Source organism: Talpa occidentalis, unplaced genomic scaffold (assembly GCF_014898055.3).
Source record: "Talpa occidentalis isolate TD23 unplaced genomic scaffold, MPIMG_talOcc4v2.1 talOcc4.3, whole genome shotgun sequence".
NCBI lineage: Eukaryota > Metazoa > Chordata > Mammalia > Eulipotyphla > Talpidae > Talpa > Talpa occidentalis.
Genome location: NW_023603184.1, coordinates 16,859,450 through 16,931,538, shown reverse-complemented (window position 1 = coordinate 16,931,538; position 72,089 = coordinate 16,859,450). Strand labels below are relative to the sequence as shown.

The following is a 72,089-nucleotide window of genomic DNA, read 5'->3' as shown; positions in this document are numbered from 1 at the left end:
GCTTCCTCCAAATCCTTATTTCTTAGCATTCCCAAAGGAACATGTAGAAGCAGCCCACACTGGAGACCCTTGCTATGTGTAAAAGGAAATTTCCATCTGTTCCATTTGACAAAAGGTTATTATCCAAATGCTTCACTTAAACTCTTCATTACCCTTTCCCCAACTTAAATCTCATTGAATACATAATGCCTGTCTTCAAATGGACATTCTTAGAGATAGTATCTTCCTTACCTGAATAATTTTCTGATTCTGGGCCTAAGATATCTCATCTGTGGTATTAGGAAGCTGAACTGTGTATTCTCTATATACACTATTTCATAAATCTAAGCATTTCTTACTATGTAAGAAAGGAGCAGTCAAGAAAAATAATTCACATTCTCTACTTTTAAGGAACACAGAAAGAATTCACAACGTTTTTGAAATATCATAATCTATACAAAATATAAGTGTTTTGACATACAGTATATCTTCTTTTGAAAGAAAGCATATATTATAATGTATACACAAAATGAAATTATTAATACAATATAATAAAATAGCAATGGAATATAACATAATATATATGTAATTATTCTTACCTTTCAGGTCTTACCTTAAAATAGAGCATTTGTTTTATTTAGTGAGAGTATTGTATAGTGTGGCAAGTAGAGGAGGGAGTTTAATTTTACAGACTTGGATTTGATATTCAGCTCTCATATTAACTCTCATGCTACATTAGGCATATTACTTTACCTCCCTTGCTTTACGCATCTGTAAAACAGGACAAATGATAAAAAGTTTGTGGGATATAAGGAAGATTCATGATATAATATATATAAAGAATCCAGTGGGAGTGAATGATGGATGTTACAGATTATAATGATAATAATATCAGTATTGCTTAGAGTTTATAAAAACCCCAAATACCATAATATTTTTTTCTAAGATCACACAGCAGAGCTCAGCTGTGCAAATGCTTGCTCTGCATTATTTTTAAGGATCATTTGAGGCTGCACAATGAGTGCAGAGAGAGAGCTGACCCCGTTAAAAAGCTTTTCTGTATCTTTCTTTCCATGTCCATTCTCATGTTCAGAAAAAAAGGAAATGAAAGCATTGGAGAAATTAATAGGCTTTTATCAATCCACATACAGCTTTCTTTCAAAATTAAAGCAAGAGTCAGCATTTCAATATATGTGTTTGATTTCTAATGACTTCATGGGGAAATAATGTTCTCTGGCCATGAAGGAAAATGTTCATTTAGACAAAATTATGCTCACCTCTTTAGATCATAGTCATATACAAACACCTATTGTTTCAAATAAAACAAGATTGTAGCAATCAGGTCTACATTTAAGAGTCTTTTTCCTGATGATTTTCATGAACTGGTTTTAAGAAAAATATTCACCTTTTTAAATATTACCTTAACAGATTATAATTTGCTTCATGATCAGTGAAATTCATAAGGGTTGTTGATTGATTTCATTAGGAAGAATTATTTTCATGGAGGTGCAGTAAGGAAAAAAAAAACTATTTTAGGTATCATAGATGGAAGGAATGGATTTCAGGAACTGAGTGATAAAACAGCTTAAAAGCCAGTTAAGAGATAGTGAGACAATTACAGAGTAGCATAGCAGGAATCTTCTACCATTCCTGGAGAGGTGCTGGGTATAAGGGGATTGCAAGAGGCAAATCCAACTGTGTAACAAACCAGAACTAGGCAAGGGCAGAAGTGAGAGAGTTGGAACCCCAGAGAACATCCATTTTTTGCTGGAGATGCCACCAGAGCAGGAGAGGCAAAAATGAAAGGTTCCCCACTTTCTCCTCCAACTTACTACCAGCAACTCTATTGATCAAACCAACCAGCCTAGGAAAAAGTTGTCTTCTGATAAATAGAGTAGAGAAAAGGCTGGGGATATGAGGACAAAAGGGGACTTAGCTGGTAAGCCCCACAAACCACACTTTAAAGTTGCCAGCTCTTGGAGACAGGAACTGCACCTGGTTTCCTAGTATATACACACCATAAAGTCAGCACCATCTACAAGAAGAGGTTCAATATTTATTGATTAAGTGAATCAGTGTGTAACTTGGCTGTACCGGATGCCTCGTGGACTCAGAACAGATCCTCTCAGCTACCCACCTCTGTCTGAGTCAGCTCTGTCTCATTTTACCCCAGCAACTGACATCAGTGGGCACACCCCAAAGATATGTCCTGTTCTCCATCTCCCACTCCAGAGGAGCCCATTCAGTACCCACATATGCATAACCTAGAGATTAAAGCTTCATGGGAGACTGCAGCTGGCACATAAATTTGTCTCCCATTACTGGACTATTCTGAGGTGCTATTGTTTATAAGCCCTCCCAAGCAGTCATTTGACCCAGATACAAAAAAGTGGCACCCTTGATAACAAATCCTCTTAATTGTTTAATTGTTCTTCTTCCTTTTGTACCACTTCCCCCACCCCCACCCTCCCGCCCCAACTCTTTCTCTCTCTTCTCTATCCAGGGATTACATTCCCTCAAGAAGTAGGAACACCTCAATTTTTGCTTCAGTCTTTGCTTCCTGGGGAAGCCAGGCTAAAACAAGAGTAAATGTGGGAAGCGTGGAGTTAGAAATAAGTAGTTACGGATTCCATTCCACCTTGAACTAATTATATGACCATTTAGTAAATCCTTTAGTTAGATAAAATCTAAATCTGAATTTTATTCATTTATTCCTGAACATTTATTGAACAGATACTCTGAGGAAAACACGGTGCTAGGTCTTAGGATACAAATTCGAAAAGAATTTTGTATGATTTTGGCTGTCAAGGACTTCCCATATTAAGGAGTGACAGAGATGTAAATGAATAATAATGTCCTCATCTATAAGGTAAGAATGTGCTCTATAGCTCAACAAGTTAGTGATTCAAAATTCAGACTTGGGACATTTCATAAGTGTCCCAAATAAATGTCTTGCTGGAAGTTCTGATATTTCCATCCTGAGCTGAACAATGCTTTGTCATTACATAGACCAACTTGGATCTTGAATACCAGTTGCCCCCCTAGGAGAAATATGTTTCTCCTATAGTATTTAAAGATGAGAAAATTCCATGTGGTGTCTAAAAAAACTACATTTGGTAATTTATCCTGATGAAATAATCAGGAATGTATGCAAAATACATGGACATAGATACGTACAATGCCACAATCTATAAATTATAACAGATATAGGAAACATCATAAATGTCCAACATGGACTAAATAAATCATGTAACATTCCTATGGCAGAATACTAATTATCTCTAAAATGCATATTGACATTTATTTATGACACAGAAAGAATGTTGTAGAAATTCTTAGGTGGGGAAAATTCATATTCTAAATCAGCAGGCAAAATATCCTATTTTTGTAGACAAATTATATATTTTCACACATATGTAGAAATAAATGTTAATATTAGCTATCTCTGTATAGTTTTTCTACTACAAATATATTTTTTAGTAAAAAGGCATGACAACTCTTGAATTAGGATATAGAAGTAATCTAACAGTCAGTTTACTCCCCCAGGGCAATGACAAAATACAAGGGCAATGACAAAACATTCTATTGATATTTTATGACATATTCTTTCATTTGTTAATCTATTTTAAAATAGCACTGATATATTGTAAGGTGGTTCTCTGGCACAATGGATAAAATATCAGTGATAACAAATATTTTCTTGATGTAAAAAAAACAAATTAATTAAAAAAGAGAAATACCCCTCATTTTACATAAACTTTCATTTTTATGATGCTTGAGGCTTAACAATTTAGATGACGCTTGAAGTTCATTAAATTGGAATTCGCCCTGAATAGTACATTAACTTTCTGTGCAATAGCTGGCAGAGAAGGGTGCAAATCAGTTCAGTATTAAGCTCACACTTTGAAATCAGGGAGTCCTGGTTTCAGATCCCAGTTCTTTACTAACCAGCAATGTGAACTTGCACATCACTGTTTTTCCCATGAGAAATGGGAGTAATAACAACTGGTAAACAATGGGTGCTGCTGAGTGAAATAATGTCTAGGAATAGGTTAGCATGGAGACTGGTGCAGAGATTCTAGCAAAAGTTTTTCCCCCTTCTCCTACTACCTCAAAATCTATAAAGAAATAGCTGGAAATGAAAAAGGAATATTTATCCTACTTTGTTGGTTGCCTGTATCTTTTTAACATTTTGAAATATAAGGGAAATAAAAAGGGTTTCTTTTTTTTTTTTTAGATTTATTTATTTATTTATACAAGAACCGGGGTACAGGCCAGATGCTCGGGAAGGTGAAAGGATTCACCAGAGACAGAGCGGGGAGCAAAACAGGCAGACTGATGAAATACACTGCTGAGGGGAGCAGCGGGTGAGACTGGAGAGGTCTGCTTCACCATGTGGGATTCTCGCTGGCCGGCAGGGATGGAACCCGTGCTGCAGAGGCTACAGACAGCTTCACAGAGCGGCGCTCAACTGCCTGCACCACCAGGGAGGCCCAAAAGGGTTTCTTTTTAAGGAGCTAAAATATCAGCAGAAAGGGCCTCCCCGGTGGCGCAGAGGTTGAGCGCTGGGTTGTGAAGCTGCCCGCAGCCTCTACAGCATCGGTCCGATCCCCGGTCTCCGGGCGAGGGTCCCACATGGCGCGCACCTCTCCTGCCGCCCGCTGCTCCCCTCAGCAGTGTATTTCATCAGTCTGCCTGCTCTGCTCTCCCCTTTTGCTCTGGTGAATTCTCTCACCCTCCCGTGCTTCCTACTGTACCCAGTGCTTGTATAAATAAATAAATAAATCTTTAAAAAAAAAAAAATACCAGCAGAAGGCTGAAATGCCATTATACCCTCAATATTGCAATTACCCATTTATTTCTGAGTGGTTCCAATTTAAAACAAATTTTTTACTTTTCTACAGATTGGAGTAGATTATTCATATATTTTTATTTAGGGAAGAGAAAATGTTATCTTTTAGAAGAGCAATTTTACTATAATGTTCAGAAAATTCATTTTTAGAATTTTTCCTATTGCAGCTAAATGATTCTCAATACACTATGATGCATCAAATCCACCCAAAATGAATCTCTTAAGTACAAAAATTAAATCTCTTTCCTGTCATGTTCACACCATTAAGCTATGTGGAACATTAAGGAAAATAAAAAAGGAAAACTATGTTTTTCAATAAAAGTTCAAAATACCCCAGAAATTTGAATTTGTTCACATTATAACTTATGTAAATAGATCATTTATCCAGAGAAAAATAAGCAATTGAGTAAGCATTAGAAGAGATATTGATAGGCACACAAATAGAGATATATCCTAGATTTGCTATCTCAGGGAGTTTTAAGGAATATTTTCCTCTCATTGTTCCCAACCAAACACTACTTTGGCTTTTCATGTTTCACCTCCTCATCTTCAGAAGGTATCTTGACGCCTTCCTTTGAGCAAGCAACAAAATAGCTCTTCTTGGCCTAGAAACATATCCATTAGGACATTGCAACTTCTGGTTGGAGAAGCAATATATGGAAAGTTGGAAGTTAGGAATGAGAGGGAATAATGATGAAAAAAGCCAAAAAAGACTATGACAATCTTGAGCTGGGTCACTCTATTTTTTTCCAGAAACAAAACAGCTAATGGGAGAGCAACAAAACCTGTTGCCTCCCTCTAAAGTCCAGAGTGAACTTAATATGGGTTAATAAATAGCAGCGCACACTGCCTGGAGCCCAGCACCAGTCTGGTAACTCGTTAGCATCCCAGGGGCCTTGCAAAGAGGCCTCTGAGAGAAACTGCGTCATTAGACTGAGAGAAATAGAATTGGGGGTGGTACTGGGTCAAGGTCTCTTGGGGAAGGCTATATATACTTTTTCTTGATATTTAGGAAAATCACACATTTGAAGTGAATTTCATATTTCCTCTTTTTTCTTATGTAAGGATTATTTTGGAATGACCAAGTTCCTAATCACCAGTCCTGTCTCCATTCTCAATTAGAAGTTTCAAAGCATCTTAAGTAAATTTGACTAGACTTAAGTCAAATCACAAGGTAATAAAAGAAAAGCTAAAAAAAAAAAAAGAGTTAAGCTTCTCTCACTTCTGCACAGAGCAGTATTTTTATGTTTTCTGATTGGAAAATATCAAAAGCAAGTGGGAGATGGAAGAAAAGAGAGTGAGAGTGGTGGCTCCCGGGCACAATTAGATGTCACACAAAGCAAGCTGTAAGCAAAGTACTGGGTCCAAGAGCAGAGTGAGTAGCAACTTGGGTCAGAGTACTGACGAGACAACAACTTGTGTTCATATCTGAGGAACGGCGTGGCACAGCCAGTTCAGCTCCAAATAAACATGGTAAACCAGTGTGTTTTCCCACAAGTGAGTGAGGGCTCAGTAATGACAATGCAAGGATTTAATAAACAGTAGGAATACCAGAGCCAACTGGATCATTCAGGAAAATCTATCTGAGAACAAGGCCAGATAGGGCAGGCCTGGGACCTGGAATTCACACTGGCAGAATAAAAACAAGAAAAGAGTCGTTCCTGCTTGACTGAAGTAAAGGGCAGCGCACCCTGCATTAGCTGAAGCATAGGGCAGGGTACTACTCCACTCCCTGACACAGAAGCAGCAGGCTGCAGTCAGCTGAAGCAGAGGGCAGAGCCCCTCTTGGCCTGCTGAAATAAGGCAGGTTCCAGCGACCCGAGGAAAATGGAAGGAGTTCACGGGACACCAGTGAAGGGAGCAAGACAAGAGCCAGTCTCTACCTAAAATATCGGCTACCATCTTGCTTAGGGACTATTCTATGTTTTGCCAGTATCTTAAATTTCCTGTGGCTCCTGATTCCTACCCTAGAGTTCCATGCCTTGGATGACTCTGCCTTTACCTAGCACTGCCTGTCACAAGCAGTTTGTCCCTCCAGCATTCTTCCAGACTTAGAACTGACCCGCCCCATCTACCAGCCCTGACTCCAAGATTGGTCAGCGGGCTGTCTTTTGTGAAAATGTCTATAAGGTGTTTGTACTTTAAACCTTTGAATACGCAGCTGAGATCAATCTCCAGACTTCAGACCCCATATCCTCCCAGATATTTTTCAAATGCTCTCCTACCCCACTCTGCAGTTGAAGCCCATCATATGCATCTTTCATTAGTTGACCACCATCCATCCCTCCTTCCCTCCTCCAGCTTTGAACAGCATGCCGACTAATCTATTTCGCACAATATGGTGAGATAATTTTCCTGAAATAAAACCTGACCACATCACTGTTCTGCCAAAGATTCATCAATAACTTCCCTTGCAATCAGGGTAAAGTCTGGCTGTGTTAACAATGCTTACCAGTCCCTATACAGGGGTCTCCTCCATCCCCTGTTTCTTTAGCATCTGCTCTCTCTGCACTTCCTCAGTCCTGCAAACGCTGCCCATTCCAAACCACCGCCAGCACCAGCTTTCTGGACACATCAGCACTCTCTTGCTTCTGCATCTTTACTGATGCTAAAACTTTCTCCCTTGCCTCTTCTCCCTTATTCTCCTAGTTTCAACTGGTTAGTTTCTCCTTATCCTTCAGGCTTCAGCTTCCTCTAAAAGCTTTCTCTATTCCCACAAAATTAGATTAGCTGACCCTTTTTATGCTCTCATGGCATTTTATTCTTAGATCTCTCATGATACTTAAATGCATTATATATCGATCGGCCACTTTTTTCCTGGATCCTGATTAAACTCTAAGCTCTATGAGGGCAACGGACATTTGTTCTAGCACCATCGCTGCATGAGACAGACAATTAGCACCTATTTTTATGGAAGACACAAAGAAAGGAGGGAAGGGAGAAAGTGCTTGGCAGTGTTGATGATATTCCTGGAAAAGACCGTGCTGCTTATAAATCACTTGCTTCTCTTCCTGAAGAGCAGAGCTGGGCCACTGCAGGGCAGAACTGACATAGATTGGACATGTCCCTGAGCCAAGCTGCTCCACCTTCACAGTTGTTCTCAAAACAACATTTCACAACATCAGAGTTGAAGTGCATGTGACGTCTCTGCTTTCACCCAACTCAGAGGAAAAAGATGGGGGGTGGCGCCACAGCAGGAAGGCATCAGGTAGGGTATGTGCTTATCTGCTTCCCAGGATTTATCTGATGCATGATGAGTTCTGACACGTATAATAGGTGTTAGGAATATGCTTCTGAACACAAAATTTATTATATGTGCTTTGGAGACTGCAGTTTCTACCACAAAGAATGACTCAAGAAGAGGAACAGACAGTCATTTCCTTCTGAACAGACAGTTCAGGGGCTCAGGTAAATTCCTCAGTCTGCTTTCAGTCACAATGACATAATCCAGAAAAGGGTCCCCAGATCACCAGCCTTGGTGTGATGAACTTTGATAAGAATTAGGACACCAAAGAGAAAGAAGGGCTACTGATACTCCTGGCAATGTCACCCTTGCAGAGTGAATGTCATTTAAGTATCTGCATCATACTTTCTTTGATATTGCTTAGAAATTTTGCATTCTGTTTTGTAAATACAAGCGAGGTTCACTTATTCAACATTCAGCAATTTTCTGAGTATTTTCCATATGATGGGTATTCCAGACACTGAGGATACAGCAATGAAAAAATACATATGAACACTTGTCCTCATGGAACTAAATTCTAGTATGGTATCCAGTATATTGTATGGAGATAAGTGATATAGAGAAATGTAAAGTGGAAAGAAAGATAGGAAATATTGGGAGGGGAGGAGGTTTTAAATTTTAAAAGATGGTCTGAAAAGGTCTCCCTGACAAAGTGAAAATTGTGAAAATTGAGGAAATTTCAGTCTCTCAGTCTTTCTTCAAATATTTTTTCTCTACTCTTTCTGGGACTCCAATTATACATGTCAGATATTTTAAAAATCATTTTCTCTCCATTTGTCTGATTGGATGATTTCTATTAATTTTTCTTCAAGTTCACTGACATTTCTCTCATTTCTATTCTCTGTGAAGTACACCCAATTTCTTATTTCAAAAATTGTATTTTTGCATTCTAGAATTTTTTCTTTTTTTCTACTTTTTTTTTAAGATTTATTTATTTATTCATACAAGCACTGGGTACAGTCAGAAGCACGGGAGGGTGAAAAAATTCACCAGAGTCAGAGCGGAGAGCAGAGCAGGCAGACTGACAAAGTACACTGCTGAGAGAAGCAGCGGGCGGCAGGAGAGGTCTGCGCGCCATGTGGGACCCTCGCCCGGCAGCCGGGATCGAACCTGCGCAGCAGAGGCTGCTGGCAGCCTCACAACCCAGCGCCTAACCGCTGTGCCACTGGGAAGCCCTTTTTTCCTACTTCTTTATTTCTCTGTAGAAAACTATTGTACTTCTAAAGAAAAAATTATAACTTCTATTTTCTATATTTTTATTATGTACTTGTTTTCCTTTCCAACCTAGATCATATTTATAATAGCTCACTCAAAAGCCTTATCTACTAGTTGTAACATCTCAATTATCTTGGTGGCAATTTCCACCAATTTTCTTTTTATTTCAGAATAAGTCACATTTTCCTGTTTTTTAAAAGTCCAATAATTTTGGGTTGTAATCTGGATATTGAGAATGCTATGTTGTAGAGATTCCAAAATGTTCCCGCAAAGAGTAGTGATTTGATTTTATTCAGACAGCTCACTTGGGCTGTGTACAAACATAGCAATATACAGACTATAAGTTTTGTCTCCAATGCAGCTCAAATCTCTTATTAGCTCTTTTACAGTTAAAACTGGATGCTTGGAATTTGCCCCATTCTTGAATGTTTCAGGGGCTTGTTGGGGATTTTGTCAAAATTCATTAAAAAAAATCTTTCCATCCCTCCTTCCCCACCTCCAACTGCCTGCCATTGCTACTACAGCTTTCAGTACTAACGCTTTTCTGACTGTCAAACTTCCTTAGTTGAAGAAAATATGTTCTTGCCCTGTGATAGCATGTTCCTGCCCTTGATAGACCTCCTGGGATCACTTTAAGAGAATCTGGCCCAGTCCCAGTGAAACTGGACCCAAGGTTATGTTTGTCCTGCTCTCAGTTAAGCCTGGATCCAAATATTTCAGGTATGGTATGAGGGAGGAAAAAGTCTTGAATTTAAAGTCCAAGAGATAGGGACTCAAGTTGCCACTGGGTCACTTATTAGCTGTGTGATCTGAAACATGTTCTTTACCCTCACTGAATGTCAATCCCCTTATCTACAGAATGGAGAAAATTAAGTTATCACTAGGCATTGTAAGAAATGAATGAAATAACATATACGTTAGGATTTGCAGACAATTTTATCATTTTAGCAGCTAGTAAAAGGTAGAGTTACAATGAGGGAAGAAGATTGCTATGTTTAGAAGGTGTCTATTGATAAATTCATCAAATCTTAAGCAACTAGGGCAGCAATGAATGGACAAGGTATGCCTTAAGAAAAATTTCACTTAACTTCGTAATGTTCATGTTTTTAAAATCACATTCTCAGCTTCTTCAGAAAATGAGGCTCATTTTATATCCGTGTGTGTTACTTCCAGAACTATTAATCTCTGGCTTCAAAGATGTCACTCCATTTCATGATGTGATGCAATTTGCTGAACTAAAGTAATCTTGGGTGAGTCATTGCAAACACACACACATATACACACACACTCACTCACACACACACACACACACACACACACCAAAACAAAACAATGTATCATCCAGGCAATTTCATCTTCTTCAGAAAGGAGCAGTAGGCATAGTGTTTCTCCCTGAGCTCCTCAAGTTGTGGCCAAGAATAAAGTCAATTTAAGATTTAAAAAAAAACCCACATGCTTCTCTCTGTATCAACTATTTTTATCCTAGTGAAGTCAGAATACTAAGAATACAGATTCTGATACCAGATAGACATGGGTTTAGATCTTGGCCCTGTTACATGCTGATCATGTGACAGTCCACAACCTATATAAGCTCCATGGCAGGGATGGCTATTGTCCATCTAAGACTAACCCTCCTTTTCCATAGGGTAGAGTTGTTGTTGGGAAGCTGCTACACAGTCAGTGGCTGCATTTTAAAGCCTTCATTAAATCTAAAAATGGCCATGAGAACAAGTTCTGACCAAGAGAATATAGGAAGAAGTGATAGATGCCAATTCCTGTTCTAGTTCACAAAGTCACCTGCGTAATCTCTTGCTCTCTTTTTCCCTCTCACTGGCAGAATATTGATGCCCAGGGCCACCATGGCATCTCTGTGTTGAAAAAGGTAAAGCCTCCTTTAAGTCCAATCTCTGAGACATTGTATTGTCCACAAACACCACCTTCTTTTCCTGACATTGAACTTTATATGAAGGATAAGTAAAATTCCAGTAGAAGGAATCATGGGAATTTTAGACTTTTCTGCTATAGTGTGACCCTAACTAATACATACTTCAAGCCTCTGTTTCTTCATCTATAAAATGGGAGTAATAACAATAGCTATTCAGAGTTATTATAATAATTTAAAAATAATAAGTTGTATAAAGCATTTAGCACAGTGCCCAGAACATAGCAAGGACTTAAAATTATTAGCCACTATATTTACTGAGAGAGACTTTTTACATTTACTGATTCTGAAATTGGTATAACAACCCCTTCACTGCCAGCCATTTTAGAACAAACTGGTTTTCAAGTGATAGTGCATCTTACAATCATAGAAAAACTGTAGTACTATTATTGATATTACTATTGATATTAACTATTCACATTTTTACCAAGACCATCATACAAATCCATTCTCTTTTCCTTTCTACTATATGCCTCTGGTAACAACCTGCCTTTTCACAGCAATGTTAACCCATGCCATCCATCCTTTACTTTTTGTTTGTGAATCAAAGAAGTGATAAGGGATAAAAACCTGCTGCTAGCAATGTGCTGCAGCCTGAGTCAAGTTCACATGGTGCTGGGGATTGCAGAAGGAGCAGGGCCCATTCAGCAAAGCAAGCCAAAATTTATTAGGAAGAAAAAAGGAAGAGACTCCCAGGAGAATGGGAAGAGCTGAAGAAGCCATTGAGCTGGGACCTGATTCCCTTTCTTATACTCCATTGTGGCTCTGAAATATAGCTGAGTTGCTACTTTCTCCATGGTTGCCCAGTTTAAGCTTTGTGACAAAGACTTGTGATTTTTACTCACATCCTATTACGTTCCCTCTATTCTGACACATATTGTTTTTCCCGCCACTTCACATACTGCAGGAGCAAGGCGGAACCCCTGGACCCTTTTTTGCCTAACCAGCCTGTCTCACTAGCAGTTATCTCAGAACTGCATACAACCTGCAAAATCCTTTAAAAGACAAGACTACAGAAGATATCCTACTAGTGATATTGTCTTTATTACTTATTAAATAATAGAATTTTCTTCTAGAGGAGAGCATGTAGGAGAGGACCTGGGCAAAACTTTCAGTCCATGCCTGCTCCCTGCCATGCCTTCTCTGTTGCCTTGAACTGGATATGCAGGGGTTACAATTTGAATATTGGGCTGTCTTTCAGGCTGACCTCCGTCCAAACTTCACCACATGTGCCCAAAAAAGAACAGCTGGGTTTATGTGCACTCTCCTCCATTGCTATCCCACTTCTATTCCTGTCTTGCACCACGTTTTTCACTTAGAATGGTGACCAGCTCTGAATCACAATGAGCAACCCCATTATCATTTTTGTCATCACTGTGGTAATAATAATAGCTAGCCTCTTGAGCATGTTCTACCTATCAGGAACTGATTACTTTACATATATTGTCTCTTTTTAAAATACTCATGACATAGCCTCATTATTATATCTATTTTAGAGAAGTAGAAACTGAGGCTCAGATTAGTTATAATGATAGTTTGCCAATAAGGAAAAGAGCCAGATCCAACTCCAACTCTGATTTAACAATGTGAGTGTTTTGTCTTGTAGCTTGACCACCTCTTAGCAGGCTGTGTCCCTGAATTCCTACCTATTTCCTACTTACAGGTGTAGAATTGTCCCTTTCCACAGCTCAAAAGCTTGGCTTCTGGACCTCCTCTGGTGGCGCAGCAGTTGAGCGCTGGGCTGCGAAGCTGCTCGCAGCCTCTGCAGCATTGGTTCAATCCCGGCTGCTCCCCGGCCACCAGAGAAGGGTCCCACATGGCGCGCAGACCTCTCCTGCCGCCCGCTGCTCCCCTCAGCAGTGTACTTCGGTCCTTCTGCCTGTTCTGCTCTCCGCTCTGGCTCTGGTGAATTCTCTCACCCTCCCGTGCTTCCTACTGTACCCACTGCTTGTATAAATGAATGAATGAATGAATGAATGAATGAATGAATGAATGAATGAATAAATAAATATTTTTTTTTTAAAAAGCTTGGCTTCTGCATTAACTCAAACAGGCTTACTTACCTCTTTGTTCTGAAGCTGTTCAAAGACTCGAAACTCCTTGGTTGGAATCCAAAGGTGCCAACCAAAGTCTAGGGACAACGTGGACAACCTACATCCCTTTGGACATGGAGTTTTGCAAAGCTGACCGTTTCTGGGGAGAAAGATAGAAAACCTAAGTATGCTGGTTCCCTAAGCCAGAGCCGTTGAACTTCTACTCCTTTTCCTGCCCAATGAGCTATTGGAGGACTTCTTTCCAGAAGACTTTCCTCTACTTGTGTTAACTCTTATAAGGTCGCTCCTATTATCACTTCTGGCATATAGAAATCCCTGTCATTGGCATCTCACACCTAATCCCACAATTCATGTGTTCCATCCAAATCAACATAGCTCCCTATTTAAATTTCTTAAGTTGATATGAGTCTTAGAACTTCTCAAGCAAAGAGCAAAAAAGTGTGTTGCTACACAATGTCATTTTGTCTCTACTTAACAACATAACGAGAACTACACTATTGACTTGCAAAAGAAAGTCTGCCCTCATTCTCAAGCAGAAAATTGTCTCTGGATTCCCTATATAAAAGATGCTTTGTGTAATTAGAAGAAGGGATGAGCATGAATAGAAATTCAAAATGCATTCTCTTCTTCTACATATCTTATTTTGTTCAGAGTATAATTAAGGAAAGGACTTGGCACTTATCTTTGAAAGAGGGTTTGGAACTTCTCAATGAATTTTGAATATTCCTCCATCAAGGTTTCTGAGTCTGAATGAACAGCCTAGTTTAGATTTTGTTCATGTGCACTGAATACAGTGTAAAGAAGTACGGTTCACAGTTATCACAGTTGATACCCAGGTTTTCAATCTGGCTTCTTCACTCTATGATTAAAATATAAAGACCTCCCAAGCCACCCAAAAGAAGTAATACAAGGTGTTTGAAGAAAAAAAAATTGTTTATATTTTAAAATGTGAACCTTTGGATGCGGCTGATTATTTACTGTATTTTTCCCCTCATATGGCAGTCTGAGAGTCACAAGAGAAGTTTTTAGAATTTCCACTTAACTTGGTCTGAAATACCTTAGGATTTAATCAAAAGATACATAGAATCACCTCACATAGTTTCTGACACAGACTAAGTACTCAATGAATGTTGTATCAAAATCTGAAGTCCTCCCTGACTGACCTAATAGTACAGAGAAAGGTGACCCTTCTTCCCCTGTGCTTCCCCTCTCATTCACTAAGTCCTAATCAGCAGAGCCCCCAGAAAATCTCATTTAATGGGGGATGAGAAGCAGTGGTAGTACACACAATCCAAAGTCAAGGAGAGTCGGTTATGTCAGGTATCAGAACTGAGAGCCCAATCAAGAAGCATGCTGCCCACAGAGAAGTGGGAACTGGAGTGACTGGACTTATAAAGCAGATGCATGGAATCTTGTCAGCCAATGTAATGGAAAATGCTTTATTATGGACTCTGAAGTTCTGTAGTTGAAATAATCTCCTTTCCCTAAACCCAATGCTCCACAAATACCACCCAATACAAAGTTGGTGATCAATGAACTGATTCCCATGTGTTTCTCATTAGTTCTATGTGTTTTTGATCCCTATCTCAAGATAGGTCTTGGCATCTAGGCAACCAAGGGTTGCTGGAAGTTTAAATAATTGAAGTAACAGACTGTGATGTTTTCAGGGTATTGTAGATAAATCTGTTGTCATTCGGGAAGTGCAGCTATAGTTTTACTTTATGGATGATTGAAAGATCAGTCAGTTTTAGAGATGTGAAGAATCAAGATTCAACACAATCAGTTTATGATCTTATCCACCATTGCCTGTTAAAGATCAAAGGAATTATAGGATCCCAGAATTAGAAAGAATGTTAAAAGATCATAAAGACTATTTATCCTTTCTTAAAGACCCATTAGTCTTTATTTCATCTTGACTTTGTTGCAATGTGGTAGATTGCATCACCCACAAATTATTTTCACCTCTGTACTCATATGCTTTAACTATGTGACATTACTATGCCTCCTCACAAAAAGTGAAATCTATATCTATACCTTTTAAATCTGAACTCAACTCTGTAATTTGTTTGGACCAAGGGGACATTAGCAAATGTAGCATAGCCAGAGTGAGAGAAGCATTTGTTCAGTGTCACTAATGTTAAGAACAAGTGAAGAGCATAGATATGTTGGTCAAAAGGGGCTATGCAATAGATAGAAGTGATCTTTAAATTTGTCTCTTTCCAGAATAACTCAATTTCAGAATTTTTGTTGGTATAAAATGTGAAATTTCCTGATAATGTGCCTCGTTTGAAAATAGTAAAACTAGGATCTGAAGCCTGACCTTTCTGATTCCAAAGCCGATGCCGTAAAAAAAAATCACAGTGGTGTTATCAATGATCATAGAATCAATTGCTCATTTTAAAACAGGAGTTTCTTCTTTAAGGTAATATATTTGTATTTCAATGGGAGATTTCAATATTTGAGGTTAAGATATATATGAAGATGGGAATTTTTAGTGCTTCAGTCAAACTGGGAAGAGGTAAGGAGAAGAGGAAAAATTGTGATTTTTATTGAGTTTGTCAGCCTTCAATACACAACCTTTGGACCTAATCAACTGGTCCTATGGGTTGGTTCTATACAACACCACCCAATTAGCGGGACAAGCCCACTCTTTCAAAATCATTTTATATGTCTGCATTTGCTGGAAAGATAGAGCTTCACATTGATCCTCAAATATTTAACTTAAAAAAATGAATGGAGTGCCTTTATCTCTATTTCTCTAAAAATATGTTTGTGTTTCCCTGTCAAAGAAAATACAAACACATACTATTTTTGTGCCTTCAGGTAACAGTAAAATGGCTTAACAAAGCCTCTGAGCTCTACCTTTGCTCCGATAATATAATAGCTAATAAATAATTACAAGACCAGAGCCAAGATTGTCTAAGCACTTGTTAAGGCTTTGGAATCCACCAACTATTAATCACAAGCAGGCTTTCTTCCAGTTAGCTTTTTGGAATGGGCTGTTCACTCTAAATTTTGTTAATGACTATAGAAACCAGAGACATACATACATTAGGGAAGAGATTTTGATGTCTGTCTTCATTCACATTTAATGATGGAGACAACCAAGATGTGGTGCTAATTCTATTTAGAATGCATTGATCAAAGTTCTATCATCCATGGAAATGTATCCTGTTGAAAAAAAAATGTCATTTGAACTAACAATTGACCATTTCAAATATCAGCATAAAAACTGCATATGACATAGCTATAACTTGTGACCTTACGAATGTATATCTAGGGTGGACCACTAATGAACTGTACCTATGTTAACCAAATCAGTCCTAATTGGGTCATTTAAATAACAGATAGCTGCTGTTTTCAATGGGGAATTAGCTGACTATAATACTGTCCTTCCTGGGATGGAATAAAAATAAATATAACCATGGGCTATTGTAAACTGTAAGCGTATCACATTGAAAGCACAGTTTATATGTCGTCACTATTTTATCAAATATTAATGGAGTAAGTGTCTAGCATTTTTCTATGTTCTCAAATAAGGTTATTACACAAAAGCATTACCTATAAGTAGTAGAATTCATAGCTGGAAAGAGAATCAACAAATGAATAATTCTTAGCTCATTTAATGTCCACAATGAACAGTATTCATTATCCCAATATTTACAGAAGAGAAAACTAATGCTTAGAAAAGTTAAACATCTTCCTCAAAGTCACCATCAGTAAAGAAACTCAGGAGTTGAACCTAGAATTTTGTGACCAATGATTATGCTACATTTTAACTTGATGTATTTACATAGTAACTATAACAAATTACTACCCTTTATATATTTGTGTTATTGACTACATGACTCACTTCCCTGATTCTGTTTCAGATTTCTAATCCTTTTATCTCTGTTTTCTTAGCACTTCATTCAACCAGCCAGCACTGAATATGCATTGGGTACTATTCTAGACACTGGGGACAACATATCCATTAAAAGTGTACTTCATGGTAAGCATTAAGCTAGGATTTCTCCTACTTTCTTTATTCATCTGACTCCATGCCCAATACATCTGTCCTTCCTCCTCTTACATTAGATGAAAGAAATCTTTCTATGTCTTCCATTTTAGCTTGTATCACATAACAACACAATTTAACAGATGCTTATGAATGAATGCTAATGCCATTTAACAGATGCTTCTGAGAAAGAGTGTTCACAATTTGACTTTCCACAATTAGGCAACATTCCTTTCCATGAGAATCTCTTTTAATCCATACCTGTTTTTAGTTCTAAGTGACTACAAATGCTAAGGCAGAGGAACATATAGTCTAGGATTCTTGGAAATCATCTCAGTCTTTATCTTTCTAACATTGATTCATGGAGGTAGTGACTTGTTGAGAGAGCTGTCACTGAATTAGTCATGTTTCTTAAAGACCTTCCACTCCAGGGGTTTCACAATTTGATTGTGCATTAGAATAACCTATGTAGTTCATAAAAAAAAAAAAAAAAAAAAAAAAAGCTGGTATAGATCAACGGAATAGAGCTAGAGTTAGAAATCAAGAGACAGACCTGCACATGCATAATCAATTTATTTCTAGAGTAATTAACAGAGAAAGAGTAGTTTTTTCAACAAATAGTGTGGGAACAACTAGAAATTCATTTGAAACAGAACATGAACCTTCACTTTACATCATACCATACAGGAAAATTAACTTGAAATGAATCTTAAACCTAACATGTAGAAGCTAAAATTTTGAAACTTTTAGAAAACAACACAAGAGAAAAATCTATAAATTTAGGATAGGAAAGGCTTTCTCAGATAGGGCACAATAAGCACAGTCATAAAGAAAAAAAAAGTGATACATTTGTATCAAAATTAAAAATATTTATTCTTTGAAAGATACTGTATTAGTTTGGAGGACACCATAATGAAATATCATAGATTAAGATATTTAAGCAACATAAAAAATTTTTTACATTTCTGGAGACTAGAAGGCAAACATCAGGGTGTTGGCAGGATTGATTTCCTCTGAGATCTCACTTCCTGGCTTTCAGATGGCCAGTCTCTGTGTCCACACACAGTCTTTCCCCAGTACTCAAACATACCTTTGGGTGTCTCCTTTGTGCACCCAAATTTCCTCTTCTTAAAGGGACACTGGTCAAGTTTGACTAGGGCCCACCCTAATCAAATGGACACAACAGAAATGCAGATACACAATGGCCAATGGATCTTGACTCTCTCCCTATCTCTCCACTGTTCCTGTGGGAAGAGGAATCACTTTTTACATGGAACCACGTATGTGTGGCTTAGCTCCTTCTAGGATCTTCTTAGTGTTTGTTCTGCCTGGAAGAATCATACATTCTGATCTGTACTCTGGGCCAGATTATTAGGGTAGGGTCCCATCTCTATGAACTAGATCTGTATACTTCCAACTGTATACAAGACTGGGTAGATATGGTGATTAATAAGACCATTTTGCCATACACATATGTCAATCACATTGGAACAGTGTCAACCAGAATATCTGTATCTCATGTAATTTATAAAAGAACAATTAAGAGGTGGCTACTATTCTAACTTGTGTATCTTGAATTCAAGGTAGCATAATACAAAAATCAGTTAATTTCTTACTTGTGTATTCTAATCTGTGTTTGGGATGTATTCCCAAATTCAGTAATTCAGGACCTCAGCTGTAGGAGGCTCTGTTATTTTCAAATACTTGGCTAACAAGATCTCTCAATCATGAAAAACTGACTGGCAGATAGGGGAAGAAAAAGGACAGCATGTCACCAGAAAGGCATTTCTGGGACAAGCCTGACAATAGGTGTATCTTGCTCCTTTTTATTTTTTTTTTTAATTAGAAGGATTTTTTTTTATTTTAATAATAAATTTTATTTTTATATTCCCCATACAATTGCAGCCCCCCCATTCTGACCCCAATCTCTCCCCTCCCACCCCCGCCCCCTTAAAAGTGTCTCTGGTTCGTAGTTTTTTGTTGATTTTGATTTTCACTTTCTTATAGTTATTCGTTTTCCTGGTCCCTTATTTAAGTTTTCTAGATTCCTGCTATGAGTGAGACCATCCGGTATTTTTCTTTTTCTTTTTGGCTTATTTCGCTGAGCATGATCCCTTCCAGTGCCATCCATCTTGCTCCTTTTTAAATTCCATTCATCAGAAGTCAGGCACATAACCTCATCTAACTAAAAGGAGGATGGAAATAGTTTGCAGAAGTTAGGGAAATAGGTTTGATGAACAGCTATCCTTTCTCTGCCACATATACAGAATACACAAGAAGTCTACAAATTAGACAATGGTTAAAAAAAACTAATAAAAAGTAGGCAAAAGACAAGAAACACAGTCAATGAATATATTCAGAGATGTTGAATTTATTAATAACTAGATAAATGAAATGAAAACCACAGTATCATTTTACACCCAATTAGCAAGATATAAAATCTGATAATGCCAAGCATTGGTCTAGAAGCTTAGTGCAACAGACATTATTAGGGCCTATCCATCTCCCTTTGCTTACCCCAAAGCCTAGTTATGGAAGGGTAAAAACATCAGATATACCAACCAGGCTAATTGTTGGCAAGAGGTCAAGTATGGAAATGGCATAATTTGGTGGTGTTCAGAAATAGCAGAATCTTAGTTAAATACAATTAGGATTTAATGCAGCTCAGCTCTTTGATAATTTTGTCTTCTTGAGAGAATTCTTACCATTCTGTTAAATGCATTAACAGTGCAAGGAATAAGGAGTTATTTCCAAACACAAGTGCTTAGCATAGGCCTATATACAGCAAACACTAAATAAATGATGACTATTATTTGGGAGTAGATGGAGATAGTGACAAGGAACATTGTCAGAGGGATGGAGAAAGCTCCAACAACGTAAACCTAAAGAAATGGTGGCTTCTCAGCTGCAAGTGAATAAAATTGGGAATAAAAGTTCAACTTTCTGATAATTGGACCTTGGGATTGTCGGAATTATTGATTTGTGCATAGGAAACAATTCTCAAGATGTGAAGGTTTAACATTGATAACCATTGATAACCATCATTAATTTCTAGAACTATTCCATGTGGGGTTAACTTTTCATTTTCAATGTTATTTTTTCATTTTTTATATTAAGTGATAGATTTCCTTAAAGTTCTCATAATCACCAATCACACTATTTAACCACCTGCATCAAGCATTTACCCACCAGTCACAACTAGCCCAGGACCCCAGACAAACTATGTCCTTTCCCTGATGAACTAATCAACCAATTATTTCAACTGACTTACACAAAATCAAATTCCAGACACCACATGTTTCCACTCCCTTTTTTTGGCTTAATCAATCATATGTATTATGAAATAGATGTGAAATGCTTTCTTTAAAGTTTCTCAAGGCTAAATGCTGAGAATTGTGCACAGAACAACATATCAAACCATGGGTTCATCATGAGTTTTGAACCACAGCTCCACAGAATAAATCTTCATGTGTCTTAGAGACATTTTTCAATATCCTCCCAGCCTTGTTTTTTTCATGCTGAGAAACCCTAAGTTCTTCATTCCTTCTCCACTGGTTTCATATCCATCTTGTAAAGTTTTTTTTTAAGATTTATTTATTTATGCATACAAGAGCTAGGGTACAGGCCAGAGGCTCGGGGTGGGGGGGAGGAGAGGATTCACCAGAGACAGAGTGGGGAACAGAACAGGCAGATTGACCAAAGTACACTACTGAGGAGAGCAGCAGGCAAGTCAGGAGAGGTCTGCTGCGCCATGTGGATTGCTCCCTGGCTGGCTGGGAATTGAACTCATGCTGCAGAAGCTGTGGATAGCTTCATAGGTTGCGTCTCAACCCTTGTGCCGCCAAGGAGGGCTTCTAAAGCTTTTTTAAGCTCTTAGTCAGGGGCCCCTGTCAAATCCTGTACTTAGTGTCCTTAGAGGTTCTTGATTGATACATTTAGTTACCTGGCTTCATCGCTGCTAATAGTGTTATTGGAATCAACATACCAAACACAAGGACATAAATTAGAGAAGAAAATGTATTAGATTCTGATACTCTGCCATGCACATGCCCATACATTCTATCCTCTATCTTTACCAAAGTTTAGAATTCCTCTTCTGTTCCTATATCCTTTGGATATCTCTTTTCATCCCGGTTGAGAATATTTCAAACTTCCTTCTTTTCCATAATTATATCTTAAGGTTAACACAAAGGTGAACAGTCACAATTCTTGCTCTTGGGAATTTGTTTTCTGTAAGCTATGCCATAGAACACTGCAGGAAAACAATGGGGGAAGTTTGGAGATTCTGCAGTGGTAATGATGCCCAAAATGCTTCTTGAGTGGCAAATGACCTTATGCAGAGAAGGAAGGTCATTAAGAAAAGCCATGATCACCCTTTCTCCTCCAGGAAGGGTCCTGGTGTCCATGGGGTGTTGCTCTCATTTGATGCACACTCAACCTCAGGGTTTTGTCAGCTGGAACCTCAGTTTTCAGGGTGTTGACAAGCAACTAAAAACAGTGAAACACATGCTAGAGAGGTTTTTTTAAGTTTTACAAAACATTCCAGATGAATTTCTGGTAATCCTGATAGTGATTGCCAATCAGTCCATGAATCATAACTATTAGTCGGTTCTCCTTGGCAATGACGATATTTCTGGGCCAGGGTTGGATCAATTTCCTTAGCATTTTTACAGTGGAGAGAGGAAGGACTGATAAGGTTCTTTAACACCCCAGGAACATTATGCGAACTGTTCAAGCTTGAGGATGTGCAAGAAATAGCCCTCTGTGGATTCAGAAAGAATTGGAAAGTTAGGAGAAGATATACAGATGGTTCCAAAATATTAGCTTCGTTACTATTTAAAGTTATTTAGGAACATGTGGCTTATGTGTGTGGGAAATATGGTGTTACTAATACTGTACCCAAGAAGTCACGTTACATATCTAGCCAAGGACAGAGCTGGAAAACTACAGGTCTAGTTTGTGGGGTCTACTCTAGCAAATCTCTTCATGGCCCAGAGAAATCACAGAGCACGCTCTTTTTTCCAGGCCAACAGACAGCAAGAAGGTCCTGGAAGGGACAAAGCCACAAATAAGAGTTGCAATTAGAAAAAATCACCCTTCCTCGCACATGAAGAATGGTCAGGGGGAGAAAAGAAAAGCCAGGCCCAAGAATCCACTTCCTAAAGTTAGATTTTTCTATACATACTTCCCTGTAATATATGTAAAGCTCTTAGATAATGAGACTGTGCTTTAATGACCTTTTTATCAGTGCTCAGCTCTGTGCCTGATACATAGTGGATACAAAATACCTAATTGCTAAATTAATCAATTTTAGTACCTAAATTTTCCAATACTAGAAATGGCAATATTCCACCATTTCCCAAATTACTTGCCTTGACTGATATTTTACCTTACTGCTCTTCTCTCTTTTAGCATTGACATGAAGGCTTCCTCTACCCCAATCTGTGCAAATTCTTCTCAGAAATGAAGTGATCAAGCTTATCTTTTTCCTGTTCGGACAGTGTTATATATGAAAGGGCTCTGTTACCTTTGTATGTTTTTCCATATCTAGATCATTAAGGTAGAATAAACACATACTACAACCCAAGGGCAAATGCCCATCCTCGAAGACTTTTTTTTTTAAATGCTGGTTTGTTTGTTTTTTTTAAAAGATTTATTTATTTATTTATACAAGCACTGGGTACAGTCAGAAGCACGGGAGGGTGAGAGAATTCACCAGAGCCAGAGCGGGGAGCAGACCAGGCAGAAGGAACAAAGTACACTGCTGAGGGGAGCAGCGGGCGGCAGGAGAGGTATGCACGCCATGTGGGACCTTTCTCCGGTGGCCGAGGAGCAGCTGGGGATCGAACCAGCGCTGCAGAGGCTGCGGGCAGCTTTGCAACCCAGAGCTCAACCACTGCGCCACCGGCGAGGCCCCCATCCTCAAAGACTTAATGAAGCCAGTTTCTAAGAGCTTCTACTTAATTTCTACTCCTGGAGTAACTTTTGTATATGGAGGCATTGACAGAGGAGGGTAAACCTGAACCTAGAATCTAATGGAGAATGAGTGGTATTTTTTTTCTTCATGTGTTGAAATGGTTGACTATCAGCTTTGCTTATTCTTTTTCTTTCTTTTTTTTGTTTTTTTGTCTACTATCTCATTCCCCAAAACTCATTTTTTTGAACCCATGCCCATCAGATATCACCATGGGATCCCACAAAGGAGCTGAGGATGAGGATTCTGCCTTTAGACTTTAGAGGTTCCATTTCTATGTTTCAATCCCTGGCTCACCCACCCCGCCCCTCCATTCAACAACATTTGCAAGTGGCTGCCTCTAGAGGGAGCTAACCTCACTGTCAGTTCAGAATAAAATGAGCAAGGAACTGTCAAATACGGAATTTGCTCAGTGTTTTCAGAGTTTGATAATTTAGGGCACTGTGCCTTGTCCTCCACACTTTCAGGGACCCTTAGTGATGCCAAAGGACACTCATGTGGGGAAGCAAACAATTCATGAAGAAGAAGGAGGACTACTTACAAAGAATAGGTGTTTAAAAGTTACCTTAGTTCCTACCGGATGGTCTCACTCATAGCAGGAATCTAGAAAACTTAAATAAGGGACCAGGAAAATGAATATAAGAAAGTGAAAATCAAAATCAACAAAAAACTATGAACCAGAGACACTTTTTGGGGGGTGGGGGGCGGGAGGGGAAGGATTGGGGTCAGAATGGGGCATTTGCAATTGTATGGGGGAATATAAAAATAAAATTTAATATTAAAAAAAAAATAAAATAAAATAAAATAAAAGTTACCTTAGTTCCTAAACACCAAGTGCAGAGGGAAAAAGTAATGAGTGCTATTTTGTTTCCAAATACACTTCAAAGGGACACTGCTTTGCTCTTCAAACTTCCCTGATTCTTACTTAATCTTACTCCAACTTAGTAAAAGATTAGCAGGGATGGTGGTAGAAAAGGGAGGTTGCTGTATGGGGAGCAAAGAAGATTTGCACCTTTTGACTTGACCTTCACACTTCACCAAACTTATAAGACATTTTCAGGCTAATACTCAAGTTTCCTCTGAGACACAGACATCTGAGCTCATGGGTCCTAACTACTGCCAGGCTGGGGAAAAGCAGCAAGGAATTGGTAACTCCTAGATATTGTACTAAGACTTGATTGAATCTCTGCAACACCTCAAAGTTTCCACATAATACTAGCTAAACAGAACAGTAAATAATGAGCATCAATGGAGTCAGACAGAAAAAGCATAGCTTCAGGCTGACAACTGACAGACAAACTATCACTCTGCAGGTAAATGGGGCTCCCGAATTATAGCCTGGGAAGAAGAGAAACAAGAAGGCGATGCTGTCAACCTGCTGCAGCCCAGCACTCCCAGAGGCTTCTGGTTGATACCCTACAGCAATGCCAGAAAGAATGGTTGGGGGTGGCAGAGAGGCTGCCGGAGGCCCGGCCCCTCAATGAAAAGAACCAAGTTCTGTTTTACAATTTCCAAGGCAGGATAAATACCAGGTCTCAACCAGCATAGAAATAACCTCCTTTAGCAGTCCCCAAACACCTCCACCCTCAAATGCAACGGCTTATCAGGCTGAGGGCTGCGGGCTCAGCCCATGCTGAAAGGAGTCTCTTGTGTTCTAATTAGTGAACTGAACAGGCTTAAAAGATGACTGGAATCAGGGAATTAAAAAGAGAGTGGCTAAGGGGCTGTATTTCACCTGCAGTCACCCTCGGGCCAAGGAACATATTAGGGAAAAAATAGAAATTGGAACCAAAGTAAATCCAAAATGGTATGTCTCAGAGCAATGTTATTCTTGTGAAAATTGCAGTAACCTCTAAAGAGAAAGTGAAAAGTGTATTAGGTGATAACGATGCTTTACTGAGACCCTTGTGGAGTCACACCTGGTTCACAGCAGTGGCTTCCCAGCCCAGGGTGCTGCCTCTAACAACCCCCCCCCCCCAAGTCCATCCTGCAGAATGGTGGGATATTCATCTTCCCATAATGTTACTTCTGTCATATGACCATCCTCTGCTCAGGAAAAGTTAAATGCACCCCTGTGGTAACTGCTAGGAAGTTGGCTTCATGTATCTGTCCTCACACCTCAGCCTAGAACTTGTCGAGTCAGGATGTATTTCCTCTTGAACCCACATATGTGAGGAGACCCAACAAGAGAAGAAAGAACATGTGCTTCACTGCCCAACAGGCTTGTTTTCAACACCAGCCCTGCACTTGCCAAGGGCAAATTTTATTCACATTATTTGATTTTCTCAGCCCCATCTGTAAAAAAGGATAATATCAAATCTCACAGCAGTTGTCATGACAAAATGGCAAAATGTGTCTAAAATACCCAGTATGACAGAACCTGGAACTTACTAAAAATTCAATAATATATTTTATCCTTATTATTCAGTACCTGTTTTCCAAATTGCCTGTGATGTGCTTCTTGTACTTTAAATTTTTTTTAAGCATGAAAGAAAAAAAGTCAAGTCAAAATTAGGGAACACCAAGATGTGCCTCAGGAAACCAGTCAGATCCTGATGAGTGGAGAGAGTCTAAAGAAGTTCTAGGTGGGGAGTAACTATATTTCCTAGTTGGTCTTTTGTTTACAAATTAGCCTCACAATCTTTTCCTCACTGTCCTCTGCATTTTCTGTGACATCTAACCTGATCTGTGACTTCATGACAATAGCAATTGCAGCTCTGCAAAAGGGCTCCAATAGAAGACATGAGCTTCACCAGAAAAAATCTATGCTATAGAAAGTTCCAGCATTGAAAGTCACTGTGTTGGTTCCATAGTCCTTGCCTCGATTGTTCATGTTTTCTTCAACTTGTCTTACAATGTTACAGGGCTGACAGCATCTAGCTGGTTTTACATCTTATATATTTATCCAGAGACAAAATTTAATGACCATAGGTAGATCCATTCTGTGAAGATCCAGGTGAACTGTGCAAGAGGTAGTGTGGGGAATGTTTTGCCAAGTGTGCTATTCTGTGATTCTACATTTTTATCCCCCTAGGAGCTGAACTCCCGCATGGCTGTTCTAGTTTCTTCAAGGAACTAAGACCACTTTCCATCTTCAAAGAAGTAATTAAAAAAGGAAATGAAGTTGAAAAGGAGATTAGATGGTGGTTATCATCTTGCTGCCCAAATTCAAATGGCCATTAATCTTCAGGCATAAAAGACACAGAAAATATCTTCAGGGCATAATAAACAGAGAAATGATAGCATCTAAACAGTAGAGGGAAAGGAGTGCTAATTTAGGATCAGAACAAGAGACTATATTAAGAAAATAGAAGATGACTGATAAGTGGAAAAGTTAGATTTGTTCTTTTGAAAAAAAAAAAAAAACAGCATGTCTCTGGAATCAACAGAAGACAAAGAATAAAGTTTTCATTAATACACTTTTCAGAAGCAGAACCCACAATCCAAAAAGAACTCTTAACTTCATGGATGACACAGAAAAATAAATGTCTGTCACAAAGGAACCATGAATACAATAATTTGCTGAAATGGATATTTTAGAAGGGAAGGGAGGAATCTCTCACCATTAGGAAAACATATGGCTAAAGAGATCTGACCCCAAACGCAGCTCTGGTTCTAAACAGGCCCAAACTCACTCAACTTCATATTCACACACATCCCTTTTTTCCATCAAGTCAGGAGAAAGACTATGGGTGATTCTGAATGCCGGGTCCCCTGCATCATAAAATTGGGTTGTTTGAAACCAACGCTGTGTGGAGCTATTGCCTTACCAGAGTTTGATGGCCAAGGCCAGAAACCCCAGTATGACTCAGGCTAGAGAGAAAAATAGTAAGCTTCAGAATAAGCCACAGACAGAGAATCAAACAGGGCCTCTGAGAAGGCTAAAATTTTAAAAAGAAATAGCTTCAGCCATTTGAATCATTAGTTTACTGGAGCCTGCTAAAAAAGGAGGCTTTTATTAAGTTTCCAAATAAACTTTATAGACCCAAATTAAATGGGCTTTTATTGGAGCCTTGGGAAGGATTCAGAATATCCTAACCTCTTAGCATATTTCTGCCAACATTTTGTATGTCTTTCTCTTGCTGCTGCTTCTTCAATATCTCTACTTTGTTATGCCCCTGTATCAAGTGCTCCTCACCCTCTCTATGTGATCCACACAAGAAGTGCATCCATTCTTTTAAATATTTGCTTTGTTTTAAGATTGCTGCATATTGTGTCCTTTCCAAGAAATGTTGCTTTTTCCAAGTTACAAAGATATCCTGTATCTTCTTGTGGAAGCTTTATAATTTTAACTTTTACATTTCATATCCATCTTGAATTAATTTGTGTGTATAATGAGGGGTAGGGGTAGACGTGGCTTTTTCTTTTTCCATGTGTTTAGCACAGTTGTTCAAGTACCATTTGTGGAAAAGATTTTCTTCTCCCTATTGAATTGCCTTGGCACCTTTGTTGAAAATCAGTTGACCATATATGTGTGAGTTTATTTCTGGATTCTGTTCTGATGATATATTTGTCTGTTTTTAAGCCAGCACCACACTGCCTTGATTACTATAAAATTCATAGTAATCTACTTTTAGATTTAATAGATAACTAGATCCAGAGGTCTAAGATCTATTTGTAGGGCTGACTGTACATTATCTAGCTGTGAAATTTTGAACAAGTCACCCCATTTCTCCTAATTTTTTTCATCTGTAAAATAAGAGGGTGTAGATATGGTTGCAAAATAAATACTTGGCAGTAATATAAATGAATTAATCTGGAAGTTACAATACAAGAGGATGTGGTGGAGACTGTGTCAAAGATCATGTCCAGTCTCAGGATGAAAGTGACCACTCAATTCTAGCTTTTAGGAATGCAAGCTTATTACTAGCAGATCTGATTTTTCCAGAAATCTGCATTTTTTTATGTGAATCCTTCTGATATTTAAAACATGCAGTCCAAACAAAACATAGATGCTCAGTTTCTAAGCTGACAATTTGAGGTCCATGAACTAGCAAATCTTTATAATGCTTATACTCTTTACAGAGTTACTGGGAAGTACAAATTTAGTCACATATAAAAGTGCTAGCACTGTGCCTGGAAATAGATCTCTACCACTAGCCCAGCTCTTCTTACAAGCTGAGAGTCATTTTTCCCCTCATTAGCTCATTCATCATTGAATTCACAGTATAAACTGTTTTGAAAACTTCTGCCTGTCTCTCTAGCTCCTCCTTTCTCCAGCCCAGTTTGTGCCTGTAGGCTGACTCTGAACTTCATCATCAGGCTCTTTTTCTTTGGCCAATGGGACATCGACAAAGGAGACAAGACTGGGTAACAGTGAGGTGGGAGATTTTATTCTCCTGAGTGCCATACCAGAGTCTCCAGAGTTGACTATGACTTAAATTCATAGTTCTCTTCTAGCTGCTCTCTTCATAGAGCCCTGTATCCCTTGGGTTCCAAAATCACTTTCTCCTATTGACCCTTCAGACAGAGAGATAGTCAGTACTCTCATGTTCTTTTAAAATCTGTCCACTCATTTAAAAAAATTATTCAATTTGAGAGAGGTGTCATTTTGTGCAAAGAGATTGTCTAATATACCAACCCTCACTCCAAATACAATTCCCTCTTCTTGTCCCTTTCTCATTCAATGGTGCCACACTCCTGCCAATTAATGTCTTGGAATGAAGGCACTCAAGTGCAAAGAAAGGTTCTCATAGTGCTACTTTGCCTTACTCATCCATAAGGACAAGCCAGGAAAGAAGGCAAGAAACTCCACTGATCATAGTTCAAGGATACTAATTGGCATATTTTCTAGGAATGGAGTTTCAAATGGGAGAGTGTTTCCCACTTTCACGGCTATGATCTTTTTCCTTTCTTTATTCAACTGCAATGGGAGCCAGGACTGCTCATTGCAACCCTTTCTCTCCTTTGTGAATATGTTCTCTTCCTTCATGACTGAAGCCACCAGAACTCTTCTACTGGCAGTGGGTAAGTTCTGAATCAGTTCTCCACATTATCAGTGGAAGGTCTCCTATCAGGACGAACTTAATAAACATTGAAAGTCAGCTGGCCTGCTTGGGATATAAGCTATATATAACTTACTCTTGGAGTGTTTTTTTTTTTTTAAGATTTATTTATTTAAACAAGAACTGGGGTATAGGCCAGAGGCATGGAAGGATTAGAGGATCCACCAGAGACAGAGCAGGGAGCAGAACAGGTGGATGGACAAAAAAAAAGCAGGAGAGACAGGAAAGGTCTGCCATGCCATGTGGGTATCTCCCTGACCAGCCGGGAATTGAACCCGTGCTGCAGAGGCTGCGGACAGCATCACAGCACTGTGCTCAACCTGCTGAACCACCAGGGAGGCCCACTCTGGTGAATCTGCTCACCTCCCACACCTCTGGCCTGTACCCCAGTTCTTATATGCATAAATGAATAAATCTTAAAAGAAAAAAAATGCAACTCCTATCTGCCTCTTGATCTCATTTTCACCTTGGTCCCTGATCCCTCATGACAATCTGATTATAATAACTTCTGCCCCTTCCAGTTCATTCTGCCCACCTCTGCTAGATCTACAAAGAAACTTTATAAATATGATTTATTTCAGGATCTTGAGATGAGAAAATTATCTTGTACGATCTGCATGTACTATCCTGTACTATCACCCAAGGTGATCACAAAGATGCTTATAAGAGGGAGGCAGAGAATTAAAAACAGAGAAATTATTGAAAGAAGTGAATGAAAGGATTATAGAAACAAAGAGTAAGAATCAGAGATTTAGAGACACTGCACTGTTGGCTTTGGAGTTGGAGGAAGGGACCATGAGCAGAAAAATACAAGTGGCCTCTAGAAGCTGTAAGGGAGTGTGCCCTGCTGACAGGATTTCATCCCAATGTGAAACTTATTTGTACTCTGACCTCCAGAACTGTAAGATAACAGTATTGCTTTAAGTAAGGTATAATATTGCTTAAGTTACCAACTTATGATCATTTGCTATGGCAGCATAGGAAATCAATGTAGATTCTATTCATAGTTGGGCTTGGTTCTCAATCCCATAAATAAACCTATCTAGGAACCTAAGCCTTGGCTTAAAACTTGGACTTAAGAGGAGGCCTCTTCTAATTTACTATTAACTGCGCACGACTGAGTCAATGAAAGTTAAAGAATTATCTTTAACCCTTGCAAATGGAAACAAGGAGAATGAGAGTCACACTTAAACATTCACAGACTTCTAATTTGTGTGAGACAGTGACTTCACTCACTAGCAAATACAGCCCACCTACAGTCCTAAATTCTTTTCTAGTCAGATTAGTATTTAAAATAATAGTTAAAAACCTTGAGCTTGGAGTCAGTCTGCCTAGGTTTGAACTACAACTCACCACCATGATCAAAAGAAAGACGCTTTTAACTTCATGGTGCTACGGTTTTCTTATCTGCAGTAGTAACTGTACCTCCTTTATAGGATAATTGTGAGAAAAGATTTATTGTAAGATTGGAACAGTGTCTAGAGTTATGATGGAAGAAAGAAGGAAAGTACACACATACACACCAAACATGCACCAATGGGGTGATATTACAACAATTCTGAATAACATGCAACACGTTACTGAACTCAAAATTCCAACTGTATACTTGTTTAGTGATATTTTGACAGCACCAAATAGTTCATGATTACCTTTAGTTGACAACTGGATGGTCTCACTCATAACAGGAATCTAGAAAACTTAAATAAGGGACCAGGAAAAAGAATAACTATAAGAAAGAAAATATCAAAATCAACAAACAACTATGAACCAGAAACGCTCTCTGGGGGGTGGGGGGCGGGGAAAGGAGGGGTTGGGGTCAAAAATAAGGGGGTTGTAATTGTATGGGGAATAGAAAAATAAAATTTAAATAAAAAACAAAACAAACAAACATACCTTTAGTTGACAAAGAAACCAGATCTGGTAAGGATGTAGAGACAAACAAATAACCCAAAGAATGAGAAGCAATGCCCATTAAATACATTAGGGCCCCCTCTTCAGTTTCTAGATGGCACAGGCATCTTCTGATGAATATATCTGAAATACTATTTCAAATCTTTGCTTATGCCCTTGAGATATGAATTTATTTCTGTAAAATAATTTCTCTCCCAGGGAAACTCTCCAGAGAAAATGAATAAATGTCATATTAGATTCTCCCATAGCTGAAGTCTTAAATTGGAGTCAATAGGAATCAAAAATTTGAATAACTTGTGATCAAGGCCAACCTCAACAAGATAAGCATATTTGGTGGAACCTTCCTAGTATTAAGAGACAATGGTAATATAACATTTGTCTCAGGCATCTATTGTCTAGGGAACCCCTTAAACCAATGTTCTCTGCTATTGCTCCTACTATTTTTATTCCTGAATTAATTTGTTCATTCATTTGTTTATTCATTCTTCAAACACTTACTGAGTACAACTAAAGTAAACACCAACAGACACTATGAATCCTGTTCAAGGATTGTAGGCGCTTAGAGAACAAAAACATTACGCCTGTCCTTAAAAAGCAAAGATATGAGGGATTTTAGTGAAATGAGGATAAGTATATGTTTCACAGGATATTGTGAGGATTAAATGAGATAATGAATGCAAAGTCCTTTCAGAATTCCTGACACACAATCAATAACTATTCCTTGTTATTACTATCATTGGTAGAGATGTAAAGGATTAGAGGACTTCTAGCCCGCTGGCTCTCAAACTTTTACATGCAGCAGACAGTCACTGGCAAGACTTGTTAAAGCCCAAAACACTGGGCCCCACCCCCCTGAGTTTCTGATTTCCTAGGCTTGAAAATTTGCATTTCTAATAAGTTCTCAGATGATGTTGACACTGATGTTTTGGGGTCACATTGTGAGAACCCAGCTCTATTCCAGTTTCCTCACTTTACAAATGAGAAACTGAGATTCAGGAGAGCTGAACTGATTATTTAAGGCTTATCGATAATTAGCAATTTGGACCCTGCCTGTCATTATTATTCTGCCCCTTTCTAATAACATGTCACATCAGATATTTTCACTTAACCTTAAAGAAAGTGTTATTGGTATATAGGTATTATACATATGTGGGTATGGATAGATAAGAGGCTATAGCTCTGAAGAGGGAGGCTACAAAAGGCCATCAATTTGAAAACCACTTGCATTAATTACCTACTGCTAGGATACAAATTCCTCCAAGTCAACAAACTTAAAACAGTGAACACTTGTTATCTCACTTCCTCTGTATCAGAAATCCAGTCATGGTTTAACTAAGTATAATTCTGCTACAGGTTTGCTCACAGCTCTACAATCAAGGAATTGGGTAAGTGCAAGGTCTTACTTGAAGTCTTGACTAGAAAAGATCTGCTTCCAAGTTCACACATGTGGTTTTTGGTAGGATTCTGTACCTCAAGACTTTTGGATTGAAGATCTCAGTTCCTAACTGCTTGTTAGCCAGAGGCATCTCTCAGTCCCTTGCCATGTGGCTCTCTCCAATATTTTAGCTTGTGTCATCAAAGCCAGAGAGTCAGAGGTAGAGAGAGGGTGCTAGTAAGATGGAAGTCACAATTATTTGTAAACATATCATGAAATCCCATTACCATCGTCACATGCTCTGATGATAATCAGATCATTGGATTCGGTCCATTGGCGAGATAAGAGGATTACACAGGTGTTGAACACCAGCAAAGGAGATGATTGAGGGCCACATTTTAAGTTTCCTACCACACCACTCATGTAAACCTGAGTCCTCATTTCACAGATGAGGAATCTGAGACTCAGAGATACAGGTGGCTTAAATAAGATCACATAGCCAGTCTACTTTCCTCACTAGAATCCTAATGATCTATGTATTACATCAATACAAATTTTTATCTTTCTTTTGATTTCTATTTCAGACATCACAAATGATACATTGGTTAAAAACAAAAGAACAAAATTGTACTGATAGAGTAAGAGCTTGTAAGTTTATCATACTAAAACTATAGTTCAAATAGAATTTGGAAAGCTTTTGCACAAATCATCATTATAATCAATAACCTGAGATAAAAAAGTAACATAATAGTTCTAAAGAACAAACATTTATTGGGTTCTTTGTTTAAATAACAGAAAGATAAACATTTTCCTTAGGATCTCACACGCAGTCAGGGATGCAATTTCCCTATCCTTCTATCAGGAGAATGTACATCTCCTCTTGACCTTGTAAGACTGCCCTTTAATTTCAGAACTAAATGTATTTTATAAATATATATAATAGACATCCTCAAATGAACATCATTTTCCAGATAGTCAAAATACTCATTTCAGTTTCCTGCAAACATTGACTTACCACCCTCAGTATATATGGTATATTCCAGACTCTAAGAAACCAGCATTGAAGGGGTTATTAATGTAATGGTCCCTTAAATCCACTAGGGAAAACCAGGCACATTTTAAACATTACAGGTAATTAATCAGTGTGCAAAGAACTTTGAAGGTAGCATACAGTGTTATGGGAAAATATAATAATAGGTTCTACACAAACATGGGGACATAAAAAAGGGCACAGATATTATACATTCTGTTCCTTCATCTTGGCAGGTGGAGAAACGAGCATTCCAGGCAAAGTCTCCAAGGGGAGATGACTGAGCTTATTGGTAAGACCAAATCACAAAAAATAAATAATACAAACCATCTTTACATATGATTGGTGACTAGTACATTAATCATTGCTGACTGTTATATACAGTTGTAGCAACCGTTTTAACTGAGTTCTTGGTCTGTCAAACTTGGTTTTTTGGTTCCAGAGTTAACCTGACCCTAGACATACACCTGCAGAATAAAGCTCCTGGATCACCCCTTTTCCTTATTAATGCAGGGTAAAATTTGTGAAAATTTCCCAAATTTCCAAAGTGAATCTAGGTTAGGAGCATACTCCATGGGTTGAGAAGGGATAGTGGGCAGGATATTTGGGTACTTTTCATAGGGAACAGTCTCTATGGGGAAACAAACCTCCCAAGAAGAAGTTTTTAAGATTAATCATCAGTAATTTTCATTAATGATGAGTCATTAGTGATAAATCATTCATGATCTCTTTCCTGACAAGGATGGATAAGGGTATGCATCAGAATGGGAAGCTCTGAGTAAAGCTGAGATGCCAGCCACTCAGAACAGGGCCCCAGGACTCCCTGGAAGGTAATGTATTTGCTGAATAGGAAATACTGCTCTCCCAGAGGAAACCAATTTTCAAAGCATTTTTAACAATGCCATCTAGTGGAGATAAATATTACTGCATGCACAATGGTCACCACAGCCCCATTTCAAGTAAGTCCTCAGCCTGACACTTAGGACAGTTTTATTAAGTGAGTAACACCAAATATGCTTTTCCATTACAATAAATCTACATTTACTTTATCTATAATGTGGAGTAACACAGTAGCTACCTCCCAAAGTTGCTATGTGAATAAAAAGAATTTTAAAATCCTGGATTAGGAGTACTTGGTGAATGAAGAAGGCAGGCAGAAGAAAAGAGAAATTCTTGAAATGGTAAAGAGTAAAGATGGTAAAATGGTAATGAGGAGTGGATTATGAGTTTCCTGATGGTACATCAAATGTAAGAGGGAACTGGCCTGTTGTAGAAGAGAAAGCATGGGCTTTAGCCTACATGAAGGGGATTCAAAACCCAGCTCTGAATCTATTCCCTCATCTCTAAAAATATGAGAGATATATTTACTTCACATCCCTAGTTTTAATATTAAGAAAACAAGGACAACACTTGCAAATCAAAGATGCTTATGGGTGTCAATTCCCTTCCCACCTTCTCCATCAACCCCCAGCATCTTTCAGACTGAATTCATTCTTTCCTACTGAATGACTTGCACTAGGGTTTGGCTCTTCCTAATCCACTTAATTCCTTCTCCCTAACTTCCTATCTGACACTCTTACCCCAAGGAAGAAATTGGCTCCAATCTATTAGACTTCTCTGGCTAGTCTTTTCCCAGAAGTTGCTGGAAGGCTATTCATACGTCTGTCCACTCCTTACAGAAAATCTATAGTAATTGTTCTTCCCAAGGGTCACTCAACGCAGAGCAGAAAGCTGCAGCAGGCTGCTGATTCTCAACCCAGAAGATAATTTACTCAGCTGATATTTCTTTCTACACATATCTCTCATATTCTTCTCTCACCTTCAAAGGTTTACGTTTTTATTCATCAGGACATCAGTCTGTTGCCCTCACAGTGTGAGACAGCTTTTTGCTTCTCTGTGCTCTGTACCTGAGTAATGCCCTATAGCTTAGAGAACAATAAAAAATGACAAGGTTTAATTCAATGCTAAGAAAAAATAAGTTTATGTCCCCTATTTCTCTGTAAAGGTTCATTCTTAGTTGGAGGGATGTGTCATCGCTTTAAAAAAGCCTCCTTCCTCCCTGATGTTGGTTTGTTCCTCTCCAAGGCAAAAATAATATTTTCCTTAGCAAAGGTGATTTTCCTCCCATCAAGCCTGCAGACAACTGAATTGATTTTTTTTCAGGCCAAAACAATTTTAGAGTCTATTTATCTTCTCAGGATGATCACCTTCACCAAATCATTCTGTCATCTCTTTGCTGTCAGTTTCTATAACCGAGAAGACTGCAGGTCTTCATATGTGCACATTTACACACATACATGCATACATTCATTCTATTTGTCTTCCTTGAAAGCACCTTTCATCCAAGGCATTGAAACAGAAAACTTTAGATATAGAATAACACAAGGGCACCCATGTAAAAGTAGGTGTTAAATGCTGTATTATTTTTTTAATTCTCTAGGTTAGTTTTCTATAATAGCTCTATCAAAATTATCTTTTTTTGTTAAAGATTTATTTATACAAGCACTGGGTATAGTCAGAAGTGTGGGAGAGTGAGAGGATTCGCCAGAGCCAGAGCAGGGAACAGAACAGGCAGACTGATGAAGTACACTGCTGAGGGGAGCAGCAGGCACGGCAGGAGAGGTCTGCACACCATGTGGGACCCTCGCCAGCAGCCAGGGATCGAACTGGCACTGCAGAGGCTGTGAGCAACTTCGCAGCCCAGTGCTCAACCACTGTGCCAACAGGGAAGGCCCTCAAAATTATCTTATTGGTAAAATTTAGTATGTTTTCTATGAATTTTACCTATAAAGTAAGAGGGAGAACTCATTTTTAAAAAAATATATTGAAGACTGTTTTCACAATTATTTTTCCCACCCACTTAAACATTGAAAAAGAGGCTTAAGACATGAATTTTACTTTTTCATTATAAAAATCAATGCATATACTGGTTAAAAAATAAATGATAATAAAAAGTACAGAAGAATTTAAGATGAAAAGTAACTCTTCCCCTAACTTTTTCCAGACACACTTTGTATACATGGTTCTTCTATGTGTGTAAATATATATATGTAAACATATATATATATATATATAAATCCTATTACTCTACTTCTTCCATATATTTTGAAGACCTTTTTATACTGACACTTATAAATCTACCTCATTTTAAATGGCTACACATCATGCATATTTATACAATAAATCCTCTTTAATGAAGCAGCCACAACTTTGCTTTCCAAAGAGTTCAATACACATACCTTTTGTGTCAAGGTGGCAGGAAGCACATACTCCAAAGCATGAAGAAAGGGACTAGAAGATAGCTAGCTAAGCAGGCTCCCCAAAAGAGAGTCAGAAGTCTGTTTTGATGGGAGACATCTGCTGTCTTCCCTGGCTTGCCCACCAATGTGTTTTCTTAGTTAAGCAGCACTAACAGAGTACTCCTATAGTATTTTATGTTGATGTCTCATTAATTTTATAGGCTCCATAAAGTTCAACATTTTTTACGAAGTGGCCCGCTGTGGTTGTAGTTTTCAGACACAGACAGGCCCATAGGGGCTGGAATTGATTTTTTTTCCCTGTCCTAGAGCAATGGTATGGGCAAGTGGAGTGCAAGAACAGCTCTAGGTCCCTGGACACACATTTCAATATACCGAGTTTAAACATATTTGTATGGTAATTCATGTTAAATGCCCAGAAGTAGCGATTATATAGGTAGAACTTAGGGGACAAAAAAAACCAAAAAAAGTAGTCAACAATATTTAATTATTCTCATGCATTATTTATTCTTCTTTTTTTTTTAAAGATTTATTTATTTATTAGTTATACAAGAACTGGGGCACAGGCCAGATGCGCGGGAGGGTCCGAGGATTCACCAGAGACAGAGCGGGGAACAGAACAAGCAGACTGACGAAATACACTGCTGAGGGGAGCATCGGGCGAGACAGGAGAGGTCTGCTCACCATGTGGGTTGCTCTGAGGCCAGCGGGGATCAAACCGGCACTGCAGAGGCTGCGGACAGCTTCACAGCGCTGCGCTCAACCACCTGCACCAACAGGGAGGCCCTATTTATTATTCTTAAAGAGCTCTAAGTCTCACACAAATGTAAAAGTTCAGTGCCACAATGTGGCTACAAATGCAAAAGAACACAAACGACCCCCAAAATGAAGCATAAAGACCCCTGACTCTCAAATACTTATCCTCATTTCTGCTTCCTCTGCCTCTACTCCTCTATTAACTAACAATACTTTTTTTTTCCAAAAGCAGAAAGAGGAGTTCTTTTGTCGGGCTATCTCCATGTTATCTTGGCAAGCAAATAAATTTGAGGAAATCTCCATCTCAATAGCTAGGTGAGAGGTAGCCAGTTAACTACCAGCTTGTGATTCCTTTTCTAATGTTTTGGTACTCTCAGCTTGTCATGAGGTAGGTCAAGCTTTTAGGGTTGGCAAATGCCACCCAATCCAAGTTTTGCTCTTGACATTTAAGAATCAATCCCAGACCTGTAAATTCCATTGGTCAATATAGCTTGCAGCTCCTTAGAGGAAAAAATGAATGATAAGGAAGTATTGCCCAAATAGAATTTATAAAAGTGTGTTCTTTTAAGTCCCCTCATAGGTCTACTTGGCAAAGATCAAGTCTTGAGAAGTGATGCCATGGACGGCTAGCAGGACTGACTTCTACGGTTGCAGTAGTTTCCATTGAAAAGTCCAGCAGTCTTTCAAACCTGCCTAATCCACATCCTAGCTTGAGCATCTGGAGCTCACTGTTGGCCTGCCCATGACATCTTCTATTAAAGCACTATATACCCCTGATCAGATCCCCAGAATATATATACCTTTGATAGGATATACCTGTAGTTATCAAACTGTTCTTCTGGTCCTATCTCTTTCTTTTAAAGATTTATTTATTTATGCACACAAGAACTGGGGTACAGGCCACAGGTGTGGGAGGGTGAGAGGATTCACAAGAGGCAGTGTGGGGAAAAGAACAGGCAGATTGACTGAAATACACTGCTGAGAGGAGCAGCGGGCAAGACAGGAGAGGTTTGCTGTGCCATGTGGGTAGCTCCCTGGCCAGGGATCGAATTCATGCTGCAGTGGCTGCAGATAGCTTCGTAGGTTGCATCTTAACCCCTTGTGCCCCCACGGAAGCCCCTAGTCCTATCTTTCAAGTAAACATGTGGATCACCAAAAATGTCCTTATCACTCCCTGAAGTAGCACTTTCTAAAATGTGTTCTATGGAATTTTAGACCCAAGATGTTCTATGGAAAAAAAAGAGAGGGGAGGATACTCCACTTTCAAATATACTTAGGAAATACAGCAAAATGTATTCAACACACACAATACAAACATATAAACACAAATCTACCCACATAATTGGGGGGAAATTTCTCAATAAAATCAGCATCTAAAACTCTAAGAAGTTATAAATATAGAATCTTGATGGACTTCAATGCAATGTTTTCCAAATCTATACCTCAAGAAATGCTTTCTTGTGTAATACTCATTCATGAATCTGCAGAAATGCTCTAGATAAGATTGAGTGTGCTTTACTCTTTACCTTTAAGAATCCCTAGGGCCTCCCAGGTGGCGCAGTGGTTGAGCACTGGGTTGCGAAGCTGCCTGCAGCCTCTGCAGCGCCCCAGCTGCTCCCCGGCCACCTGAGGAGGGTCCCACATGGCACGCAGACCTCTCCTGCCGCCCGTTGCTCCCCTCAGCAGTGTACTTCGGTCCTTCTGCCTGCTCTGCTCCCTGCTCTGGCTCTGGTGAATTCTCTCACCTCCCGCCCTTCTGACTGTACCCAGTGCTTGTATAAATAAATAAATAAATAAATAAATAAATAAATAAATAAATAAATAAATAAATGAATGAATGAATGAATGAATGAATAAATAAATCTTAAAAAAAAAAAAAGAATCCCATACTTGTGATTCCCATTGGTCAATATAACTTGGCTTCCCCACAGATGCCATCATATTTAGTGAAAAAAACAATTATTTGACCTATATTAAAATATATGTTGAACAATTAAATGTTTCTGCATTTTCTATATTGAACTTTCTCCAGTGTGAGACCCTATCAAGATATTCATATTACATATTACCTAGCACTTTACATAAAATTTTTACATATTATATATTACATATTACCTAGCATTTTCATAAAAATTTCTTCTTTAAATCCTTGTTGCAAATCTCTCATACATATATCTTCTGTCTTTGCCTGCTCAAAATGGGGAAAACAAATGACTTGCTTAAAGTCACCTAGCCAGATGTGAGGTTGAATTCTGTCGGTTCTTGGTACACAGCTGCTATAGAACTCTTGTTCAACTGTAACTCCAGATGACTCAGCATGTCTACATTCAGTATTGCTCTTCCAAACTTATGGATGAGTTTGTGGACATAAGCATTGTCTAAGTTGATAATGATAGTAATTAAAGGCACTGGCTTATGCTTAGAAAAGAAACTCATCAGAAATTTGTGGTGAGTATAAATTAGAAAAAGCAATTAAGCAGTGATATTGTATTAAAGCAATTTTATATTGCATAAAAGCAATTAAGCAGTTATATTGCATTAAAACAATATAACTCATTGTAGAAATCTTTGACTCATATGTAAAGAGCAAAGCTATCCAACAGTCCAAATATTTGCTCATGTAAGTTACTGTGGTGGGATGGTTAGGAAGATAAGATATTATATATTCTCTGCCTTAAAATAACTAAGTAAGAAGAGCAATCAACAGCTTTAAGACAGGTGTATGATCATTTTCTAAAGGAGAAATTCAAAATGTTCACTGCATTAAAATGATCAAAAAATGGATCCCCTGATTAAAAAAAATTGTTAACTACTATTTTATTCTCTTCAATGCCACCAGAAAAAGGAGGTCTTTGACTTTTATTCAGTAAGTTAGTTTTCAACTTTTCCTTTTTTCAAGTCTCCTTTCCCCACTATTTCCAGGATTCCCAAGTTCATAGGATGAGAATGAACAAAGAAATAGCAAAAGGAAACAGGAGATAGAACACAGAGGAAATTAGAAAGGAACCACTGATTTCTCCTTTGAAATGTCTCTCACATTCAACCAGGTACATTACACCATTCTCATCCAGCCTACCTCCCCTGCACTATGACAAAACCACTCAGTGAGTCTCCTGCTTCCACACCTCTAATAGCCTGCTCATATGCCTTTCTCAGCAAAACATTCAAAGAAATGTTTTTAATACATGCCAGATTATATCCCCACTCTTATTTTAACTGCTCCCTAGCCCTCTGGTATCCCTTTCCAAACCCCTGAGCCATGTCTAGAACAGCAGTTCTCTGGGTATCCCTGAGACCATTTCAAACGATTCATGAGATCAGAACTATGTTCATGAAAAACACTAAGTTGTTTTTCACCTTTCTTACACTCATTTTCTCATGAATGTACCTGTCAAATGCAGAAGATACAAGAAATCTGTCTTCTATGAAGCCACAGGCATTAAAGAGATTTGCAAAAAAAAAAAAAAAAAATTCCAAGTTTAATTCCTAATAACTTTGAAGAATGCAGCACAGTCCTGAGATCAAAAAGCTTGAGAACCATTGTTGTAGAAAGGTCTGTGATCAGGCCCGCAACTGCCTATCTGTCCCCCTGGTTTACTATACTCAGGTCACACAAGCATTCCTTTTTTTCTCTTTTGAGTGTGTCACAAATGTTTCCCCAGCTCAGAATCTTCCCACTTCCTGGGTCCATCAAGTACAGAATTCATACCCCTATCTTTGCATGGAAGTTCCTTCTCATTCATTAAAGCATTAACTCAGCTATCATCTTAGTTGCTTCCTGAAATACTAACTCTGAGTTGGCCCCTTCCCTCCTATGATGGTTATGCTTAAGAGTCCACTTGACTGGACCAGTTGGACCATAGGGTGCCTGGATATTTGGTTAAAGAATGTACCTTGGCCTGTGCACAAGAGTGTTTCTGGAAAGGTCAATATTTGAACTGGCAAACAGAGTAAAGCCAGTTCTCCAATAAGGGTAGGCCTCATCCATTCCCTTGAAAGTCTGAATGGAATAAAAGACTCAGTACAAAAGGATTTTTTCTCTCTGTCTGCCTGCCTTTGAGCCAGGACACTGGTCTTCTTCTACCTTCAGACTCAGATTTGGCTAGAACTTATACCATTGGCTTTCCTGTGTATCCAGCTTGCCAAATGCAGAACTTCTCAGTCTTCGTAATTTCATGAGCCAATTCCTTAAAGTTAGTGTCTCTCCCCCTTCTCTCTCTCTCTCTCAATTATATGCATTTATTTATCTCCCATTGCTTCTGTTTCTCTGGAGAATCCAGACAAATATACTAATATTCCTTCCATGGCTTTCTGTCATATTACTCAGTTTTATTTTTATCAAAGTGACAAGGCTATCTGAAATAAACTAACATGCTTCTTGTCAGTTTCCCTGACGACAGTATCAACACCATTAAATAGCAATCTTGTGTTCTTGTTTTCAACTATATTCCTATTACCTAGATTAGTGCTCAGCACAGAAAAGATGTTTAATAAACATTTGTTAAATAAATACATGAGTGACATTCCTTCTAGCCTTTGCCCATCACTCAGAGAAGGCTGTCCTCACCTCACACAGCATTTTCCTAATAACTACCTTGTTGATTTCCTTAACACAAGTGACTTATTTTCCAAAGAAGCTTCATTTTTAGCCTATCATGGTTCTGCACCAACCACAGCATATTCGGAATGCTTGGCACAATGTGAGTCGCCCTTCTTTTTCAACTGCATTTCCTCCTACTCCTTACACATTCCCCTTCCCCTATGCAGGTCAGCACCTTCAATCTCCCCAAAACAGCTACACACATCTCTATACTTTCAGTTCTTAAGGAAACTTTCCCCAAAATTACTTTCCAATTGCTCAAAATGTACCCATCCTTCAAAGTCCAAGGCATGCCATCTCTTCTACTGGATCACTCAAGATACTCCAAGTATTACTGATGTCCTTTTAGATGGTGTACCAAACAAGTTGGCACAAGGATTGGAACTCAGTTTCATCTTTGTACTAACTCAAATGTTTAGTGTTTGTCTGGAACATGGTGTTGAGAATGATTTAGTCTCAAAGGGGAAAGGACGCTATGATTGATTAGCAGTGTCTGCCAGCAGGCCCAGGCTGAGGGAGAAGGGCTTACTTAGAATTTACTAATGGGATTGTGGGCATCAGTTTCATATAATCTCTGGGTGTGGCTGTGACACCCACTAATCTTACTGTCCAGTGTTTTAAGAAGCATGGGGTAATCTGAATTCTGAAAGTAGGAAACATTTGGGTTGTTTAAATATTTATTTATTTATATATACAAGAACTGGGGTGTAGGCCAAAAGTGCAGGGTAGGAATGGTGGTGAGAGGATTCATCAGAGACAGAGTGGGAGCAGAATAGGCAGATCTACTGAAATACACTGCTGAGGGGAGCAGCAGGCGAGACAGGAGAAGTCTGCTACGCCAGGTGGTTTAGTTTCCTGGCTGGTCAGGATGAAACTTATGCTGCAGTAACTAGGGATAGCTTGACAGTGCTGTGTCTTTAACCCCTGAGCCACCAGGGAGGCCCCAGGAAACATTCTTTTTTTTTTTTTTAAATCTATGAAGTTATTTATTTTTTTTAAATAAATTTTATTTTTAATATTCCCCATACAATTGCAACCCCCTTATTTTGACCCCAATCCCAGGAAACATTCTTATTAGCTCCTCCAGTGCCCTTCTAACTTCAACTTAGGGCCCAACAGAGCCCTCTAACTTGCTTCATTCATGCACTCTTCAGTGCTCTCCTACCAGACAAAAAGAGAAATAGCTCCAGGTACCAGGTGCTGGTAGTCTCATTTTCTTAACCCGAAAGTCTGCATTGCAGAAGTATGGACTGCAGCTCCACCAGTAATTTTATTTGCCCTTTTTTTTCCTCTATAGACGTGCATTTTTTTGTTTACTGTTTACCAAAATCATGTAAAAGGCCACTTTCCTGGGACTAGAGTGTGTTTCTAAACCCTGCTCCCACCACAACACTTTGTACCCAGGATAAAACTGAGGTTAAAGTAGGTGTTTAGAATAGGTTGAGTGAAAAAAAAAAAAAAAAAGGAGAAGCAGGTGACTTTCTTATGATTTGGAAAACTTGGGAGCATTTTTCCATGACACTAAATATGGGATATGCCATGATCCATAATTAATTCCATATGCCATATTTGCAAACTCTTTCCTCCCTACTTTTGATGGGACGGAATTCAGATTTTTAATAGAAACAACCACTTTACTATGGAGATCCATTCAAGGTAAAAGTCAGAAAAATAACTATTTGTCAAGGAACAAAATAGTGGAAGTTCTGTGCACCATTGGTGGACAGCTTAGTTAGAGGTGAAGCTCTGTGTTAACTGGATTTTCTTTCCTATTATCTGGAAAAAGGCAATAATCTGGTTTAATTCCAGGAACCTGGCTGGCACTCACTTATCCTCTCCGATTCCAGCTCCCCCATCTATAAATGCAGGGAGTGGAGGGAGAGATGCGTTTAATGTTTCTTCAGCTTCAGATCCATCATCTAAATTGATATTCTAAGTATTGAATCTGCAAAATGAAATTATTTTGATTAATATTTAATATAGAAAGTGTTCTTTAACGAAGGACCTTGCTTGGATTTTAAACATTTGGAGGAAGCATTTGGCTATTCTAGAGCATGTACTTTAATTAGTCTACCTACCTACACTTTTGGAAAATAGTTTATAATTGGAGAACTGGAGAGATTGGATTTGATCACAATCCCAACTGCCACTCAGTGTATTCTTTGCCAGTGCAAAGTAGCTTTTCTACAATTTTAAAGTCTCCTCATTCCAAATGCAATTTCAAAACCAGCAAAGTCAGAGCTGCCACAGCAGTTGAAGATTTTCTTTATCAAATGATTCCTTCTTAGTCCTTCATTTGTTGTTGGTTCATGTCATCATCCTTCCTTTCTGCCTCTGTCTACTTTAACAGCTGGCAATCAAGCCAGTGGATATGACTATCCTGCTCTGTCCAAATATTCGCCTATAAGGATATCCTTTCCTGAGCATTGAAGACCCATGACCTCCCCCTATTGCAACAAGTTTGAGGAAATGAAATTGAGGGCCTCCCATTTTCTCTTTGGAAGGACAAAGCAATCTTATGACCCTTTCTCAAATGCATCTCGTTTTTGTCCTCTAACAGTTTCCTCTGCCTGAAACAACTGTTTCCCAAGTCTTGGCATACTGAATTATTCTTATCCCTCACATTTCAACCCACATATTACTATCTTCATGAGGCCTTTGTTGATCCCCACTCCTCCAACAACTGCCACCTTTCAACATCTCCTTATTTGCTTCCAAAATAACTGTAATGATTACATTATCCTTGAAATTACTTTTCCAATCTCTACAATCTACACTAAATATAATTCTGTGAGGTCAGGGGGCTATGTTTATCTTACTCCTTGGTATCCTGAGAATCTAGAACTATGCCTGGCATAAGAGGATTCTCAGTAAATATTATTGAATGAGTGATTGGAAGGCAGAAAGGAAAAAAAGGGGATTGAAAGAGAGCATATGTGGCTCTGTCATAGAATACCGCACTCCCCTTAAGTATCTGGTTTGATCTCTGCCATAACCACCACTGAGATGCTTCCAGCATTGGAAGCCAGGATGGTTATTGTGTAGAAAGACCTAGGTTTAAATTCAAGTTTGAGGGCCTCCCTGGTGGCGCAGCGGTTGAGCACTGGGCTACGAAGCTGCCCGCATCCTCTGCAGCGCTGTTCGATCCCCAGCCCCTGGCGAGGGACCCATATGGTGTGCAGACCTCTGCTGCCATGTCCGCAGCTCCCCTCAGCAGTGTATTTCATCAGTCTGCCTGTTCTGTTCCCCACTCTGGCTCTGATGAATTCTCTCACCCTCTCGCGCTTCTGACTGTACCAGTGTATAAATAAATAAATAAATCTTTTTAAAAATAATTAATTAATTAATTAAATAAATTCAAGTTCAACTATTTACTAACTCTAGGATTTGAGCAAGTTACCTCGCCTGGCTAAACGTGATTTCTTATCTAGAAAATACTTGCGGGGTTACTGTGAGGATAAAATGAGATCATGTCTAAAAAGGTACATGATGGTTGCTCAGTAAATATTAATTACTTTCCATCTCCACTCTCCTCCAGCCCCCGCTGCAAGTGTGCCACTGTTCCGTTAACACTTTGGCTCAAGTGTGGACAAAAACATCTTCTCTTGGTTCTTCTTAGCACATCTGAGACAGACTGGCACTTTACTAATTGCTAAGGGGAAAACAAAAGGTAATTAAATATAGAGAGCAGCAGCAGTATAAAAGTAGTCTGGCTTCCCCAGAACAGGGCTGATTTTCCATTATAAATACTTGTTTTCTGGATTCAAAGGATCTGACACATTTTGAATGGGATCCTAAAGAGAAAGAGATCCTATGGAGCAAATAAATACTTTTATTTATCTTTTCATTGTTTCATCCAGTAAATATCGGTTGTGTCTTGATTAGTAGGGACTGGTGCAGACCACTCAGCCAGCAGGCCAGATAGCACTGAAGACAGAGGAAAAAAAAGTTTAGCCAGATAGAATAGCAGAAACTAACAGGAATGTAAAGAAATGAGGGTAAAATTGTGATCCTTCAGGTAGGAAAGTAGGGTTGTCAGGTTTTATTTGGGGGAGGGGGAAGTATGGAAGAGGGTGAAGCAGGATACCCAATTAAATTTGGAATATAAAAAAAATTGAAATTTGAAATATAGCTCTGTTATATTTTGGCATTTGTTTTAAAAAATCAGGACACTTAACATGTCCTGACAAAGTCAACAAAAGATGCAAGTCAAAATCATTATATATAGTTTAAGCCCTGTCTATATAGGATACCTGGCAAACCTGCCCCCAGGAGAGGGGCTCATAACTGAAGGTCAAGATCTAGCCATTAATATGAGGTTTGAGAGGAGCTTGGATCAAGAGAGAAGACTTTGACTAATGGCAGATCTGCACATGCAGAGGACACCAGAGATAAGCTGAACTGGAAGAGGCTGAGTACAGTGAGGAAGGGTGGTTCCAGTTTGCACAGCTGGCAGGAACTAAACAGAGCATAAGCAGGCTGGAAAAGGAGAAAACTGCAGGACCACGAGGAGATTTGGGAGCAGCTTGATTACCCGAAGTAAAAGAGTGGTACTCAAAATATGTAGAAGGTAGCAAGTAGGCATCAAGCAAATCAGAATGGGTACAGTCCCAGGAGCCTTTCGCAGTGCCAAGCTTTAACTGTCTAGTTGATAGACAGGTCCTGGAGAGGGAATAAGAGGTCAGGATGCCTGTGTGCTGGAAATTGTCAGGGTGCTAAAGGCAGAACTATTTACCTCTGGGGAAAAAAAAAAATTTTTGTTTTTTAACAACCAGTACAGCTGCTTGCTATGTTTCAGAGAATATCAGACCTGCCCCAGTCAGTTTGCAGAAGGAGAAATTTACCTTTGAGGCTTAGGAACAGATTCTGGCACTTATTCTGACTCCAGTTAATTGTTGCCTGGTCCTTCTGACTCTTACATGTCTGTGGAGGGTGGTCTGGCTGATTCTGTGGCAGGCATCTGGAGTCTTGTGGTGCTAGGGAGGAGGTTGGGTTAGAGGCTAAACCAAGCATGCACCATATCTGTATCACTTATCTAACATCTCTCTCTCTATTTGACAAGGATGAAATCAACATCTCCTAGACCAGAAACTTCAGGAGGAGAGTGAAATAATACCAGGTATAATATGGGAAATAATGCAGAGTGGAAGGGTTTGGGCAATATTGAAGGTCCTTTGTTGATTCAACATGCATTTGATTTTACCATTTATCATGTGACAGGCATTGCATTTTACCCTGGGATAATAATTAAAATGAAAGTAAATGCTAGCTGATATTTACTGAGTGCTTCCTTTGTACAATTTCATGCTGTGCACTTGATAAATGTCTTCACTAAATATTCAGAACTTTTCTGTGGAGGACATTATTGCATCCATCTTACAGATGAGCAGCTGAGATTTAGATAACTTGTTCCAAAATGCATCATTGGTAAGTGCCAAAACCAGAGCTTGAATGCCAGGTCTTCTGAAAAATTCCATTTTAGGGGAACCCACTTTCTAGCAAAGGAGAACTCACACATAAACAGCAACAGCGTAGATTGATGAGGGCTATGAGAGAGGAAAACACAGGGCCCAAAAATGAGCCCTCACTCCAGTCTGGGAATATCAAGAAGAGCTTCTCAAAGCATTCAAAAAAAGGTGGCCTTTGAGCTGGACCTTATTCCCAAATGACTCTTGAATCACTCCAAAATAACTAAGTCAGCAACTACATATACTAATTCCCTTAAATATACCAGAGGCAAAGCACTTAAGAAATGATTATACTGTAGAAGAATTTCAACAAATTGCCAACAAGACAGAGTAATAGAAAAAATGTAAATCTCAGTGAACAACTTAAAAGTGTAATGGGATACATGGTGAGCATTGCAATTATTATTATATATCCTGTCATGGTGATTGATGCTATAATATAATTCTGTTGAAATACTATCTGTCTTGTCAAAAAGACAAGTTGTAGCTGCCGTCAGGTAGCTGTGTGCTGCCTGGCAGTCTAAAGAAAAAGGGAATAGATGCTAATTTTAGGAATGTTAATAGCGAGATAAACTCCTGAGAAATAAATAGTTACTAAGTGAAGGGCTCACTCAAGTGTGCTGTTCTTAGGTTTAAACTTTCCCATCCACAGCAGAAGAACTGCCTTAAAAACAGAATGATGGACATTTCTGATTGCTGTCAATAACTATCTGGTAAGGGAACGGTAGGTCTGAGTAGAATGAGTACCATCCTAGGTCTCAGAGACTGTCCTCATTCCAGCTATCTTTCTGGATAGCAATGAGATCTTGGATGACAGTATGTTACTTTATCTCTCTAAATTTACTCCCCCTCAGTGAACAGAATTCAGCACCAGGCCTTCCTTGCCTCTGACAATCTTCCATTTTTAAACCAGAAGCAACTCACCAGTCCAAAAAAGACAATAACCTAAGAATGAAACTAGAAAAATCTTTGGTTCTGTGCATAGAGATGGTCCACTGAGAGTTATCATACTCTTCAGGGGATTATGTTTAATGACAAAGGATTATCTGTCCTTTGTCACAAACCAAAGAAGATATTTATTGGCTGCTCAATAAATGTCATTTGTTCCTCCCTGCTTTCTCAAAGAGTGTCAGATGTCTGGTATTCAACTGCTTTGTTGGACTTGTCCTTAATAAGTAGAGGTTCTCTAATTCTTGCTGAAATGATACCTGTAGATACATGGAAAATGTACCTGACCAGAAGTCTCCATTCAGCTACAGAGGCCAACTTCAGATGATTCTCAGAGATTGAGTAAAATTCTCTCCGACAAAGTCCCCCAAAATAGCATTGCACATCCCTTCCTGAGTCCCCAAAATTTTGAGAACTAGAACCAGGAGCATATAAATAGGAATCTCATACATTTTCAGTTAGTGGTAGAGGTTAAGTTGGAACAAAGAATGGTATGAAAGCAATACTGGCTTGCTAACTCCTTCCCCAAATTAGGTAGACACCTACTAAAGGAGAGGCCGACTTTCCCTATGAAAGAACAGGAGCAGTAGAGGAATGTGGTCCATTTGTAAAAGAAGGAAATGCAGAAGAAGGCCAAACAGACCTAGTTTCTTTGTACATGTACATTCAGGTAAAATAGTACACCATCACCAGGGTGGACAGTAAAGATTACAAGTGCCGCTAGGACCACAATTAGGAAAAAAATCCTCTGCATAGAAACTGGAAAAAGGATAAAAGTATTCTCCTTGTTCATGAAAGACAGTCATCCAGAAAATGATGGGAGAAAGAGATGAAACAAACAAAACAAATTAAAAAGCAGTCTCAGTTACACTAGGGAAAAAAGATAGAAACAGGTACAGGTTAGTGATTGAAATCACCACTTAGAAGTAGCCCAGATGACCAGATCTCCCTTCCAAACTTCCTGAATTTCTAAATGTATATCTTTCACATCCAAAATAAGGGAGGCTCAGGTTAAAATCCTGACCATTTTGAGGAGTGATGCTGGGACTAATTTGCTGTGGCCAGCAAAACGGAGGAAGTTATATTAAGGGAAATGATGTCCTCTGGGAGGATCACTGGGCTGAAAAATTGTTTGACCAAAAGCAAGCAGGGTGGCAGCACCACTGCTCAGAAGGGGGCCAGCTGCTAATTGCAATGGGCCTCTGGAGAAGTGCTTCCAACAGTATTTCTGAGTTGTTAGTTGATCAGGATTCAGTTAAATCATTACAGCCTCCTGGGTTAACTGTCTAAGACATATCATTCTATGATTATGATGCACAGAAAAGTGTTTATTACCAACTTTCTTTTGTTTTGGTTTAATTATTTAAGCACTTATAATTCAGTAGTCATCTTCCTGCCTCTCCAGAAAACAATCTGAGAAAAGAAACTGGCAAACATTTTACAGAAGCCAGATCTATTTCCCATGAGCAAGTGAGTCAAATGAAAAATGGACCTATTTCTTAATTATGTTCAGGAGGAGGACAACATTCAATCAATCAATGAGCATTTAGCTTACAACAGTAAGAGCCATCATGTACTGGGTGTTATCACTTCAGGTTTGAGCTAAGTGCTTTGTTGACATTATCTAATTTAATCCTTACTTCTTTGCAAGGTAAGCATTATGATCCCATTTTCAGATGTGAAAACACACCAAGTTAGTAATAGAGACAGTACTCAAACTCAGATCTCTTGGTATTAAGGTTTGAATTCTGTCACCCTGCCCCATATACTGAAGTTCTAACCCCCAGTGCTTTTCACGTGTGAGCGTATTTCATAATGTCCAAAGACATTATGAATATTATGAAATCACACTAGAATAGTGTCGATCCCTAAACCAATCCAATCCAAGTGGTGTCCATATAAAAAGGGGAGGCTTGATCACTGACATGCACATAAGAAGAAAGCTATGGGGAGATGAATGCAGAGAATCAGCTACGAAACTCCACAGATTGTCAGCAAAAGCTAAGGGAGGAGCATGAAAAGTTCTTCCTCTCAGTTCTTAGAAGTCAATCCTGCTGACACCTAACCTCTAAAACTGAGAGATAACAAATTTCTGCTGTGTAAGTCAGTTGATGTGTGGTACTTTCCATGACAGTTCTAGCAAACTAATATAGCTGAGTTACAAAAATCTGTGCCTTTCTATTGGATCATGATGTCTAAGTGGACACTGCTTTTTATTGCTCTTCAGTCTATCCACTTTTAGATGCCTTTACTGTAATTTGAACTGAGATTGTGGTACTAGCCCTGATAATATGTCCATATGGTGTGGCCTTCCCTTGGTTTGACCACCTCTCCGCCTGTCTTAGTGTTTTGGAGAAATCCATAGTGCCTCACTCTGAGTTTGCAGGCCATGCAGGAGTCATTCACTTACTAAAAAAAAATATGCTGAATGTCTTCTTTGTTTTTACTAGTCTGTCATGGAGTTCACAGTCTAATAAAGGAGCATGACATTGAGAAAATTATTATACCAGAATTATGACAAGTATATTAAAAATGTTTGTCTTAGGAATCTACCAAAATTGAGACTGATCCTTTTCTGTTCTATACTTTATTTTGATTCTTCTTAAAATAAACAATAAGGTAGATATTTCAGGACACAAAGAGACAAAGACCAAAATAATATATTAAACTGCTGTCTTTACTTTGTATTCAAGGCAATGATAAGCCATATTTGGTAATTATCTACAAATTTTCTCAAATTTAATTAGAACTATAAAACCTGTATATCCAATAAACTCACTGAAATTTAAACAAATTAGCATAAATTCAAAAACAAAATTGCCAACTTAGAATTCTGTAACCAGGAAAAGTATCTTTCAAAAATTAAGTTGAATTTTAGTGAAATTAAGATTGAGGATTGCATTGCCAGAAAATGTGCATGTCAACGAACTTTAAAGGCTATTTAGTATGCAGAAAGAAAATAATATGTCTTGAAAAAAGTAATATATGGTTAAAGATTTTTTGCTCACTTTAAATTTTTTAAAAATAATTGACTGTTTCAAACAAAGATAGTAACAATATATTGAAGGATTAGAAGTGCAGAAGTAAAATCAATGAAAACAATTGCAGAAAGGATGAGGGTGAGGAAAATGGAAAGATACTTTCAACAGAAAATGGAAAGATACTTTCATTATGATGAAGTGAAATAATATTCAGGGAAATACATATTTTAAACTTGACATAAACCAATGAATGGGAGAGAGAAAATGAAACAAAAAGAGAGGCATGGAGGGAGGGAGGGAGGGAGGGAGAGGAAATGAGAGTAAGAAAATAAAGGGTGGAGGAAAGGAGAGTTGAAGAAAGGAAGACTGATAAGCCTATAGTAGAGATAAAACAAATAATAAAATATAAGCCAAAACAATATTGGAAAAATGAACAAATCACCATAATACAGCAGGTATATGGCTAGATGCTATGGCAGTCAAGATGATGAAGATACTCTTACTTCATTTCCCTGCTTCAGTTAGTTACACATAAACTTGCACCTAATATGGTAGTCTGCTTACTGTGTTCCTTCTCTTGGAAGGCTTTGGCTCTGAGGTACATATGAGAAGGGACACGTTTAGGAATCAGTTACTAGATTGGTGAGTGGAGTTGGGATTAAGGAGACAAGTTGGGAAGCAGCCTAAGAAAGGAGTTTTAAGGCTGGTGATAAAAATCATGAAGTTTCAATCTGTTCTTTGAGAAATGAATACTTCATCTCTCTGATCTGCCATTCTCAACACAGCCAAAAACAGCACTTGGAATAGACTTGGGGTTTACCAAATTAAAAACACCAAAAAAAAAAAAAAAAAAAAGGTGATAGTCATGTGTAAGCTGACAAGGTAAAGGATGTTACAATATTGAATTTAAATTCTAAAAAGATGATCTATTTTTACATTCCTTTCACTAATATATTGTGTTTGGTCAGTTCAGCAAGATTTGATCACTTTATTCAAAATACTTCTTCACTTTATACACTTGTTAAGCCTGGAATGTTTTAATATCTAATAAACACACCAGCTATTAGGTACACATGGTTCTGTATATATGGTGAACTTGAGATCTGCCTCTGTCTATGGTGTCCTTCAGTCAAGCCAGCAGACTACAAGTTTCTACTTCCATAGTTATTAATTGGGCATCAGGAATTTTTTAAAAGATTGATTTTCAGGGTCTCAAAATCAATCTCAGTAGAAAGTTTTTCATTACTGACTTCTAGGGAGTCCAGGTATGCCAACTTGGTTTCTCAAAATGTTTGTATCTAGTACAAATAGGAATAAAAGGTAACTAATTTTATAGGCCTATTAACCTGGTCTTTGAAATATTCTTCTAGTAATCAAATATGAACAAAATTTTATGTATCTAATTAGGTTATGCCAAAAAAAAACCAAAGAAAAAATAAATGATGATATATAAACTTTTATTAAAATAAAAATGGTAATTAAAACTAAGAATAAAGTAGCCACTTTTAACAATTGCCTTGCTCCAGCATAATCACTTTCACATTTAGGCAATCCCCTATGACATTTCAATACCTAAAAAAAATACATACTTCCATTTAATGAATTATATGGGGACTTCTGACCATAAAGTGTTTCTCTTAATGTGCTTGCTAAAGCTGAATATGATTGGGGAGTTTGGAGATCAAGTTTATTTCATTTCAAATTTACTGGGTCAATGTCCATAACAGTTAAAACACTTTGGGTTTCTAATTGTTTGCTTTCTAGTATAGGAAGAAGCCACTCTAGTTTTGCTTCCTCTTCTGTTGCTGTAAAGCAATCTGCTGCAGTAGCTGTGAGCTCACCATCATTACCATCATGGTGGAGAAAGAGGAATGCCACTTCTGCATAAGCATCAACATCACTTAGGGTGCATGTTACTACTACATGTGGGTGGAAAGCAAAGATGCTGAGGATTTGTATTAGGAAACTCTTATTAAGTCCTACTTGATCAATATTTGATCTCTTCTGATTAATAATCATATGTTCCTAAGCCAACATTATCTGTATTTTGTGTGTCTCTGCATGGAATACATATTTATTTATTTATTTATGTATGTATGTATGTATGTATGTATGTATGTATGTATGTATGTTCTGGTAAAGGTTTTATTGAGGTATAATTCACAAACCATACAATTTACCTATCTAAAGTATTCAATTTAGTGGGTTTCAACATATTCACTGAGTTGTGCAACCATCATCTCAATTTTACAACATTCTCATCACCCACAAAAGAAACCTTACACACACTACCCCACCCCATATTTCCCAATTCCCTAGTCCTAAAGAACCACTAATCTTTCTGTCTCTAAGGATTTGCCTAGTTTGACATTTCATATAAATAGAATCAAAATAGATAATAGCAAGTGTTGACAAGAATGTAGAAAAATTGGGGTTTTCATATACCACTGGTGGAAATATAAAATGGTATGATAGCTTTAAAGGATAGTCTGGCAGTTACTTAAAGGTTTAACATACAAGTACCACATGATTCAGCAAGACTTCTACATGTATACCCAAAAGAATTGAAAACACATTCACATAAAAAATATCCACATTATGATAGTGTTAAATTCCATGATATTATTGAGATGATTTGGGCTTGGATTTAATTTGGGTAAAACACATTTGGGGGAGCTCAGGTTAAAGTAAGTGAATATTCGAGTAATATGTCAACTGCATTCCAAGAGTATTTTCCTGTTACCTTTACCTACTGGGGGATAAACAGAGGCATGAGTATGTGTATACTTACCCAGGAAATACTGTCAAAAGTCTCCACAAGCCAAAGGCTACAATAAAAAGTATATTTCTGCAATAGGCATGTTACCAAAATTCATTTTAAAGCCAAATAAAAATTCAAGGAGTCAATTATAAAATTCATTTCACTGGTCTACCTTAATACAAATGCCAAGAAGCAGTCTGAGAACAATCAATCCCTGTAGCCTAGAACCAAAATAAATCAGCAAACTCATTCCCTTTTCATGCTGCTGAGAAAATCAAGGTATAGAGGCATTAAATTATTTGTCTATATCCTCACAGAATATTTGTTTATATTCTCTTTCTCACAACAGACTAGTTAAAGGGGAAAGTTTCTTTTTTGCTAATTTTCTGTACCACCTGGCTATATATGAGTTCAATACACTGATATTAAAAGTGACTGCTTTTTGATGAATGTGTTTTATTTGATATTAAAATAATTTAATCAACAAAATTCAGCTTACTGAACTTTTGATGGGATATCTCAGCTTACTGCACTTTTGATGGGATATAGACCGGGTAGCCAGTTAGGGAAATGAATTAACCAGCATCCCTTTTACTCCCTTAAAGTCAATTATTTTCTCATTGAGCAAGTCAAAGAGTGAACACACAAAAAAATGAGTTTAATTAAATGTTCTGATATTGAATCTGTGTCATATACTTTTGGATTAAGAACCCTGAAAATATTCATATTTTAAGGCAGTAGAAAGGAAGAACCTAAAGGCAATAGTATAGTGGGGCAAACTGGATGATGCAATTGGTGGATGGGCCCTTTACCCTGCTTAAGAATGCAGGACACACAGAGAGAAACAATAACACCATTTTCTCTGACTCTCTCCAGTCTCTCTCTCTCTCTCTGTCTCTCTCTGTCTCTCTTTCCCATTTTCTATGTAATAAAAACAGAGAGAGAGGAGAGAGAATTTACAGGCTGATACTTGGCAAAATGCAGTGTGTCCTACCCCAGATAGTATCTTTGTTGCAAACACTAAGCAGGAATTCCACATGGCTAGATAGTGGCTGGCCTTCCCAGTAAGGGCTGCAGGAGGGGCACACATGTAGAGGGTAAAGGGAGGAAGAGGGTGGCTGGCAACTGAGGCCTGAAGGCAAGTGAGAGCTGACAACACATGGAGAAGACTACAGCCTGCCAAGGAGAAGAAAAACCAGTGAACTGAGCAAAAGTGGGAGCTCTTATGTCAAATAAACTCAAGGATCTTATAGAGTTTTAGAAATAATAAACATAGATACTATCATGGTGGAGAGGTAGGAGCAGTTATATTTTCTATAAGGCTCCCAGGACAATTCAGCAAAGTAATATAATAAGAGTTCCTTTATGAAGTCTTCTGTCTAAAACTCTTAGAAGCTGGTTTCAGAGAGCAGATGTTAATGCAAGAAGTACTAAATCCCTGTCTCTTTTTAACTAAGCTAAACAAACTTCTGTATGGTCTTTCATCCACACCTAGAAAGCCCAACTCAACCATAAGAACATCTTTGCACAGAGGAATTTATTAGCAATTAGGTTAGCACCCTAATGAAGCTAGCTCCCCCAGTGGTGGGGTGATTATATACTGGAGGGTAGAATGCAGGGAAATGTGGGGCATAAAGGGTGTGAGGGGCTTCGCATTCCCAGATATTGGGGGGCACTAGGCTGTGCAGGCATCAGAAATAACAGTGCACATCTTTTCCAGCAGAGTGTTCCTCTGGGGCTCATAGGCCTTATGGGCTAGCAGAGGTTTGCCCTGATGCTTCTGTCATCTCTGAATGGGCACAGAGAATTCTGTTGGAAAAGTAACACAGTTCTCAAAGTTCCAGGGAAAGCATCTGGGGAGTAAATCAAACAGGAGGGGGAAGTGAGGGAGAAGGAAAATAAAGTGTTCACTTCAGTATTTCATTCTGCTTAGTTTAAACCTTCTTATTGAAAGAAGATTTTAGGCCACAAAGTGAAGCAGATCTGGTTACACAGAATAACAGAGTAACTCTCTCCTTCCTACCCTCCCAGGACAGGGATATAATGACCCAGTCAGGCCCAATATCTAGAAAATATGTACCTTCAAGGAGCTGGTGTATGAGAGAGTGAAAGTTACTGGATGTGCTTACCATGCAGTGGCCACTGAATGTCACTGTGGCAAGTGCGACAGCCACAGCACTGATTGCACTGTGCGAGGCCTGGGGCCCAGTCACTGCTCCTTCAATGAAATGAAGGAATAAAGAACAGTGGACTTTCGGATGCCTGCTCTTGTCCTAAAGGACCAAGATACCTAACAAGAGTCTGTGTACCACCGCCCAGGCTGCAGCCGCTATGGGCCAGGGCATCAGCACACCCTGGTCCCCGCTCTCCTGGAAGAAGTTGGGCCCCAGGAATTCAGAGTGCTCGGCAAGGCGGGGGTCAGGGCAGGGGTGGGGGAGCCTGTAAATACTCAATTCTATATTCCTCCTAGGTGTAGATTTTCATTAGTTTCATTCAACTTGAATACAGAAACTGTAAATTGCTTCCCATTTTAATACACTGAAATGTCCTTGCGAGCAAGTTCATGATTTTACAGATGAGAAAACACTGAGTTAGAAGAAGGAAGTCTCAAGATGATTGGGTGAGAACTAAATGGAACACAATCTTCTGTAGACATATGTTCTGCAAAAACTTCATGCCAGTGTTGCCTTAATGTTGCAGAGTAGGTACCTAGCCCTATGTCTAATTCTTAATTATTTATGGGATAGTTAAGAAAGGTGACTGAGCCAAGATTGCCCACTTTACTGCTGATCCACACAGGTGGTGGAAATAGTTTCACTCTGCCTGTTTTTTTCTGGAAGTGAGGTTGATGTTGACTTGTGAAGATGGTAGCATGGGTGGGAGGGTGATAAACCAGGAAACAGTGTAACTATTCAGGATTTGCATCCCCAAATACCACACTTAACAATTTTTATTACAGTTGTGAATGAAAAGCCAAGGCAAAAACTATTAATTTAGATCTGTGGAAATTCAAGTACAAAACCAATGAATATCTTTTCTGAAGTGACTAAACCCTATGAATTCCACCACTTAAATAAATTTGATCAAGAACCTACAAAACTCCCTCTCAGACAATAAGACATATCACCTATCACTTGTTGCTGTGCCATCTGGCCCAGAATACTTCTCCATTGGTGGGATGGAAAACTTGAAGTTCATGTGACAGCACTTCAGGCAACTTAACAGGCTACATTTAACTTACTTGCCAATTAACATTTCAGAGAAATAGTTCTTTTTTAAAAAAAGTTGGCAGTTTAGAGAAAATAGCTATATTTTCTGGGCTCTCTCTACATTTGCTTTATCACATGACTCCATGTTCTCTCAAATCTATGATTTCTTTCAAAAAGGTACACAGTGAAAATGTTCCATGACTTAAATTGCCTTTAAGACATTAACCCTTCCATTATCTTCACTTTGAAATATACTTAAAGATCAAAAATGTTATCTACCAAAGGCTATGGTGCATGTTACAGACATGTATAATTTCATGATATTAGTGGAAACTTTATTATAAATCTATTTAAATGTTTCTATAAATATCATGTTATGCTCATTGTTCATTTGGAAATGTCAATAAGAATTTTTCTGCACTTTTGTGGTGTTCTTTCCCTAAAAAACTGCTTACCAAATCAATGAAATTTTCTCTCATTTCTTGAAGTTATCACTTTATCTTCATTTCATCTCATCCCAGCTTGTATTAAAACTGATTTATTTTCAGAAAGACCTTAGTATATTATTTGTCTGCAGCTCAGACTCCAAACAAACAAAGTCTTCTTTATAATATTTGAAATCTAGTAAATACTAGAGTTACTATAGTTCTAATACTTGGTTATCAAGGATTTTTCTTAATAGATGCAGAAAAAATTTTTTTAATTCAATAACCTTTCATGATTAAAAACTCAACAATTTGAGTACAGAAAAATCCTGTTACAGATAAAGGACCTAAATAGACATTTTGCCAAGGGAAATATACAAATGACCAACAGGTAAATGAAAAGGTGGTCAACATCACCATCAGCAAAATGAAAATCAAAACCATGATGAGATATTTTCTCATACTTACTAGTTATTGTCAAAAAGAAAAGGACTGCCAAACATGTAAGAAAAAATGAAACCTATGGAAAACTACAGTGGTTGCTCAAAATTTTAAAACATATCTACCATATAATTCAACAATACCACTTCTTGGTATACATTGAAAAGAAATAAAATCACTCTCCCATGGTAAGTGTAGCATCATTTATAATAGCCAAGGTATGGAAAAAACACATCCATCAACAGATGAAAGGATAAAGAAAATATGATATATGTACATGATGGACTATTATTTGGCCATAAAAAAAGAAGGAAACCTTTTCATTTACAACAACATGGATCAATCTTGAGCACATTCTGCTAAGTGAAATAAGTCAAAGAAAGAAAGACAAATACCACACTGTATTATCTTGCTTATGTGAGCAATCTGGGGGGGAAAAAAATCACAGAGAAAGATCTTTAGTTGCAAAAAGTGGAGTTAAGGGCCTAGAGTATGATTGAAGGTGAACAGAAGGTACAAACTATTCTGGAGATCTAATGTATAGCATGGTGAACCTAGTTAATAATACTGTATTATACATGTAAAAAGTTGCCCAGAGAAATCTTTAAAAATTTCACCACACAAACAATGTATAAAAATGTGAAGTGATGGATTTGCTGACTAACCTTATGGTGGTAATCATTTCATAATATATACACCTATCAAATCATGTTGTACCCTTTAATACAGTGTTATATATCAGTTATATCTCAAATAAAGCTGGAAAAAATAAAAATTTATTTTAAAAAAGGATTATTCTTTCCTACAGACTTACCCCCCAACTTGAAAACCTTAAAATTGAATACATATTAAATAAGTCACTTCTCATAATAACCATCTTCCCAGTTCTTCAAGAACAGATATGATTTTATTTTTTGTAGCAGTGATTAAAATAGTACAAAGATATAAGAACAAAGTGAAAGTTGAATACTCTGATACATCTCTTTTTGGAATGTTTCCCACAATACCATGAATATACTTTGCCAAACAAACAAGCTCATTCAAATGTGGCTATCTATAAAGGGCAAATAGTCACATATGTCTATATTTTCTACATTTTGATGTCAAAACTAGGTTGCAGCTTTTGTGATCAAATAATAACAAGTTATTGGACCTCTGGATGCAGGGATTTTTGTCTACCTCATTCACTTCTGCTTGGTAGGTACCTATTACCTGTGGTCTCTTTAGATTGAGTCAAACTAAATAGATAATCTCCCAATAATTTCCAACTAATTTTGTCTACTAAAACTATGCAAACTAAGGTTAATCTCTTTTCTGTTTGACTACCATTCAAGTAAAGACAACTATACTCTCATTTTCAGCCTAACAATTAGCACTTAATTCAAGTATTCTTTGAATAATCCAGTGTTCATAATTCAGGTCCTTCCACAATCCTATTCATATTCTTTTTCGTATTGGGCCTAGAAGTAAGTCAGAAGCCTGGATTTTACTCATAGTTCCGCCCTGACTAGCTCTGTAACCCTGAGCAATTGTTTTATCTGTCTGGCCTCAGAACCCACATTTGCAAAATGAAAGTGTCTAATGATCATGAATTCATGCTTAGATATGCCTGAAGAGTAACACAATGAATGAAATAGACCAAGGCATTCTCTTTCCATAAACACTCTGCTTGTATATATAATACATAAATTATATGAGCAAACAGGAAGTAAAGTACAACTATCATTGTTATTTACTTTTCTCTTTCCATTTCTGTTCTTATATCTCCAGGGATTTTAACCATAGGGAAAATTAGAAAAGCTACTTCTCTCAGTTACTCTTACCACTTCAGATCTAAAGAAAGGTTATCGGCGTTGAAATAGTCTTTTCGAGGTAGGGCCAGAGGAAGGCCAGTGACCAGCCTACTTCTGAGCCTGTTTAGTCTTCCAACAGCTGACCTTGTTCTTTTGGCCATTTCTGAGCCAGCCATACCAAAAGCTTTTTAGACCCAAGGCTATGCACACACCTGTTCTGGAAGCAGTCACAACTTCCCAAATCCACTTAATCCCTTAATCCTGCCTCCAAACAAGGTATGAACCCACACAGAATGCCTGCCTCACCTTTTACATGATAATCTCAGCACAGACCTAAGCCCAGTCATAACCACTCTGTTTTGTTGAGGTCTGGGTTTCGACCTTCTCAAATCCTGAGTTCCTACCTTCAGAGGAAATGTTCCCCTGCATAGCTGGAGTTTGCTAATATGTAAGTGATAAAATCCAAAGTACATTTGGTATTTGGACAAATGTCAAATGTTTTCCCTACGCACCAGATATGAAATATAAATGAGGGAAGTTTAAAAAAAAAAAAAAAAAAAGCAAAAGGCAAGCAACCAGGCTGCTCTGTCTTGTGTTTGTTGCTTCTCTTTCAATAGAGGATTCTAGAAAGGTAAGTGAGCTTCACATAGCATTCCAGCATATTGACCTTATTATGCTCTCCCTACAGCCATTACCCTGCATAACAGTACAAAAGGAAAGATAACACTACTAGAAGTTAAGTCAGGAGGCCTGGCTTCTGCTTTTCTGACTACTTCTGTGCTCCTGTGTAAGTTACTTTTATCTCTGTGGACCTCATAATCACCAGCTACAATCCAAATTCAAGCTCAGAGAGACTCAAGGACTAAAGAAATGAGTGAAACAAACTAAGGAGTATACATTCAACAGAGAAACACTTTGCTTGAATGTTTAATGCATATTCTGCACTTCCATAAAGACATACACTCGATTTCATGTAGTAAACTTAACTTTACAATAGCTGAGATTTACCAAAGAGTTGCAAAAATAGTACAAAACCCTTACAAACACCTCACCCTTTTGGTAGCATTTTATATTACCATCATGCATTTATCACAACTGTTTTTTCTTATAATATGCAACACTCTCAACTATCTACATATATGAGTACAAAGTTATATATCATTATTAAAAAATAACAAAATCTAATCTTATATTGATAATTCACCCTCAGTGAAGACCACAGGGAGTACAGGGAACTGCATTTCACAAGCAGAAATCCCTGCTGGGAATGGGAAGAGAAGCAGGGATAGTTGCCACATAGGAATGCAGATCCTGTTATTCTAGATCTCTGGTTTTGTTTTCAAAAAAGTCAAAAATCCAGATTTTAATGTGAAACATATCAATTTTTTGAAGTTGGCCCATTTCTTTTTCTTTCTCAAAAGACTATACTGGCCAAATAAAACATATGCTAACTGGATTTGGCCTGTGACTTTCAATTTGGGATCACCAGTGACATGAATTTCACTTGGCAAAAGTCAAGGTGTCAGCAGGACTGGTTCCTTCTAGAGGCTCCATTTCCTTGCCTTTTTCAGCTTCTAGTGGCCACCTGTTTCCTTGGCTTGAGACTCTTTGCTCTGTCTCCAAAGCTCATCACTCCAATTCTGCTTCTGTTATCACATTGCCTTCTCTTCCGACTCTGCTCTCACTTCCCTCTCGTGAGAAGGGTGAGGATTGCTTCAGACCCACACAGATTGTCTAGGATGATCTTCCCATTTCAAAATCCTAAACCTAATTACATCTGAAAATTTCATTTTGTTATATAAGATAACGTTCACAAATTCCAAAACATTAGGATGTGGGCCTGTATAGGGGTCATTATTCAATACTTAAGAATCTAAGTTCCTTTCCAGATTTTTATTAATGGATTCTCTCCCACATCACTCTCAACTACATAAATTTGTCTTATGATTCCTTTTTGGCCTCTTATGAGAAAGTCAGGGTAGCAAATATTTGCAGAGCAGTTGCCATGTACCCAGCAGTGTACTAGGGAGAGAGGGGAGGAGTAAGTATATAATCTACCATTCCAAAGATTTCTGATGTAGAAGAATTTACAAAAGATATAATGCTCTGAAAACTCACTTCACTAGGAAGTTTTGCATTAGATCTAGAGGGGAAAAATTAAGGATGCACACTTTTTTCTTGTAGGAAAATATTACATGAGCATATATCATATCATCCACTTACTGACATTTGACAGAATACTTATTATCATTTCTTCATGTAAGCATCATCTTGGAGGTGATATGACTAGGGTCACCTTTGGTTTCTCCCCTTAAACCAAGCTGTATACCCTAATGCTACAGCCATAAACAATTTATTAAGCAATAAGGACATCTTTCCCTTGAAAACCTACAGTAGATATCTTTTGAAGTTTCAACCCCATATAAGTCAATGACCCTACCCCCTTTCTGGGGATATATATTTCTCTCTAACTCACTGAAATGCCTTCTTGTCATATCTTTGCAATCACTGACTATATTTGATTGAACCGGCAGGCATTTGAGGCATATGGTTCTGTCCCTGGACATTTGGGATTAAAACCAAAAGTCAGATTAATTGAACGTGGATGTCTTTCTCTATCATAAACTGAAGATGTAGAGAGACCATTCTACATGAAGAAAGAACAATCAAGGCAGGAAAAAAAAAAAAATCACACACAGAGACTACACTGAAATTCAGAGAAGCTTCATGGCTTTTACATTTTTGCTTCTAGTCATTTCCTGAGGTTTGGTTGCATTATTACCCTTGAGTTCTAAAAGAAAACACTTTCTCTCAAATAAATTCCGGTGTTTCCTTAGGTGAGACCAAGTTGACTTCTGTTACTTGAAACTAAAAGCATACCCATCTCCTGGGATCTCTCAAAGAACTTCCCCTGCAGGCTCCCGCCCACTGCTGTCTCCACTAAAATGTTTTCTACTGTTATTGCCTTCAGATCCCTGTCCTTTAGGAACTATTTCAGAAGAATTTGGCACCTGGAGTCTGTAAGACTTGAGAACAGAGAACACCTTAGGCAACACAGTTCACACATCAGTTTTGCAGAAGTGAAATGTTTGGCCTAATTTCTTAAAATAAAGTCATTTTTATGGGTGGTTAATTTTCCCATGTCCCAGTTGCTGAATGGTTTCATGTAAACCTTGAAAGTTTGCAGGGATTTGATCCTCATCCTAGGTGCTGTTCAAATTTTAAGGAATAAAATGGGGTTTCAAAGATAGCTGTTCAGTGTTTTCACTTATTAAACAAGTATTGAAAATATGTAGATATAGATTATTCAATGTTTTGCCATTTACAGAATATTTTCACTCACAGAGTCCCATTTGATTCAGATAGGATAGATTAAGGTAGTGTAGTATCCTATTTTCCCATTTCACAGATATCCCAGATTGTATCTGGGAAAATGACACTGTATGATGAACTCCTGAAGTGCAAATACAAGGTCTAATTAATCCTAATCTACTAATCATCCTACATAACAACTGACACGTAGGTTTTCAAGAACAAAAAATCCTTTCATCTCACACAGTAACTCCAATCTACTGCCACTAGCTGCATGCATGACTGCTAAGGATTTTGTGAATACATCAGATTCCATGTGAAGAAATGCTGTGACTGAATAGCATTGCTTCTTGACAGGTTAGGGAGAAGAGAGTAACAGCACAGTACTCAGGTTTTCACCCCTATATTAAATGCTTGATAAATGTTTATTGAGTTAAATTAAACTGGCAGGCCCAGGACTGAAACCAAGTCACCTGACTCTATTTTTTTTTAAAGATTTATTTATTTATTTATTTATTTATTTATTTATTTATTTATTTATAAATAAGCACTGGGTACAGTCAGAAGCGCAGGAGGGTGAGAGAATTCACCAGAGACAGAGTGGGGAATAGAATAGGCAGACTGATGAAATACACTGCTGAGGGGAGCAGCGGGCGCGGCAGGAGAGGTCTGCGCACCATGTGGGACCCTCGCTGGCAGCCAGGGATCAAACCAGCGCTGCAGAGGCTTTGGGTACCTTCGCAGTCCAGCGCTCAACCGCTGCGCCACCAGGGGAGGCCCACACCTGACTCTATTTGTTAGTGTTCTTTCATTATACTATTGGACATCTCCCCTCCCACTCCTAATATCTAAATCAGGGGTCAGAAAACTGTAGCCCAATGACCACAGGCTTACTGCCTGTTTTGGTAAACAAAGTTTTTCTGGAACACAGTCATGCTCATTGTTTACATGTTGTCCACATAAGCTTCCATTTTAACAGTAACAGAGCTGTATGGTCCCAACAGAGAACAGGTTGTCCACAAAGACTAAAATGTTTACCATCTGTCCCTTTGTAAAATGTCTGGCTATCCCATTCTTTAATCAAACCAAAGAAACTCCATTGCTCACAGTAGAACAATGTAATACTGTCTTTCCTTCTCTAAAGAAGTTGTTCTCTGGTATCCAGATTAAAGTGCACCTTGCCATCATTACTAACATTCTAAGAAAGGAAGGCAAATGTGTACTTTTCATTGGGCTATTCACGAATTGGCATTTAGAAAAGTAGCAGCTCCAATGTGAATTAAGGGCTCTAATTACTTGTGCCTGAAGTGATTAATTCATTGAAGGGTAAAAGAAAAATACAACATAAAATGGCAATCGAATTAAAACCTATTGTAAACTTTTATTCACCCAGGATGCAACCAACCAGGGAGTCATAACTTAATTTCTTTTGGGGGAGAAATGCTATACAAACATTGGTTAATGAAACTGATGAGGGAATCAGTTTTCAGCTTGTCTATTCAAATTAAAAGTAACTGATTTTCATAATTACAGCACTAAAGACTTGAGTCATGTAAAGAAGATTTAGTAATCTTTGTGGGACCTAAGGGGCAATATTACTTAAGTAGCATTAATGAGCAAAACTGTCCAAGTTTTGAACATGCAGGAGAATGGTATATGGGTTTATCCTTTAACTTTTAGTTTGTATACAGTATTATTGGAATAAAGCCAAGTAATACAAAAAAAGAAAATGTATTGAGTTAGTTCTCTTTCTCCAACAGATTGTGGATTACCATACTATACGATGTGATACTCACATTGGCAATTATCAAATATATGTTAGCCATAAGATAATTTATATGAAGTCACCAAATGTAGTGAGAGAAAATAAAACATTGAATACATAGCATAATATCAGATATTATGGAGAAAATGATAAAGACAGAAATATGTGGATAGATTGAAAATAGGGTAGTTAATAATTCTTCATATCTAAGTACAACATATTGCTCCTCTGAATAAGACATGGATCTATTTTCTTTCCCCTTGAACCTGGGCAGGGCTTGTGACTTATTTTGACCAGTTGTACACAGCAGAAGTGGCATTCTAAGATTTTCAAGCAGGTGTTAAGAGAACTTAGAATCCAACTGTCATGCTATGAAAAAACTGAGATCAAAATCCTGCATAAGAGCAGGCATGTGGAAGGAGGCCCTGCCAGACAAGAGGCCATCTTGAACATTCCTGCTTCAAGCAGATCCCCACAGAATAAGTGGCTTATATAACAAGAGGTGGAAGAATCAACCAACTGAGTCTAGTAAACCCACAATGATAAAGTGTTGCTTTAAGCCACTACATTTTGGGGTGGTTGGTTACACAGGAGTAGATGGCTTAAAACAAAGATAGACTTTGTGAAAAAGATCGTTTATATTTACGTTCAGGAAAGGTCCTTTGAGAAGCTGTTGTTTGAACTGAGTGAAAAGAAGAAACTAGTCATAAGACTCTGTGGCAGAGCATTCCAGGCAAATAAATAGCAAGTGTGAGAGCCTAAGGCAGGAATACATTTGGTAGTGCTTGAGAAACAGTTAGAAAACTGCAATACAATGAGAGAAGTTGAGTCAGAAAGGGAGGAAGGGGCTAGATCCTGGCAAATCATGGGAAGGATTTTGGGTTTACTTTTAAACCAGTGGGAAACCACTGGATGTTTTTAAGCAGAGAATGATAAAACCGAATGTCATTCTGGTTGCTCTGCATGCTGTGTAGAGAAAGATTGGAGTAGTGCAGGAGTACTTTTGGGGGCTCAAACTTGACATTCTAGAGAGGGAATATCAAAGCATATTGTAGCTTTAAAAAACAGCTATGGAGGATACTATAAAATCCATTCATTTTAAATGAACAATTCAGTGAGTTGTTTTTATAAATTTACAATCATGCAACCCATACCACAATAGAATTTCCACATACTCACATAACTCTAAAAACTTCATTATCTAAGACCCTCCCACTGCTCACTTAAAGCCCTCCCCTTTATTGCCCCCAAAGTGGGTCCACTACCAATATCAGTGAGTTAGTGATCTGCCGCATGGGTTTTATGACAGGGAACATAGATTTATTGCCAATCAGTCCAGCAAGGAGCCAGGCACTGGCTCAAATCTGCCCCACTTCCATCACCTGCCAGGGGATTTGAAAGGGTAAATAAATGGGAGTTGGGGGACTGAAAAAAGTGGTGAGGGAGGGGAGATATGGCATTTTCATTGTAGAGGTGCAGGCACTATGCCTCTTCATGGGTTCTGTGTCCATGAAGGGAGTTCTGATATGTGCTGACAGCAAGGGGTTCTAGGTGACAACATTATTCACAAGGTTATTCTCAGTCAGGTTTTGGGGGATCCCGCAAGAGTCTTGTAACTTATTCTATGGATGGTCAGTCTTAACCTGCCCCATTCTGTTCCTACTGGTCATGCTGATTGACTCAGAAAATAAGCAGGTGGAGTTGCAGATCCTAAGGAAGGGGATGTAGGCAGGAAAAGAAAAAGGGAAGTTAGTTCTTTATACCATTCTTGCAAAAACAGTCTCTTACATTTTGTAAAGCTGCCCCTGGGCACCACAAAACAACTTTTTTTGCACTTTACAAAAACAACTCCTGCATTTTATAAAATGACTTCTAGCCATAGACATCTATGTGGTAGGGCTTGAACCAATAATGATGACCTGACCCCTGCCTTAGAAGCCACCCTAATGCATTCCTCAGGGCCCTGATAATGGGTTGCTTACATTTAAGGAACTATTTCCCTCAAGGATGTTGCTAACATTAGTGCCTGACAAACACCCACAGGTCATTTTAACCTGATAATATAGAAGAGAACAACTATTCTAGGTCATCAACAATTCTGTGACTAACTTCCCCTAGACTTCCGGTGCATTCATGGCTCTGAGAATGAAGAAACGCTACCCAGACCCCTCACATCCTTGCATTGTTTTCTTTCCCAAATATCATTTCTTCACTGACCCCTCAAGGAGATAGTCTTTTTAGAGTACTAACTGTTGTTCTCCCATGGTGGAGCCACATGTTAGTAAAGGGCTTCCTCTGAGGAAACAACGTCATGGTCAGAGTCTGGCTTTCCGTTCAGGTGGATAACAGCTGTGTTTCAAGACCATGTGGCCACAACTTCACCCCTTTTTAATCAAACCCTAACCCAAACCCCAGCCCAAAACAACCACTATAATACTTCTTTCTGTGAAAGTTGTGTAATTATAGCTTGGCCTTTCTAGAAGTTTCATATTCAGTCATATGAAACATAGCCTTTTGTGTCCTTCATTTAGCATGTTTTTGAGATTCACATGTATCATTGTATTACTGGCTAAATCCTTTGATACCCAGATAGTATTCTATTATGTGTATATGGCATATTTTGTTTATCCATTTGCCAGTTGATGGACAATTGGCATGTTTCCAGGTTTGGCTAAGGTGAATAATTCTACTCTGAATATCTGCATACAAATCATTGTGTAAATATATGTTTTCATTTCTCCTGGGTAAATATCTATGAAAATATATGCTTATGAAAGGGTATGCTTAATTTTTAAAGAAACTGTCAAATTGTTTTCCAAAATAATTGTCCCACTTTATATTCCTACCCATGTGAATGAAAGTTCTAATTTCTCCACATGTTCATCAACACTTAATTATTTTCTGTCTTTTAAATTTTAAGCAATGGCATGCAATGACATTTCACTGTGGTTTCAAATCACATTTTCCTACTAACTAATGATGAATATATTTGTCTACACTATGCTACACCTCCTTAGAAAAGTAGCTATTCAAGCTAAGCTTTGGAAACAACCCAAATGCCCCCCCACCCCAAAAAAATAGATGACTGGATCAAGAAGATGTGGTACATATACACCATGGAATATTACTCAGCAATCAAAAAAGATAAACACATGCAATTTGCAGCAACATGGATGGCGCTGGAAGGGATCATGCTCAGCAAAATAAGCCAGAAAGAAAAAGAAAAATACCGGATGGTCTTACTCATAGCAGGAATCTAGAAAACCTAAATAAGGGACCAGGAAAAAGAATAACTATAAGAAATAAAAAATCAAAATCAACAAACAACTATGAACCAGAGACACACTATGGGGGAGGGGGGCGGGGAAAGGAAGGATTGGGGTCAAAATAAGAGGGCTGCAATTGTATGGGGAATATAAAAATAAAATTAAAAAAAGAAAAGTAGCTATTCAAATATTTTGCCCATTTTTTATTACTGTTATGAGTTCTTTATGTATTCTGGATATGTCATTTATCAAAATATGTTTTACAAACATTTTCTCCCAGTCTGTGTCTTGTCTTTTTTATTTTCCAAATGGAATCTTGAAGAGCAAACATTTTTAATTTTGGTAAAATGTGATTTTCTAATTTTTTTTCTTTTATGGCTTTCATTTGTACCTTACACAAGAAATCTTGCACAGCCCAAGGTGACAAACTTTCCCTCTGTGTTTTCTTCCAGAAATTTTATAGACTTAGCTATTATATTATATTGGGTCCATTATCTGCCTCGTGGGCAGCATTTTCAGATCCATTTTGGGGGCCAACTCCGTTTACTTTAAGGAGCTTAAATTTGATAGTTTAATACCTACCTATTTTTCAAACATTTTGCCTTGTCAAAACTTTTTCCTGGTCCTTCCAATGTTTACTTAATTAAGTGCATCTAAACACTTCCTCATACCTTTCACCCTAAATCGTCCTGATGTTGGTGCGGGTGGGAGCAGGCTGTAGGGAATTTTCTTTTGACACCTGATACTTCCTTTCATGTGATGGGAGATCAACTAGCACAACACCTCTGAACTCTTTTTGCACCTTCACTTGTCCCCCAGGGGAGCAGAGAGAGGTACCTATTTGTTCATTTGTTTTGCTGCCTTTATCTCCTTCTCCATCTTTACTGGGGAAATGACACAGGGAATATGATCTCTCTACTACCCCTGTCATGCAGTAAATATGGCTGCAAAGCTGCTCCCTCCCCAGTAAGGCTGCAGAGGGCCCCACCAATGACAGGGTAGAAAGTTTCTCTAGCCAGGGTTTTACCAGTAGGAAGTCCATTGGTAAATAGATGATAGTCACACCTTTCAACATCAGCTTTATCCAAAATAAACATAATATTTTGCCTCCACTTGCTTCATCTTTTCTATGGTTTTTCATTTGAATCAGATCTCATGGGGAAGAAAGCTACTATTTGCTGGAATACTCTTAAATATCCCCCAAATTCTTACCCGATTGGTTCCCTAACACTCTGTCTCTGACCTTGTAATCTCTTCTTACTCTTTTCCTATCCCCATCAGATTGAGAATTCATTTTTATATTCAATATTTTTAATCTTTAAAGATCAATTATAATTTTTAAATATATAAATGCACAAAGGGAAAACATTAACATGACTTATTCCTTTTTTATTTTATATATATTTTGCATCATTCTTAATTTTTGTACAAAATATGCTTTCTCCTCAGGTGTAGTCCCTGTGAAAATCCCACCACCAACTGACCTATGTACCATCATCACAGTCCCTTGTGCTCTTCCCTCCCTTGTTTTGATTCTTCTCCCTCTTCATACCTTATCTTTACCTTCTAGAACTGTAGAGTCCAATAGGGTAGACAAATACCCCAAACAGCTATTAAAATTAAATTAAGCTAAATTAGGGGACCTTCCTGGTGGCATAGGGGTTAAATCTTAGCACTATCACTGTTATACAGCCTGAGTTTGATTTCCCCCAGCCAGGGAGTTCACCCACATATGGGGCAGCAGACTGTTGCTCCCCTCAGCCGTGTATTTTAGTAAATCCACCTTTTCTGCTCCCCACTCTTGTCTCTGGTGAATCTGCTCACACCCTGAAGCTCTGGCCTACACCCCAGTTCTTCTAAACAAAAATAAAAATAAATAAATAAAAATTAGTTAATTAAAAAATAATTCCTCAGTCACACTAGCTACATTTCAAGTGTTCATAGTTACATGGACTAGGGACTACTTTATCAGGTAACAAAGGTGGAGAACATACCAGCATCACAGGAAATTCTATTGGATAATACTGCTTGACAGAAAACTTGTTGCTTAATATTACCTTCCATATTAAATTCATATATACATATCCTTATATATATATGTGAGATGTGTCTATATACATATAAAATAACAAAAAATAGGATTAATTATACATATATTTGAAACCTCAGATTTTTTTCTCAATTTTACAAATATCTTACATATCCACCCTTCCACAATGCCACTTTTGGTAAATGCAAAGTATTTTTCTGTATCAACTTCTTCACCGTAATTTCCATAACCAGATATTGGACAAAGACTTTCTTCCAAACTTTTTTCATTACAGCCAACAGCACACTGAATGGTCTTGAATATCTTCAAACTGTCTTAAATTCTTGGTATGACTTAGCATCTAAGGGCACACACACTTCTAAAACTTCTGAGGAATATAGTTAGTTAGAGGGAGGGAGTACAGTGTCTTGGCACACTTATCTAGCCCTCCTTTTTGTCTGAGAGAAATCAAGCATAATTCAGAAAAATTTCACTTCTCTACAGAAAGTTAAAAAACAAAAAGGACAAAATGTTAGCTGTTAATGAATATGCTAAAGTTTCCTGGGAGTTTGTTGACTGCAGTCACACCACCATGCCTCTTAGAAGCTGATGCTCTTTTTTATTCACACCCCAATGATATTTCTAGTGTTCCTTTAAACCCTGAGAAAATGGGTTGTTCTAGAGAAGTTGGAGGCCTTTCTCACTGGCAATTTGAGATTAAACTTAAGGCTCACGATAGGTATGTTTTGCCACTGCCCGTCCCCACTGTTTAGCACCTCCTGCCACCTTACATGTGATTCTGCAGCCATTTTGGCTTCACTAGAGTGACTGTGTATGTGTGGCTCTCAACATGGGAGATTCTGGGAGCATGTTTCCAGCTATGACACAAGAGTGTTCAGATTCCAGAGACTGACTGCACACTTTTGGAATCTGGCTCTACCACTCATTAACTGTGCTATTACAAAGTCTTTCTTGACAGTTTCCTCATCCAGAAAATCAGTTAATTAATTTTACATATATTTGAAACCTGGCACATAGCAAAGCATCACATAAATGTTTGATGGATACATAGCTTAATCAGTATAAAACGTAGTGAGATTGTCTTCTACCTATATCCATACATAGTACTTTTGGTGGGATGAGAGAGCAGCAAGTTCAGTCATACCACTGGCTAAAATTAAAACAACTGAAAAACCTAGATTAGAATTTTCCAGAGGTTTCCACACCGAAGGAATATTTTCCCTATAGGGAGAACAGGTTGTAGTAGATAATTCAGTATGTATAATATTGCTCCGCTTCTAGAGTTAGAATGCATGTTGGCCCATCTAGAGTTCTGAGAAGCCCTGTAAAAAAAACAAGCCTGTTGACTTTAACCAAGCATTTTCCAAAATTATTTGATACCAACATTTTTGAATAACCCTTCCACTGAAACAGGTTTTGGGCAATGCTTCCCTTCTATTAGTGCAGAGTTTTAAAGACATCAGTTTGTGAAACGGAGCC

General features: G+C 38.2%; 1 pseudogene; it reads left to right on the top strand.

Moving 5' to 3' along the window:
- Window positions 1-24,359: 24,359 nt before the first annotated feature.
- On the top strand, window positions 24,360-56,589 carry LOC119254915 (follitropin subunit beta-like; annotated as a pseudogene).
- The last annotated feature ends 15,500 nt before the right edge of the window (window positions 56,590-72,089 follow it).